This window comes from Pseudoliparis swirei, chromosome 4, assembly GCF_029220125.1.
Source record: "Pseudoliparis swirei isolate HS2019 ecotype Mariana Trench chromosome 4, NWPU_hadal_v1, whole genome shotgun sequence".
NCBI lineage: Eukaryota > Metazoa > Chordata > Actinopteri > Perciformes > Liparidae > Pseudoliparis > Pseudoliparis swirei.
The window spans coordinates 23,348,479-23,420,567 of record NC_079391.1 but is presented as its reverse complement, the minus strand read 5'-3'; the positions used below and the strand labels follow the sequence as shown (position 1 = coordinate 23,420,567).

Sequence of the window (72,089 nt, the reverse complement as noted above, 5' to 3'; positions counted from 1 at the left end):
TTTGTTGTTTGTTTTCGGAGCAAACCGTTCCAACCGAAGCAAAGTACAAAAAGCGCTCTATTGCAAGTGTGCAATGCAATCACCCTGATGAAACGTAATTGCGTTTTAACGTGATAGAGCAATATCCCTGCCCATAACTCCCCTTAACTCTTGCTTTTGACGTGCCACTGAAAACATATTACTGCATGAGATGCGAGCCGCTACCAATTCTGTCTTTTGCTCTCTCTTTTTGCAATAATACAGTTGACGCTCTTACCCTCCTTAAATCTTTCTTCTCTTCATTGTACCTCCTCCTCCTCCTCCTCTCTGTGGCGGAGGGGAAGGAAGAAGTGGTAACACGTAGCACGTCTTCATTAAAGTGTCACTCCCCATTATTTTCGTGCTATCTCAATTAGCAGCAGGTTTAATAAAGGCCCTCTTCTCTCTCTCTCTCGCGCACTCTCTCTTTCGGCAACTCCGTCTGCATCCAACTCTTTTCTCCTTAAATCTGCAATCAGAGTGAATGATGGAGAGCTGATGGGCAGAATGGGAGGACTGGAAAAACATGGAGGAAAAAGAAACAAAGAGTGGCTGAATACATGAGATATGATAAAAAAGAAGCAGAAAAGAGGTGGATCTGTACCAGTTTTCTTCTGAGAATCCTTTACTCCTCTGAGAGCAATTAGACACTGCCGGCAGTGGCTGGTCCCCAGACTGATCTGCAGCTACTGCTCTCTGTGTGTGTGTGTGTGTGTGTGAGAGAGAGATAGAATGTCCAGTTTTTAGCTACAAAGCATCTCAAAGAGCTCGTTGTGAGTTCAGCAGGAATGAGGTAATCTTCTGATACAGGTCACAGCAGGAGGAGAGCACATATAAAGTGTGTTACATAACGTGTTAGTTACGCCCGATAAAGTACGGTATCTCACTTAAAAATAGCTACATATCGTCCAAAGTCTCATGGAGCATTACAAATGGTTATTTAGTTCACATGTTTGTCCCATTTATATTCTGTCTGGCTGTTTCAGCTGCTCTCTGTTGTTGTTACGCTGGTTCCAGACAACAGAAGCATTAGAAAATGGGATGAGACCACACTTTAAATCCAGGTCAGTTGGAGGTTCACGACGGTGCTTTAATGTCCAGCCCCACTATAGCAGAGACACACTTCACTATGGCTGATCCAAAACATAATACAATTGTATTATGATGGAAAAAACACAACAAAAGATGAAGAAATGAAGGACGCACTGCTGTTCAGGACAACAATGCAACCCTCCATTGTTCTCCTCTCCGTCTGACCACCACTGGACCATGTTGCTCCTCTGCTGTGTCCTCCGACGGACACAATCATTCTGATTATTGAACACAAAGAGAAATATGCACACGGACGCACTCAGAGACAAACACATACATACAGGCGCTCTCAGACACGCGTCAGATCCACGCGTAAACACAAACACCTTTTTTTTTCTTTCCCTTGTTCCAGATTGATTAATATGTAGAGCTGTATCAGTGCTGCCAGCTCACATTTAGCTTCCCATGGTTGCGGTTTAAGCACGCTAACTGCAAGTGCTTTACATCTATACCTTCTATCCCCAAACTCCTCTCTCTCTCTCTCACTCTCACACACACACACACACACATGGTAGTGATGACCAGTGACAGGAGTGGGTGGTTGGTCAGGGGCTGATCTGTGCGTAATTGGGGGGATATTACAGCAGCCATCTCACTTAGCCTCTGGGAGACTGATCTATATTCACTCTGCAACTCATATTCACATGGCTTCCTGCACACACACACACACACACACACACACACAGGCACTAAATTGCATTCTTTCACACCGAATCTCCAGACCCAAGGACAGGCAATATCTCAGAAGCAGAGCTACTCCGTCGAACCGCATGTAAAGTGCGTTTACCTCGTTTGATTTAGGCCCACTACATCTCGCCTCCATTGACAAAACATCCATTATCCTTAACATTTCATGATAAATCAAATATAAGCATTAAAAGTCTGCTTTGTTCATATCGATAAGTACAGAGAAATGGACGTAGAAGCTTGAAATAAGACAAAAGACGCATCATGTAAATAGACAAGTGGAAAGGCAGCTTCCTTTTGCTTGGCTCTTTCATCCGGACCAATCAAACCAAAGTCTGAGTGTTTATCAACTATTGAAGAAGTTGTACTTTTTTCATTGTTTGCTGCACTGCAGCCCTCGTCCACCCTTTATGAGAGACGTTATGTAAGCCGTTTTGCATAACAAATTGATAGCAGGTTCGGCTGGTGAAGTCTCTAACTTCTGTGTTGTCTTAAAGGAGATGCAGTAAGTGTTTTCATCTGGGCACAACTGTCATTGTCAGATTTAATAAATCATTACATTTGTCGACCGCTACTTCTCTGCGCCTTTTTTTCTCGCACCTTTTTCCTCGCGCCCTTTTTCCTTGCACCTGTGCCGTAAAGCAATTCTCAAAACCCACCTTGTTACTGTGGATTGGGAATGAATGTGAAGTGTAGAATGGAGGCAGATCATTTTTATTATATATATTTTTGCAGCTTTTGAAGGGTCTACAAATACGTGAAATACAGACAGGGGTGGACGAAGTATTGATATTTACTCAAGGAAAAAGAATTCAGTGAATATTTCAAGGAAAAGTCGAGCATTCAGAGATTTACTGATGTGAAAGTACAGAAGTATAATCGGCGAAATGTACTGGAGGAAAAAGTCCTCATTCCCAAGATGTCGATGTGTCGTATTTAACATGTAAAACATGGATTATTATTACCGACTCGTTAACATGTTGAACAGGAGCTGGTCTGACCGACTTCATGGATATAAATAAAAGGTAAATGTGTAGATAAGTGTCAATGCATGTTATATGAACGTGGACTATGATGAACTACATCACTAACCATACAATAAACACACCCATAGAAACAGTCACTATATATTTTAACTTATTTTAGTTATTTACTGTTATTACTTAAGTTTATTCTTAAAAATGGATAGAACTTGAAATCTTGTCAAATATTACAGTACTTGAATAAATGTACGACGTTGGTGCTTTAAAAAAATAAATATATAATGCATCCATAAGTTAACATTTGTTGCATCCACGCTCCCTTTGCCAACGCAGGCGTGACGGATTTGGCGGCTGAACGGCGCCCTTTGTGTCGAACGAGAACCACGGCGGCGAGCGGCCGAGCAAGGTGATCTCCTCGGTGCCCCGGAGAGCGCCATGCTAATTATTTTCCAGGGCGCGGCTCATTAGCATAGGCAGGCTGCCGCCGAGCGCTGTAGGCGACGTGTAACACCCTAACGACCACGCGGCTGTTACTTTGAATCAAGGGTATTAGTTGCGTCTCTCATCAAAGACAGCCGTGATGGCTGAGCCTACTTACACTGCTGGACAGAGTTTTTTTTCTTCTTTTTTTTCATTACAGTGTTTTGTGGAAAATAAAGAAACGTGTGATTTATCTTCCACTGCTACCGAGAGTCAACATCCCGTCTTCTCTCCTCCCATCTAGGCCGCTCTCCCTCCAATTCTTCTCTCCTCTTTGTGTCTTTAACGGTCTCTCTCCCCCCCCCCTCTCCCCCCTCCCCACCTCCCAACCTCTCTTTCTCTCTCCTCTTGCACTTTTATTAAAAACACGTTTACGACATAAATCAAAGGAATCCAGTGGTGGTTATAGAATAATTGCAATGAGCGTGCAGCATTTTTCCAGCCGCAGCGTTCGGAGCTTATTAAAAGCAACAACTTGAGATGCGTTTGTCAATAGATTACAGCGCGGCAAAGCTCCCACGTCGCCACACACAGCTGTGGGTCTCTTCGTGTCCGTGAACATGCGCAGACGTGTCACTGCAAACACGGGGAAATGAATGCCAGCCAAATATTCCCTTATTTTAAGAATTGTGCGACCGCCAGCAAAGACTCAATATTTCAATAATTGACTCCGGAACATGATGTTTCAGGAGGTTAAACAGTCATGCCAAAGTGGCCGGATATGAATTTGTTGCTCCTGGAGCGCAGCCGTTCACATGGCGCACGACAACAGGCCGCCTCTCCATCAAGATGTTAAAGACTTTGCTGCCACTCAAGCACAATATTATTTGGACATTTTCGTTTGATTTCATGCAAATAATGGACGGGGACGGAGCGGATACAACATTAATAGGGGGACTTTGAGAAGCACGATGAATTATTGAGCGCCAGCCTGATTAATTCTTAATAGCCATTGTCAAAAAATCACCGTCTTCTAGTGCCGTTAATTCTCATCAAGGCGGCTCTGCTCCGACACGCGGCCGCTGGAGCACTTCCTCCTCCTCCCCTCCTCCTCTCTTCCCCTCCTCCTCCTCCTCTATTCTCCTCGCCCCTCCTCACGGCTTCTCTGACCTCCTGCGGTTACATATTTGTGTCAACAAACACTTGAAGGCCAGACATTTCTTCTCTTTTCAATTGTCCGCCCCACCTACCCAAAAAACAACAAGATAAAAGATATGGAGGCAATGTGAGCTTTTGCCACACACACACATTGCTGTCTACATTTCCTCCAATTGGTATCGTGGTAACAACTTTCTATGACGTCCATGTCTGTACTGCATCATACATAACGTTGTATAGTCATAAGGGTATATTCAAAATGCTTTACAACAATAATCAGCCTTGTGTCATACTACTTCATAATCGCCGGTCAGTCACTGACTTTTTCTTTTCAAGAATCATAGTGTGTTTAATTATCAGTTGTAAAACATTATAATATTTGTTTACAAGGCATTACAACATTTTATAAACCGAATTATAAGTATGATTATAAGATGTACAATAATTGTAATCTGTATTATAAAAATGTAGTATAATTATATAACATATTAAAAGTATGGTCATAATGTGTTTCAATCATAATATATGCAGCATAATCATATAACAGATTATAAGTATGCTCATAATCCATTATAATCATATGATATATGTGGTGCAATCATGTAACACATTATAAGCATGTTTTTGTTGCATTATAGACCTGGGATTGCAAAATAAGATGCCATTGAGTGACCAGCAATTATCTTAAGCATGATGAATAATTCATTATGAAATGCTTTACAATGCGTGATTGTTAAAAAATAATATTTACAAGTTATATAGTTGATCCAGTGCTCTATTTAGATCACAACACATTATAAGTATGTTTCTAATGCATATCAGTACATATGGGGGTCACAGAGAGTGCTACCGCATCTGGAGAGGCATGAAGCAGGACTCACAGCCCTCTCACCCTCATCATCAGAGGACACTCGTCCATTGCTTTCAGGAGGACTCGTCCTAACAGTCATGGAGTGCAGGAGGCCACGATGAGCATTTCTGACAGTCAGTTCCTGTTTTATTCCCTGATAATAATTTCCTCTTCAGAATTGTCAGAAATCTCCATAAAGGCAAAGATACCAGCGATCCTTTAAAAAAAATAGTAATCCTTCTATCCCCGACTCCTGGTAAAATAACCTTTGAGGAAGAAGGAAGGGAAAAGGCTCACACGTTGGAGCTGCTCCTTCCCCAGTGAATGTTGGTTCAACACAAAACAGCAACCTATGTGGGAGGAGAGGGAACAGGCATTCATCAAATAAATATTATAATAATACTCATGATAATGTGGCTCTCACTGTACATGCAACTAAAGAGCTGAAATATCGGCCTCCTGCGCACCCCAATCAAAACACAACGTCTCATTTCAACCATCAATTTCAAAACATGTTTCCATGAATTATAGATAACAGATATCAATATGTTAATGAGTACACAGCGTATGGTTAGCCGCTATGATTATGGATTTAGACCAGTAGGGGGAGGAGTGTGCAAGGAAACCGATCCTTGGTGTTATGAAGGCAACAATCCAGCCGAGCAGACGGAGCCTCTCTGCCCATGTAGGACACGGCAAAGTTACATGTTCCTGCTCACATGCACTGACATTTACCACCAAGGGCTACATTAGGACTTCCACAGGAACAGTATCAGATGTGTTCACCGGGAAGGAATCTCTTTCTCTTCAATTAAGGAGGCAATCTCTTTTTCTGAGTGTGTGTGTGTGTGTGTGTGTGTGTGTATGTGTTGTGAAAACACGGTGGTGGATACTGATTTTTAAATATAATAAGGGGCGAATGGAAGATGACATAAAACCAGGTGAGCTGGAAGGACTGCTCTTTCAGCTACAGTGCATAGTCAAGTTCCTCACATGTGCTTCTTGGTATCATACTTAATATCTCTTTTACATATAAATAGGCTGATTCATTTCATAGAACACAACCTTTCCTTCCAACCAGGATGTTAGATCCACCGGGTCACGAGTTCCCCGCTGTCAAACACATTTGACCAGAAACCAAAAGTACATTTTATATTTTGTTCTACCCTTGTTTTTTTTAACTAATTATGGTAACTACAGTTTCAATTGTTTTATACTACTTAATTGTATAAATAATTTAAAAAATCTTATTTTGGTAAAAATGTTATTCCTACACACAACAGGGGTTTAAGCCACAATTGATTTTTTAAAATATTATATTTAGTTGTTGGCTCAACATTTTTATTAAAACATTGTAAATTCCCTGCAGGTTTAAAAAAAACAACAACGTTATTCATAAAAATCAAATAAAACATAAATAATGATAACTTAAATATTTAAATGACAGTGTTCTCATTCATCGCAGACCTGCTTTTCTTCTGCAAACATTACAATGATACCTTTAGGGTTTATATTGTATACACACTGTATTTCTTTAAAACTGTTTGTAAACTGGTCGGTCTCTCTGGTAACAGGCTTGACGTACATGCATCCACCTGATCTCCGAGAACTCAGCGCCGATCCCGCTTTCGTGAGAACGAGTGCCAACGTGGAACGGCCGGACTCTGAATCCTCCCCTCCGTTAGCCGGAACAGGAACCAGTTAGCTTGTGTGCAGTTAAGCAAAAAAGAGATCAGCTGAAGTCTGGAGTGAGCTTCGGCCTCTGGCCGGAAATGTCACATTTAGCAAGTGAAGCCGCTGAGAACGGGCTGCTCGCTTCCTGGCCAGCTGTGAAGCTCTAGCGATGCATTATGTGCTCGCCTCTGCTCAGTCGAGTGTGTGTGTAGGTGTGTGTGTGTGTGTGGGCCCCGCCGCTGACTGCTGACTGGCAAGGCCTATCTTCTTCTGCATATTCAACAGCTCTTACGAATATCAAAGCCACTTGATTGCATTGTGATTATTCGCCAAAACCCCGCTTGCTCGCTCGCCCTCCCCTCGCTCTCGCCTCGCTCTCGCCTGCCCTCTGTACTCCATTACTAGTCTGAACACAGCGCCGGCGTTGTAGCATCGCTAGCCCGATCTGACACCGTTCCTTTTACGGGTTCAACAGCTTGCTTGTCTTACAGCAAAGTAATTAGTACCGCACGCTCGTATTCATTAACAAAGAGCGTTATCACTTTATTAATCCATATTAGGAGAGGTGGAGGAGGAGGAGAGGGAGGGCACAGCCAGCGTAAGGAGCGCTCTCGCTGGGACTCTTTCCCCGGCTTTTGTCGTCCCGTTGTCTGTGACCCTTGGCGCCTTCGCAACATCCCGACACCAGTGGCGTACCGCCGGCTCAAACGGTCCATAAAAAAGCGTTTAATGCAAATAATGTCTGTGGTGTAAACAAACGGGGCTGGCAGGATTGGGTGGGGGTGCGGGGGAAACAGGTGCCATGGTGCGAAGGCGCGCTAAACGATGTGATAGTGGGGGAATTAATTACTAACACGCCGCTAATTGGAAGCAATAATTTGTGTGATTAGCGGGCCGCTTAAGAAGTGAGACACAATCACCGCCTGTACACACACGCAGAGGGGCGTGGGCTGGCCGCACACACACACACACACACACACACACACACACACACACACTAAAATAAGATGCCGGTCATTCATCTGAAGTGAGGACACAAGTTTCCACACTTTCCACTTTTCTCCGTTTGCCATCCTTTCCAGACAGACACGATCTTCCTGCGATGAGGCGTATCCAAAAGGTTTTATTTGAAACCGCTGATGTGGCATGGGCTAATTAACAAAACCACCCATCCCCACCTTCTTTGTTACCTCTTCTTTCTGCCCCCCTTCCTTCCTTTCTATATCTCTCTCTCTTGATATCGGAGGCTAAACAAACCTCAAAGCATGGAGTGGATCTTTCCACACGCAGCACTTCTAAAAGTGGACTACAATTAAAACAAGATCCCGATATCAAATACACCCCTCATTAGTTCCCTTTAATTCCTATTGCCCGCAATGATCAAAGTGCATAATTAATTTCTGCCAATTCAGGATATAACGTAGTTCTGTTTCTCTCTTTGGCAGAGTAAAGCTCTGTGTAGTTCACTCTATTGAACTTCTTCCCACACAACTAGATTCATCCAGTGGAATGAATCGGTGACCCGGTGGTAACGGTGAAACTGTGATCTGCCCACCTCAACACATTTCCTTGAACTTCCCCGTTATTTAAATCACCCCCTCTTTGATGACACTGCCATTGACGTTATGTTCCCATAAAGCGCCCCAAGCTGTAGATGCAGCATGAAATCGTGTTGCCCTGTAGCTATATAATTGTCCCCGACTTTATTACTGCCCCAGTGGACTTTGCTGTAACAATAACTATTACATATTGTCATGTTTCTCTGGGCTGCAGTCGCACCGAGGGCTCGCTCTCGTACTCTTCACCTGGCTTTCATTACTCTTTTCACCGGTACTGTCCAGCCTCACCATACTCATTACGTGAGGCTGCCACGCTGCTTTATACACGCTTTAGTGTTGCGCAGTCTCCGACGGGTTGGGATCAACACTGTTTTTGTGCCATAAACTGCACAAATCAAAGAAGCAAAGCGGACATAATATTAAGGCCGAATATCATGGCAGTCGTAAAATTGTTACAAAAAGCAATCGAATGGTTTTGTGTACATAGAAACGAATCAATTCATTCATGGGGTGAGGGGGGGGGGGGATCACGAAATCAATGACTCACGACAAACTGTCAGAGCAAGTCACAAAGAGCGCTTCTGGTGGGCGGGAGGCAAACACGACGCTGTTCAACAAACATATTCTTTCTTTGGAGCGTTGTTGCTTGAATCTAAAGTTTGTGATGTTTTTACTCTTCCTTAAGGTGCGTTTCTTTGCCCAAATCTCACTTTTTCAATTTTGCGACCAATTCCCCCCCCCCCCCCCCCTCACCTGGTGCATGAGCATCCTGGATGTGAGTAAAAGGGACCAATGCATATATCAGTCGTGGTAAATGTGACATAGTAATGATCTATGGACCGTGTTACGAATGATCTACAACGTGTGTGTGATAAATGATAAATGCACATAATAATAACAATATTATCGCCAGCACCGTGGAATGTGTTGACACCTATCCGTTCGCGGAGGGCTGATTGATTTCCTGGTCATATATTTTTTAAGCATGTTCCCCGATGAAAGGTTGAGCAAGCGGCAGATGTTTTAGAAGAAGGATATCACAGAGCTGCTCTCTGATTCCTTCTGATGAATTAGAGCCGGGTCCCTCCGGTGCTCAAAGGGAGTCCACTCCACATGAATTATTACCAAATATAAATTCAGCTATTAGTCCTCTTTCCTGAACATCTGAACACGGAAAATGTGGAATTAGAAATTAATACTTCTGAATATCATGGCAGGGTTTTTGAGACCAGGGGTTCCATTTTCACGTTCTCCCCTCTCTCTTTTTGTTGTATTCTGACTGAGTTTCTGACACATTTATGTGTTAAATTGGGCTCAAGCAGTTCTATTACCATACAGATTATCCTTTGTGAGCTTTGGTATCGCAGAAAAGAATTTGCATTCTGTAGAAAAAAAGGAATATCCAGTGGCAAAAGAAAATGGAATGAAAAAGGGGATTATGGGTCTCTTGCTTCCCTCTTTATTTCTCTAATCTATACTCAGGTCAATGTTATATCCAAATTGATTCCTTCAAGCTAAATGCTCATGTTCTTGCTTTGCATGATGGTTAGTCTGCCTATCTGAGTGCAGTAAAACGGTTTCCTCCTTATCTACACACTGACATATGGTACAAGGTGATGCCTTCATACGCTGTAACAACAGGAAGGAATCCACAAAGACTTCTGACTTCCTTTTGTACACTCATGAAACCTTCTTTCAGCCACTTAACTTCGATCAAATGAGGAGGAATGTGTCTCAAGGCCTTCTATCCGGCCGTAGTTATTAGTAAGAAAGAAGGAGGAAGTCTCTTGCTGTGTAAAGTGTAACAGTTTAGCTGTTTTGTAATAGTTGTTTTCATCCTGTCACACCATCTCGTCAATCCAACTCCTCACCTGCCTCTGATCACTCCCTCGTTAGTCCCTCATTCCCTTCACCTGGTCCTCACGCCCTTCTCACCTGCAGCCCATCCCCTCATTAGTCCCTCACTATTTAGCTCCCTCACTTCCACTTGTCCTCTGCCAGATTGTCTTGTGTTTTCGTGCCAAATTCTCCAGCGTTATTAGAGTATATTCCTGACCTGCCTGTTCTGACACTGCCTGCCTGCCTGCCCTGCCCTCTGATTCTCTGCCCTGCCCCTTTTTGGACTTGTTTGCTTCTTCGACTGATCTCCCGGTTTTGACCCAGCCTGTTTCCAACCAAACACAGTATTCTTTGTTACTCCTGTCTGAGTCGTGCTTTTGGGTCCACTCTAATAGCGCTGTGACAGTAAAGCCTCTTTTGTGCAGGGAAGACCCTTCGTAGAGGGTACCCCGGTGTTTCCTCACTCTCGGGTCCTCCAGAAGCCTCCTCGTCGCCTCGAGGTGTATTTAAGGGGTTGGAAGATGCTCCATCGCGATCACCGGGCCAAGTGTGAGGACACGAGGTAGCGTAGGTTTGCATATGGAAAAGTGCCCCTGGAGCTCTGTCACGTTCCAAGGAAATTGATCTTATATCCGACTAATTATAATAACATTACCCTGAGTAATGTTTCCAGGTCCACTAATATTGTGTTGCCCAAAACCGTAAACCTGCCCAACACTTTAGTTGACACCAGCAATGCACCTCTTTACTTTCTTTTCATATGAAATCTAAATGCATCCCGATTCCAGCTCTAAGACGCCGGGGGGACTCACGGCACCGCTGTTCTTTCCCGCAGACAGAGTGAGCGTTGCTCTTGTTGCCAGATATTGAAAGTCAATATGCATTCCTGAGACATTTGCAATGTGGTTTTCTATTGCAACCAAACCTTTTTTCAAAGGAACGCACCCGAAACGTTTCACCTACATGCTGACGAAAAAAAGAGAAAAAATCAATTATTCTCCCGATCCACATTTCCCTTCCGACCTCCATACATCAAACATGCCTTTCAGTTGGTCACACACTATTGACCTCACCCCTCCTGTCCGGGCCACCTCTTTTTCTCCAGTTGTTCCAGTCCTCTCTCTCTTTCTGACTTTAACCAGGGGAAGTCATGAGGGAGGATCCCGTCTGAAGGTTCAGCCAAATGTTAGCAACTGAGGGAGGTGAAGTTACTGAAGAAGAGCAGTCGCTCTCTCACGCTTTGTCAAACACCTCTTCAGGCCCTTCCTCCTCCTCCTCCTCAGTTTATCATTCCTCCACCATCGGCTGCTGGAGGGAGTGAAGGTATCCGAGAGGTTGTCTAGCAAAACCCAAACACCTGTATGCTGTCATTCGTTTGATTGTTATCCCTCATCCCTCCATCACCCCCCCACTCCCTGTCCATCATTCACATCGCTCTGATCTTGCTGCCTGTCTGTCAGAGGGGATCTGCCAAGATGTCTGCAGCCTGGAGAGATGTGTATGTGTCTGTGAGGTGACTTATAAGCCGAGAGAACGCCTCTTCAAAAGTTTGGCAGGGGTGGAAAGAAATAGCGCTGTGTGTCTGGAGAGAGCATGTCTCTGAGGCCTCTGTCGCATCTCCCTACTGATTCTCTCTTCGGTTCCTTTAAAACATTTCTTTATATTGAAACACATGAGGACATCAGGGGGACATTAAGGGACATCTGGGGGACTCAGGGGGACTCAAAGGTGGGAAAAGGCTTTTGGAACAGCTGCTGTTGTAATGTGGCCAAAAAAAGTCAGTCTTGACTTACCTTCACCTCAGAGCTTCACATAACTCTGGGTGTTAGATGAAACACATTTCCACAAATGTCATTCCTATAGAGAGCAGACGTCATTAATCAAGTCATTTTGAGGGTGTGAAAAGCATGTCCGGGGTTATTCCAATTATAAAGATAAATTCATATCTGTTCAACTTTTGTGATGTCAACCGCTAGAGGGGCAGTGTGTAGAATTCACAGTGTGTAGAATTCAGGAGAATCCATCGGCAGAAATGGAATAAAATAATGATAACTATTTTAATTAGTGTATAATCACTTGAAAATAGGAATCGTTAGAATGAGCCCTTTATATCTCCATAGAGAGCGGATTATTCACGATCGCGTCTCACAATGCAAAGATTCAGCCAGTTGTATTCAAAGAAAAAGCTCCATGCCTCCAGTTTATGACACGTCTGTTACAAACGGGTAGTTGCCAAGCTGAGATCACCATGAGAAAACCTGAAATGGCACTTTTTACAGGCGAAGTAGTTCAACCCATGACGAGTAAACTGTATGTCTTGATGTGTACAATAACTAATGTCTCCCTTTAATGCAAAATGGTCTTTGCGCGTGTTTGTTAAAGCCGGCCATCCAAATAAAGTCCAATCATATGACAGTCATTCAGTGCGGTTACATGATGGTATAATTCAAATCTTGCTTTAGTCGGACTATGCTATCTTTTGGGGGATCAGCTGTTATCCCAATATACATGGCAGTGAGTAATTCGAATCATTGGCCGAAAGCATGTCATATCCGATACGATAGGTGGCGCTGTTTTCATTACAACTCGTGGTGATACAGCCATTTCCGCTTGACCTCTTCACCACCACCAACAACAACATCAACATTTCGAGAAAGAACCATGAACTTTACTATGTTCCACTCCTTCAATACATTAAGCATAAATTCTGTCTGCTCTTCGGTCCAGAAATGTGTGGTGGCTCTTGTGTTCTCCATAGCGTTGTTTGCAGCGCCGCCGCTCCCATAACGCGCACGACGCGCTGCGCGTAGGGCACCAAGTCCTGAGGGGGCACCACAAAATAGGCAACTAATAAAATCCTCATAGTTATAATAATTATAATAACGATATTATTTCAGTCTAGAAATATTAGGCGCCTTTTAGGCAGAAAAACAGGCAGAACAAGAGATATATTTAATCGCTCAGCAACTCCCCCCCCCCCCCCGTTAACACTTCTCGGGTCGCATCGCTCTGCCGTGATGCGCGCCGACACATCCGCGCACACAGACCCGATCTCAGGGGGGCATCATGAGGAGTTATGCTTAGGGCACCAACATGGTTAGCAGCGGGACTGGTAATTTGTTTGTTTTCTGCAACCAGGCCGGCAGTGACAATTATCGTCTCTTTCGACTTCCGGGTCACGACATGGGAGGGAGAGAGGGAGGAGGGCAGCGGGATCTGGAGCATGCGCAAAGACGCAAAGTCCAGTTCCGAATCGAATTCAGAGTTACATGCCGCGAGAGTCGAATTATCAACCGGATCGGACCGAGCTATCCAGGGGTGTTAATCGGACCTAAATCGGACCGCACATAGTCCGACTAAGGTGTTTACATGAAACGGATAATTCGATTTCAGTCCGACTAAGCCAATAATTCGATTGCATGTAAACGCACTGAGAGTCTTGAGCAACATTATGGTGTATTGCTGGAGTTTTTACCAATTCATATTAATACAGCTGTGATTTTGAACTGAGTTTTGCAACTTTACAGTTGCATTTAAACAAGAGAGATGGCTCATCCATGAAGTTTATTGTGTTTTTTACCATGGCCCCAATCCCAACCCTAAAGAAAAACAGGGTATTAAAAGAAATACAGAAACAACAGTTATGCATCTTTATTTAAAATTAATAATTTAAAATCTTAAATTTGTTTCCAATTGAATGGGATCGTAAGACTCAGCTTATAAAAGGCATACCATAGATATGAAAAACGCTATGCAACTATAAAGTCCTTTTCTGAATCTATTATCCTAATTTCCTAATTTCATCGTAAATTCTCAAACGGTTAAGCTTTAAAATGGGAAAATAATATGCCGACATCGATTCTTGGATTTATTCCTTTATGGCGGAGATGTTAAACCTCAAGAAACCGGCAACAGTCTGACAAACAGGTTTTTTCTTCTCAGTTATATCCGTGAGATTCATTTCGACGTACAACATTTAAAAAACAACACGAGGATTTTTCTGTATTTTCCTTTATGGTTTATGGTCAAGACCACCTGCATCCCCAGGCCACTTCTTTCTTATCCATCATCCAAACGATGACAGGCCCCGGTTAGCCACTACAAAGCATCACTCCGACTTTGACGGCAGAGATTGAAGCAAACAGCCGAAAACACGAGCCGTTGTTGGTGTTTGACAGCGAGCATAACAGCGCTGCTTGGGGATTGGGGATCAGTGGCAGGGTGGAAACAATCTTTGGGACATGCGCTGGGAGTGTTGGATAGTGTTCGACATCAGTCAATGCGGTTTGGGGACTGAGAGTGGGCGGCTGGAGTCATAGATATTAAACAGGCGAGCGCTGTATCTCTGGGGGGGATTGAGATCTGACAAGTGCAGCGCGGTTATTACCACTTTTTGTCAACGCAGATGAATGCAGCTGCTGATCTAAAGCTTGTTTAAATTTGGCAGTGAAGAATGAGACGCTATAGTCCGGAGGATCCGCCTTCCGCCAGTGTCCCTTTATCATCTTTTATGAGCTGCATCGTCTTTGCACAAAAAGTGAAATCCGGGCATATGAGATAAATACATCATTGAGATTGAGGTTTGACACATTTAGGGATTTAGGAAGACAGCCAAGGAGAAATATGTTTCGTCAGGGGTTTTGTGGTTCGGGCAAGAATTGTATCTGAGACTGAACTCAATCAACCTGCTGATTTGTTTAGAATGTGTCATGACACTAGAAATACTTTGCTTAATAAAGTCCATGTGATGTCTACGCAACTGGCCTGATACTGGAAGAAATTCAAACATCCGAGGGTGAAGAATAGAACATGTCTAACTGGAGAGGCTGAAGGACCGACCCCAAAAAAGTCATTCAAGTTCAAGGAACAAAAAAAGACTTGGTTGTTTATGACCAAATGACGAACTTGGACCACGATGGACCTCATTGTACAGATAATGTCTGGACCTCACGTCTTATCATATACAGACATCCAAATCCCCATTATTTGACCTAGTGTGTTTTCTTTATGCTTTTATTTTTCATGATCATCACTTTATCAACCAAATACTCATTACCAACAGCACATGTACACCATTCGTCTTTTGAGGGAACCATTGTTCTACAGGTAGTGTCACAGCCGATGAAATGACCTGAACGGCATGTATTGTGCTTCGATTGATTGACAGGTGTGAAAGCAACCTGAGACTATACAGTTTACTTTAACATGGAGTAGGCTGTTAACATTTTGACAATAATCGATTACCTGGAAGTTTGGTTTCACACATTAGTTACAGGATAGTTGAAAATGGCTGCGCAGCAGAGTGGAGTTCTTGAGCGGAGAAGAGACAAGAATTTACAAAGAATTTAAATAGCGTTGGGGGAAAAAAGGCTGGCAAAATGAACATTTTATTTCATGTCCTACTGAGAACTCATTCTCAGGTCAGGCATCGTCCTCTGTCTTGCTTTCCTTTCTCACAGAGCTGACTTCAGTTTCAAAACATCTCAGGGTAAAATTAGAAACCCCCCGCAGGGTGTACAGGTAGCATGCGGCTCACTTTAGGATGACGTTTGAGTGTTGTACTTGAGGTTTCACACACACCGTATAAATCCTCATCCTTTGGTTGTGAAATGTAAAAATGCAGATGGTGCACTTTAAGTGAGTTTTTCTCTTGTCTAATTTCCCCACTGACCGCTGTGGTTAAATTACGTCCTTTCAAGTATATATGGCAAGAGCTGAAGAGTTTTAAATAATATATATATAATATATAAATAATATATATATATATATATATAGATATGTGTCGCTCACACTGAGCAGCACATGCTTTGCAACACAGGGTGTGTTCACATTTTCTTGTAGCAAACTTGTACATTTTCACAGATAATCTAGCTATTGTGTACACCTTAAAGCTGTAGAAGAGCCCAAGCAAGTAACCCTCGTCTGGAACTGTGTACAGCAGTGTGTGTCTTCCAAGTTCTGCTATTCTTAGCTCGTTGAGTAGATTTATGCGTCAGGCATGTTAACAGTGAGAAAGCATGCTGCTCTCTTCCAGCAAGCACCCCCTTACTGACAGACAGACAGACAGACACACACACACACCAAAACCCCAAAATGGGCCTCTGTGCTTCCCATCTCAGCAACCTACTCTACTCACTTCGTCTCTCTCTCTCTCTCTCTCCCTCCCTCCCTCACACACCAACAGACAAATGGAAAGAAGAAATATTGCTGGGACTCTTAAAATCAACCCCCTTCAAAATAAAACAACGTCGAGTCGAAAGCAGTGGAGCCGCTGCTGAAAGCGCCGAAATCCTGGAGTGTAAATGAAAAAGATGAATGGCACACAGCGCTGTCACTGTCATGGTAGCCTTCCCACAACCCTCCCCCCACTCCCTACACCTCCACACAGTGTGTTTTATTACAATCAGTACCCATGTCTGCTTGCACTGGGGAAAATGTGCAAGGAATAATGATCGTGGATGGTCTTGGGGGTCTGGATTGAAGTGTTCCTGTAAGAATTCTAGTGGTGTAAGCAATTTATTTCTTAACACATAGTTCATATTGTTTAAGACACCCCATATATCTGCCAAGTGTGATGGGAAATATGGCTTTAATACAGCATCGCGCACACAGGGGGACAGGGAAATATTTCTAACCCCTCCACCACCCACCCAGCCAGCCACCCAAAACTTAGAGAAAACCCACTAAATGACCACACATGTTGGTTTACTCTCCCTGGAAACTCCAAACAAATACCTTCTTAATATGAATGCAATTAACATAACAGGGTTATACGATATGCGCAGTATGTTAGAACAAGTAGAAATATATATTCTTAAATGTTTTATGTATTTAAACCTAACCTAGTTGTCTCGCATAGCCCCGACTCAATATTTACCAGCGGTCAGTCAGCCTATTATGAAGCTCTAGGTTCCCCTCTAGCTCATTAAATGCATCGTGACGTTTCAAAATACGTATGTTTGCTTAACTTTTAAGATTACCTCCGCGACAAAGCTACTAAGGCATTAATTACACAAACAAAGAACGGGAGGAGAAGGCCACCTGAAGACTTGCGACCAATGGCAGGCTTGTTCTCCCAGTCTAAGTCCACTGAGACAGGCAGCCTTACAAAAGACTGGAACTACGACTCAAATTTGAATCCCTCCCACCCCCAGTTCTCAACCACTACCCCAATAAGTGGAACCAACATTACTAACAGAAACCAGTATGGCCAAAGGCGCTTCCCGTTCAATTTCTGTGGAGTGGGTCGAGGTTCATTCACTGCTGGCTTCACGCAGAGTTGAATTTGATTGAACTTTTTCATGCAAAGTTGCAGTGCTCTCCAGTGTGATCGACGGTTTTGTAATGACCTCTCAGTCAGGAAATACTGGTTGTGAATATTACCGTTTTATCCCCGCACAGGAACAATAATACAAGTGCCAGAGAGGAAAGGGTGTTGTTTGGCTGCAGCGGGTGCAAAGACGATGACAGAAGTTACAAGGTATAGGTAAAGTATTTGACTATATCATCCACCAAGCACTGGCCACGTGTGTGTGTGTGTGTGTGGGGCCAGTGATCTTAGCCACTACTCTATGTGCTGCTTAGTCTGTCACAGAGGAGCGGCCTGATTCTTTTGTGTGTGGGACGGTAAGAGAGAGAGAGAGAGAGAGAGAGAGAGAGAGAGAGAGAGAGAGAGTCCATGGACTGGGTCAATAGTGAACCCTGCTGTGGCTTCCAAGATGAGTCTCCCTCAAGAGACAAGCAAGGGAACCACAAGATTGATTTATAAGATGTGTGAGTGTGTGTGTGCGTGTGTGTGTGTGTGTGTCGAGAAAGATGACATCAGGACAGAAGTGATGGTGGCATGGAAACTTTCCCTTGAAAAATAATTGAGTTTAATAAATTCACTTCCTTCCCTCATTGAGCTGTGTACAAATATCCTGCTTGATTGAGAAGATGGAGACAATTTGGATAAAAGTCTTTGCATGAACTACTTACTTTTTTTGTGCAGAAAGTAAAGCCAATTTCATTTTAATGATGTAGATCAATCATTTTATGTGATGCAAATGCAGATTCATTTCCAACAAGATATTTTCATGTGAAGGCACAGTTTTATAATTTTTTGTCAATATCACACATTTACTACAACATATTATTTTTGTGTATGAGTATTTGCATTGTTCTGCTATACCTGCTCACACCATTACTCTTCCTCCCCTCCTTTATTTGAGGGAACTTTTAATATTTTTTTAAACCTTCATCTCTTATCCCTTGTGTAAGAGTCACAGGTTCCGTTATAGACGCCCCGAGGGGCTGTAGCAGGAAGAGAGGGAGGTGATGGGTGAGAACGTAGTAAATGTGGGTGTCGGGTGGTGGCTGGTGGGGGAGGGAGGCGGGTGAAAGGCTGGGGGAGGGCAAAGTAAACAGGCAGTAATTAAGAGCGGAATATTCGCCATCATTGCAGTTTTCCTCCCATGAAGGACCGCTTCAGAGGCTTTTTCCCCCAATTTTTTCTCTCTTTCTCTACACCCAGGGCTAATTTTCTCACACGTCAGCCACTCTCCTCTGCCACTGTAAAGCAGCATAGAGTCACTGTGTGTGTGTGTGTGTGTGTGGGAGGGGGTGTTGTATGTGTGTTGCTGGGGCCCTGGGCATCTTTAACGCCAATTAAGAAAAGGGGCAGAGAAACCAACCCCTGCTGAACCACCAAGCGCTGACAGGGAGGAACTGAGGCAGCAGCGAGAGAGGAAGGAGGGACACATCTGTATATAGAATCTGGGTTACATTATTATCATGATTAGATATACATGTTACCAGAGAAGTCCTTTCAGTCCATTGTGGTCGGAACTGCTTCAGTCCATTTTTATCTTGAATATCTTATTAACTTAAGGTGCATTGGGGTTTTGGTAAATTTGGCTTCATTTGAAATAAATCCCCCTCCCCCCCACACACACACACCCCTGGTGTTTAATAGGTTTCGCTGTTATTATGCCTTTGAGGAGGAGCTTGAAATAATTGTGCTGATCTGTTGTTCATTTGTGGGTTCCAGAATCTAAATGAGGACAATCCTGCAGGAAGCCAGTGAGAAATGTTGCCGTATAAAGTCTGGCATTAAAGACGCTCTCCTAGGTTTTAAACTAACCCCGCTGTGGTCCTCATCTCCAAATTAAGTAGTTTGGATCAGATGTTCCCCACCTGGGGTTCAGGACCTCCACAGGCAGCACATCTCATCAGTTTCATGTGAGAGGGGTTGAAGGCATAAAGGAACATCAACTCAAGTAACAGTTGTGATGACAATCATTTTCTGGAGGTTTCACTTGCTAGGATGAGATAAGAGTAGTACGTACATTTACATATGACAGGACAAATGCCTACATGGACATGGTTTTGATTTACATTTGTTTTTAAATGTTAGGAATGACCGAGTGAATATTATGTTGAGGGTTATTCTCGGGAAATTTAGATTATTATTTTTTACAGTTAGCTACAGTAAGAACTGTTTTTCTATTAATATTATTTGTATAATCAGGAGTAATCACATTATTGAGGATATATTTGATGCAGTGTGCTCAACAGCTGTTACAGTTTATGTAACTCAATATATTTTTATTCGACTCAATTTGATTAACTGTGTAGCTCAAAGACGTTTGCTTGACTTTTTCCACGTTTCTACCTACTTTTTAGACTCAGTTTCTGTTTATTTTTTAATTATAGATTATAAGTAACAGAATTAATAGCGAATTTTCGGATTACAATTCAAATCTGACCCGCCAGAGGGTTTGTTCCACAGAACCATCAGAGATGACACTAATGGAAACTGTTTGGAAAAGGAAAGGTGATTCCAAAAATATTGCCATGTGACAAAACATCTTTTAGATCGGGAAACGCCTTCAGTGGCGTTCTTTGCTCTTCTTTTAAATCAAGTTATTTCCACTTTCTTATAGAACAAACTAGAGGTGTGATTATCACACTTTGCATAGTAGCACTGGAACAAGAAATAGACCAAAATAACATACGTTTACGAATATAAACGCAGAGGTATGCAAGTGTGCTATTGATTTCTAAGCTTTACGTGGAAAAGTTCTACACGCATGCACGCACCTACACACACATGCAGAGAGGGCGGGTACTGTAACAGCAGCGGTGGGATACTAGAGTGGAGCTCCGGCTTTAAGAGGGCCGAGGCTGTAATTAGTTTACTGCAGGTTCCTAGGCCCCGCTCATTTGTGTCAGCCACCCAGTAATTCTGCCTGTAATATATCTGCTCGGCCTTGTGAGTGATGGCAATGAGTAAGAGCGAGAGAGAGAGGACTGATTTGTGATGCTCGGGCAGGCGGCTTGCATTTCTAATACGATCCTGCTCCACTTATTTGTCCATCTGATTTAAACAACAGAGTAGTGGGGGTGGCAGGGCAGAGGGTATGAGGAAAGGGGAGAAGTAAGATCTCGGGAATTACGCGGGCCCGAAAGACTGAATCAGTGGTGGTTTTTCAAAAGCAACGTTGTTCTAATTTGTGACAATTTAATGTGTTTTTGCAAAGAAATTGTCAATATGTAAAAAAACTATTGCGAGTTAGCTGTAAAACATGCTGCCACATGGCACCTAGGAGAGAGCAGAGCAAGCTGTAAACACAACTTATTATCATCTTAGGAAAGAAATGGATCCCCTCTGTGGACAGAAATCTAAATAATTGCGATATCTTCCCTTCAAGGTCACAAAACTAAAACTCAAAAGCTAAATGTACTTGATAACAAATAGCCTAAAAAAATGTAGAAGAATAAAGTCATGTGATAATGTGGCCTGATGTGTATGAGATCAGACGGCAGACAGATGTTCATGAGAGCACGGAATTACTTTTCTTCTTTTCTTCTAATTTAGTTTTGGAATTTAAAGTTGCGTAATGAGTGGCTCGCTGGTTGCATCTGGGTATACATTGGCTGCATTCAGGAGGAAGAGCGAAGAGGAAGAAGAAACTCCCAGACCCCACCGGTTTCCATTACATCATTTCTCCTCACGAATTTGCCCTACAGCCTGCGAGAAGCAGCGGCCTTGTAAGACAGAGACGGGTGTTGCAGTATCTTGGCACTCCATGCCAGGTTGTCTCTCTGTAATTGTTTGTAACGTCATGCATGATTTTTGAAAAGGTTAGTGGGCTCCCAGTTTCTCTGTGTGTGTGCGTGTGTGTGTGTGTGTTTAGATAGCTTGGCTGCAGGGTACAGCCTGAGTGTGTCTTGCTCTTTTCGGTGTCAGAACAGATGCCGGAGGCGAGCCCCTGGGCTGCCCTCAGGGCGCCGTGTACTCTGGAGATACACACACTCCTGACGTGTAGCCATGCACGCACACACACACACTCAGATACACACAGGCAGACAAACACAAATCTTGTTCACGCCTGTATTTACATAAGACCTTCTGATCAATGTCATGCGGGGTAATGCCGATTCTTTGAGACACACACACACACACACCTGTGCGTCCATTGTGCAGACAAACACACACTTTGCTTTCACCACTTTTCTTTCTCCCCCCCGTTCTTAAGAAAGCTGCACTTTACCCGCTCGAGGGTGAACACAGCGGAGCTGTGTGAAGGTAGCTGTTAGCTCTACCTAAACACTTATTACCCGGCATTGTAGGTTGAGTCTAATTACCTGATTGAGTTGCCAACGCGGATTTATCCGGCGTCTGTCAGTGCGCTCGGAGCAAGCCACTCATTATCACAGCCAGCCAGGCTTGAGCTGGAGGTCGTGTTTTACTTTCTGCACTCCGAGGTGTCATTACGGCTGTCAGAGAACAGCGGAGTGGGTGACAGACACACACACACACACACACACAGTACCAGGCCCATGTGTGCGCAGGTATGCAAAGTCAAGCCGATGTGTTTCAGGGCTTTTCCCGCATGTCTGTGATTCCTGATCGACATGTCCGTGATTTCTGTGTGGAAGATGAAGAGGAAAAGGGACCATATTAGAAGAAATTAAATACATTTGTAGTTAAGTCCTCTTTATCAGCAAACATTTACCATTACCGAGAGAGTAAATGCAGAGATTATTTTTAAGCTTATCAGTGTGTAAAAAAATATGTTTTCTTTGATCTACATTCTCATTTGTCACATTGGCGTCCATATTTTTCCAGACCACACTATATAACTGAAACACTCAAAGGAACAATGTATCTGATCGACTTGGCTGGGATTATATTTTATGTTATTTCATACAGCACAGATGAGTGTTTGTAGGGGCGCCGCTGTCCGTAGTTCTGAAACTGAGCCGGGGGGGATTCTCATTCATAAATTCCCACAGTATAAAAGGATGATATTCATTGAGATGAACCGAGCAATTCAAAGTATAATCAGACATTCACAACGGGCCTCCTGGACAACAGTCTGGTAAAACATCCACACACATGCACAGTTTGCCGCTCTTCATACTTCCTCATTCACATCTACTTGAAATAAGTACGGACTGATTTTGTAGGATTTACATGAACACCAATAAGTAAGTATATCAACAGTGTGAGAAAACAGCCTGATATGTAACATCCTGGATAGTGATCCTCCTCCGATGCTCTCCTGAAGGTTTCTTCCTTTTGTTTCCACCTGAAAGGGTTTTTTTCTATTTCTTGGGAGTTTCCTGATCCGATGTGAGGTCCTGGGCCAGGGATGTCGTTTGTGTACAAACTGTAAAGCCCTCTGAGGTAATTTGTAATTTGTGATATTGGTCTATGTAGCAGCTCTATTGCCGCTACCCGTGGGTTTCCCCCAAAAGGTGCAAGGATCAGCCAGGCACACAGAGGTTTCGTTGGATGACATATTTATTGGTATCACACACACACACACACACACAGCAGACCACAACACTGCGCCTCAGCTCACTTGCCTCCCTACCTCCAGCTCTGCTGCCCTTTTATATCAGTCAGCAGCCGAGGCCAGATTGGGGACAGCTGCCACAGTCTATACAAATAAACTGAATTATATTGAACGTATTTGAAACCATTCAAATCCAGATGGATAACATCCATGGATTTATAACCTTAATCCTCTGAGACCAAGACTATGGAGGACTCAAAATGACTTCAGTATAAATAAATGCATGAATAAATATAGGAATAAATAAATGCTTAAATAAATGTATAAATAAATAAGTAAATACAGGAATAAATAAATAAATGCTGAAATAAATGTATAAATAAATAAATAAATGCAATAATAAATGTATAAATAAATACAGAAATGAATACAGAAATGAATAAATATAAGTTATAACTCAACAGGACATCATTAAATAAATGTATTTCTACATTTCTGTATTCCTTCATTTATTTATATCTCTATTTATGTGTCCACACATATTTCTTCTTTTATTTATGTGTGACATTTATGTGTCCGTATATTCAAATGAGCTGGGCGGTCCGAACCTCATTGTTAAACAGGATTGGTCAAGTCGGGGAGCAAGACAGAAGCAATCGATCCCTAGCACTTGGACCTGTAGACGAACCGTGTTTATTATGCATTCTTATCTGTACATTCTAAATACTACTGTTGTTGAGTCACGGAATGTAATTTAAGGATGTTTTCAGCCTGGAAGTTAGTAGTTTAAGTATCAAATCTGTGGTCGGTTTATCGAGATTCAGCCTAATAAGGATATGCGACGGAGATTTGAGGTCCTGCTCGCGGGACCACTGAGCTCCGGGCGCTCAGCGCGCTGTGTGGCCGCCGAGAGAAGCCTGATCTCGGCAGGACTTTTTAAAATGCTCCGCTGGCTCTGACTTCTCCGTAGCGGCTAAACATGATATAATTAGGTTTTGGAGGATCTAAAGAGCACAACGAGTTTATTATTTATTACAAGATAACGTTACGTCAATTTGACTGAGATTCATAACTTCATATTGTAGCGACCCTGGGTCAGGAAAGCTACGAGACGTTGTATATTTATTACCGTTTATTCGTAGCCTACGCCAAATGACAGGGAACACCGCAACACATTCTACTCCACTGTAAAGTATTTTACAGTGAATAATTGAAGTAAATTCATGAGCAAGAACAGTTGATGTGGTGACGTCACAAGACCAGAAAGACCGTCCTGCATCCTCGAGAGTCTGGATTCCCAACACCAGACTCCAAAGGAACACAAGTCTCTACTCAGTGTACTTGGAATTGATAAACGGCTGAAGTCAAAAAGCTGTCTAGGCTAACTTCTGCTAACGGTTAGCTGAGCGAGCCAACTTCAGCATCATGTGCCAGGCAGAAGTAGTCGAGCATAACACACCAGGTGCATCACACTCCTGTGACCAATCATGCTTTAGACAGAGGTTCGGACCGCCCCAGCTCATTTGAATATATGGACACGTAAATGTCACACATAAATAAATGAAGAAATACGTGTGGACACATAAATAGAGAAATAAATAAATGAAGAAATACAGAAATGTAGAGATATATTTATTTAACGATGTCCTGTTGATTTATAACTTATATTTATTCATTCCTGTATTTATTTATTTATACATTTATACATTTATTTAAGCATTTATTTATACATTTATTTAAGCATTTATTTATTTATTCCTATATTTATTTATTTATACTTAAGTCATTTTGAGTCCTCCATACAAGACCAGCTGACACACGTACACTGTGTGACATGTGATTCCTGACGACCTGTCAGCATCAGTACTCATGGGTTAACACTGCAGACCTTAATGATATTTCCATTATCATACGCTCCTGCTCTCACCACCCTTCACCACCCTCCCAGGCAGTCGGAGAGGTGCGGATTAAACTGTGTGACATTGCCCCTGGGTCTTAACTCACTTTATGCAGGTCGTCTGTCGGAGCTCTCGGGGAGGACGCTGTGTGCACTCAAAAAAACGATTCAAGCCCTTCTTAGAGGTGACACATTTAAATATTGTTTGATACATTTAAATAAATCAATTACAAAACGAAGATATTTATTTTGAATGGGTGTAACACAAAATGTATGAATACTTTCATTTATTAGATTTATTTAGGTTACACTCACAAAAACGATTCAAGCCCTTCTTCGAGGTGACACATTTAAATATTGTTTGATACATTTAAATAAATCAATTACAAATATAGATATTTATATTTAATGGGCGGAACACAAAATGTATGAATTCTTTCATTTATTAGATTTATTTAGGTTAGATGGTGTGCATATCAACTCAAAATAAATGTGTTTCATTGAGGACTACCCTTTGCACATGCGCCAGCTGAAAATCAGTTGTTTACAAGGTGAAGACACTTTCGGTGGTGTAGTGGCTAGCACCGTCGCCTCAAAGCCAAAGGTCTGTGGGTTCAATTCCCAGTCAGGGTTTTCCTTCTGTGTGGAGTTTGCATATTTTCTTAGTTAGTTAGTTAGTTTATATTTTGAGTTGGACAAACACAAATTAATTTAATTTAATGAATATTGTTATTTTATTTTAGATGTATTTGATACAAATGAGTTGGACTAACTTAATTACATTGTATTGCACTGATGTGCTAAATTTGAGTTTGAGTTGCATATAATTATTGGATGGAAAACCTGCCAACAATTTCATTGAGTTCATCCAATGATTCATTTCTTTGAGTGTGTGCTGCAGCTTTTGGTCGGGCTGAGGGCTGAAATGTGAACTGAAGCGACGGGCGGTGTCCATCGCACCACAGCGAAGCAACGCCTGTGTGATTTAGGCTTGATCTGTCTTCATCTACCTTGTTTCAAGCCTCCTTTCCTTACATGTCACCCACACACACTGACAAACACACACACACCCACATGCAAAATGCATGTTTTGTTACCTTCGCATTGAAAATGCGGAAGGTTATGTTTTGATCGCCGTGGATTTATTTATTTATTTGTATGCGTGTTCCTCGCATAACATAAAAAGTTTTAAACCGAATCGCATGAAATTTGCTGGGATGATTGGTGATTATCCGTGGACCATTTGATTAGATTTTGGTATCAATCGGGTCAAGGTCATGGAAAGGTCAACATCTTCTTTTTACCATAGCAGGGTCAATTTTTATCCAATTGGCATGCAACTAATGCCAAAATGTTCATAATTCAATGCCCAATCTTGTGATATGCGAAGGTATGCGCTCTACCGAGTGCCCATTCTAGTTCAGAATGTTTTTAGCCTTGCAGTGCCATTGTAGCGCTGCTCACAGAAACACACTTTGCCCTTCTTTTGAGGGAAAAACTCTTCTTTTTTGTTTACAGGAATGAGGAAAAAGAGGGACAGAGGAGAGGAGAACAAATGAAAGGAGAAAAGAGGAGATAGAGGGTGGAGCGGTGAGGTGATGGGAAGGATGATGAGCTATGGCGGAGGCACATGTCACACCCTATCAGGCGACAGGACGAGTGAAAGATACAGTATTGCCTCCGCCGTGTTAGGAAACGGCGAACACACCGGCGCTAGCGCATAAACACACACACACACACACACGCACGAAGCAGGCCCAGCCAAGCTTGTCTGGCTCTCTGACGCTGCGCTGCCTCCATGCAGAGCAGCCGAGCTGTCGGCAAGAGGCCCGGATCATTTTGGACAGTATCATTAAATGCCATGTCATTACCCGTTATGAATACTTTCATTTATTAGATTTATTTAGGTTACACTCACAAAAACGATTCAAGCCCTTCTTCGAGGTGACACATTTAAATATTGTTTGATACATTTAAATAAATCAATTACAAATATAGATATTTATATTTAATGGGCGGAACACAAAATGTATGAATTCTTTCATTTATTAGATTTATTTAGGTTAGATGGTGTGCATATCAACTCAAAATAAATGTGTTTCATTGAGGACTACCCTTTGCTCGATGGTGTTTTGAGCCCTCACCGGCGCCTTCCAGGCAGCGGCTGCCTGGAAGGCGCCGGAAGGTGGTCCCGCCCCCCAAAACTCTGATCCAATCAATGCGCTACCCCCACTTGGAGCGGAGCGCATATTCAAATCCACTTTTTGGAGCGCATTGCATATTCAAACCCGCGCATTTGGAGCCAAACCCACTTGGAGCGCATTTGGAGCGCATTTAACCCACTTGGTTCAACAATTTCAAAGGTACGTAGCTATTTTTGGGCCGGCTAATGTTGTGGTAATGTTATTTCAACCTGCTAGCTAGCAGATAGATGATGCTAATCTTAGCTGTGGTAATGTCATTTCTACCTGCTAGCGAGCTAAATCTGGTTAAAACATTAGGTAACAAAGTAAGATTAATTACTGCAGATTAATCACTGTATTTGAGTGATTGTTAATGGTTAGTGGTTATCTTTCAAATGATGCCTGTGAGGCACTTGACGTTGAGACTGGTTGACTTCCAGGCTGCTTTGGAATAAGGATACCTCTGAGGCAGCCACCAGTTTTTGGATAACTCTGAGGCATCATAGGTAGTGTTGACTACTTTATATCAATAAATAACTACTTTAAAGACTTTAAAGACTACTTTATATCAATAAAGAACTTCAGAAAGCCAGCTCCAAACTATTACACCCCAGTGTCAATAAGTGTTTCATTGTCACATTGGTATGTGCATCAAATCTGAATTTAATACTGTGTTCGTGTCATGATATGTCTTTCCCATTTTGTTAAGGCGGCCAAGGACCTGTGCTCCTCCGTCGGTGCTCTGGCTGCCAGGAGCATCGAATTTAAAGAAGTGGCCATGCTGCCGGCATCAGACCCCACTGTGGCCACAGGGAGAGCCACGGAGTTCAAGTAATTTGCAATATTCCACATCCTATATCTGGGCTCTGACAGGTTTAATAGACATTATTTATCCTGAATTTATGTTTTTATCTTTTCCTCCAGACAACAGCTCCAGCACCTCGCCAACCAGGTGAGGTCAAATGATCAATTTGACCTCCTCACGCACACCTTGGGGCCAGGAATGGTAGAGGTGGTGGTGGATATTTTTAAAAAGTGTGTTGACACACACATTGAAAATATTAACAATTAGCAATTTGTTGTTTGTTGTGTTCATTAATTAAATATCTTCATGTTCTACATCACTGTGTATGTGTCGTGAATTGGAAGTGTATTGAACTTGGCATCTTGATTTAACTAGTCTGATAATTTAGCTAGCTGGGCCTGAAATCGCATGGTGTAAATTACAGATCCGACATGTTAGGCATGTGGATTAAGGCAAATAGTCATGGTAACACTATGTCAACACTAATTTCTACAGCTTCACATAAGGGTTTATTCCAGTAGAGTGTTACAAGTTAATGAAACCCCAACTTACATTAATTTTTTTTTTTAAATGTATCGTCAGAGGACACACACATGATGGAGGAGAGACATGACTGATGGGGTGTGACATATTCTTTATTGAAAATAAAGGCCAAATACAACCCTCATACACACAGTAAAATGGTAAAAACAAAATTTCACACGCAAACAGCTTAGTTTACTAAGCACGAAGGATGGCAGAATTTAATACACTATAAATATTATCTAAATATTTTATTGGGGCAGTGTGGGACAGGTCGGAAAACTGGGGAAAGACTAGTTACGGGTTCGCTGTCTTCGCCTGCGCTTAAATGCCCCGTCGTGATGGACAGTTTGTATCTGCCGCTTGTTGTGGTCTGTCTTTGAATAGTTTGCAATCAGGTGGAGCAGTCCTCCTCCTGATCTCCTCCACCGTTATCTGGTATCTTTGTAAAAATAATTTCTGAGTCACACTCAAAGAAGGTTTCAATGTTTCAACAATATTATTCGTAACAATATTAGGATTTCATCTTCTTTACATACAGTACAGTATTGTACACATGTAATGTCTGTACATAGCCCTTCTGTCTTTACTGCCATCCCAACAGATGTTCCTATAACCCAAAACTGTGATGGGCTCTGGGAAACCAGTCACATGGTGAAAAGGGCATTTTGAGATTAGAGTGAAAATACTAGTAGGTCGAAACTCAGTATTTTGGTGAAATTGGGTTTTGATTCAATTATTATTCTATAACATGTCTATCATCCCTAAACATATCTACTTGTTTTCATTAATTGAATGTGTTAAAATGTGCTTTATTCAACCAGCCAGTCTATTTAGAACCCCTCTCTTTAAAGTTGTTTTTGTCAAAATTCTATTCCATGAAATCTAACTGATCAGCTGACTTTGGACAATCATAACATTTGAAACAGACAAATAATGAAAACATATTTGAAACAAGCTTGAAGTCAGCTTCCAAAAGGTCAAATTTCACCATGTGACTGGTTTTCCCAGATCCCATCACAAATGGTCTCAGCACTGTTACTACCACACTACCACTAAAAATATAAACCTGTCTTGAAGAAACCTATGCCTAGCTGTGCACTTCACCTTTTGCTCCGATGCCCTGAGCATGTCCTCAAAAGGCTGTGGACATTCTGAAATGCCGGCTGGGATGGGGCAGTAGGGCTTGGTGGAGCAGCAGGGCCGGATGGGGCAGGAAGGGTGGATGGAGCAGCAGGGCTAGATGGGGTTGGGGCTGGGGCGGAGGCTCCACCAACCAGTGGTGACTGGTGGAAAATTGCGATCTTTGCAGATGGTCCTATAAAGTCACAAGAAGTAACCAAATTTGCTATATGAGGAGATGAACTAGTGTTGTAGTACTCGAGTCCAGATGGCAAGATAAAGAATAACTTACCACCTTTTGACACCTGCAGGGCCTTCCGCTTCCATCCTACTGTATAAAGACATTGCAAGGAACTAATAAGTATTTTTGGGGAATTATTGAAGTCATTGTTAAATGTCAGTGTGTGAAAGAGACTTTTTTTTAGTCATTAAAGTAGGTCTAGGTTGAACCTTACCCTTCCTGGGCGCCATTTCTTCATGAACTGAAAGAGAAAGGCAATATGAGTGTGATTAGTATTATCACATAATGTTAGGCATATGCAATGTTAAAATAATCTGGCAGATTTATTCAATAGGCCTATCTGTATGAGGAGGCATGAGGACAATTTAACTAAGGGATATCAGTCTACAGTCAACCAGTCTCAGCGTCAAGTGCCTCACAGGCATCCAAAGCTAATTGGCTGCCTGAGAGCTAACCAGTGTTAGGAAGCAGCCTGGGAGTCAGCCCTCTTAATGTCCGTCTAGATGCCTTACAGGTATCTAAAACCAACTGGATGCCTGTGAGTTAACCTGTATACCAACGACTAGGCAGCCTGGCAGTCAACACTACCTATGATGCCTCAGAGTTATCCAAAACTGGTGGCTGCCTCAGAGGTATCCTTATTCCAAAGCAGCCTGGAAGTCAACCAGTCTCAACGTCAAGTGCCTCACAGGCATCATTTGAAAGATAACCACTAACCATTAACAATCACTCAAATACAGTGATTAATCTGCAGTAATTAATCTTACTTTGTTACCTAATGTTTTAACCAGATTTAGCTCGCTAGCAGGTAGAAATGACATTACCACAGCTAAGATTAGCATCATCTATCTGCTAGCTAGCAGGTTGAAATAACATTACCACAACATTAGCCCGCCCAAAAATAGCTACGTACCTTTGAAATTGTTGAACCAAGTGGGTTAAATGCGCTCCAAATGCGCTCCAAGTGGGTTTGGCTCCAAATGCGCGGGTTTGAATATGCAATGCGCTCCAAAAAGTGGATTTGAATATGCGCTCCGCTCCAAGTGGGGGTAGCGCATTGATTGGATCAGAGTTTTGGGGGGCGGGACCACCTTCCGGCGCCTTCCAGGCAGCCGCTGCCTGGAAGGCGCCGGTGAGGGCTCAAAACACCATCGAGCCTACCCTTTGCACATGCGCCAGCTGAAAATCAGTTGTTTACAAGGTGAAGACACTTTCGGTGGTGTAGTGGCTAGCACCGTCGCCTCAAAGCCAAAGGTCTGTGGGTTCAATTCCCAGTCAGGGTTTTCCTTCTGTGTGGAGTTTGCATATTTTCTTAGTTAGTTAGTTAGTTTATATTTTGAGTTGGACAAACACAAATTAATTTAATTTAATGAATATTGTTATTTTATTTTAGATGTATTTGATACAAATGAGTTGGACTAACTTAATTACATTGTATTGCACTGATGTGCTAAATTTGAGTTTGAGTTGCATATAATTATTGGATGGAAAACCTGCCAACAATTTCATTGAGTTCATCCAATGATTCATTTCTTTGAGTGTGTGCTGCAGCTTTTGGTCGGGCTGAGGGCTGAAATGTGAACTGAAGCGACGGGCGGTGTCCATCGCACCACAGCGAAGCAACGCCTGTGTGATTTAGGCTTGATCTGTCTTCATCTACCTTGTTTCAAGCCTCCTTTCCTTACATGTCACCCACACACACTGACAAACACACACACACCCACATGCAAAATGCATGTTTTGTTACCTTCGCATTGAAAATGCGGAAGGTTATGTTTTGATCGCCGTGTATTTATTTATTTATTTGTATGCGTGTTCCTCGCATAACATAAAAAGTTTTAAACCGAATCGCATGAAATTTGCTGGGATGATTGGTGATTATCCGTGGACCATTTGATTAGATTTTGGTATCAATCGGGTCAAGGTCATGGAAAGGTCAACATCTTCTTTTTACCATAGCAGGGTCAATTTTTATCCAATTGGCATGCAACTAATGCCAAAATGTTCATAATTCAATGCCCAATCTTGTGATATGCGAAGGTATGCGCTCTACCGAGTGCCCATTCTAGTTCAGAATGTTTTTAGCCTTGCAGTGCCATTGTAGCGCTGCTCACAGAAACACACTTTGCCCTTCTTTTGAGGGAAAAACTCTTCTTTTTTGTTTACAGGAATGAGGAAAAAAAAGAGGGACAGAGGAGAGGAGAACAAATGAAAGGAGAAAAGAGGAGATAGAGGGTGGAGCGGTGAGGTGATGGGAAGGGATGATGGCGCTGCGCGGCGGAGGCACATGTCACACCCTATCAGGCGACAGGACGAGTGAAAGATACAGTATTGCCTCCGCCGTGTTAGGAAACGGCGAACACACCGGCGCGCTAGCGCACAAACACACACACACACACACACGCACGAAGCAGGCCCAGCCAAGCTTGTCTGGCTCTCCACGGCTGCGCGGCCTCCATGCAGAGCAGCCGTAGCTGTCGGCAAGAGGCCCCGGATCATTTTGGACAGTATCATTAAATGCCATGTCATTACCCGTTATGGAGTAGTGCTCTCACTCCCTGCCGCTCCCCGGGGACGGGTGAAGCTCATCTGATAGGTATGGAGGAGTGTGTGTGTGTGTGTGTGTGCACCGCAGTGCCTGTCTCGCGGTGCCCTCCGTGTTTGTGGGTTTTAAAGAAGGCGGGCGGAGGCGGGAAGGGTACGGTGTCGGCTGTGGAAACGGGATCGACGTGGGGGCGGGGTGGGGAGATGGAATTGGCATTACATTTCCGAGGTGGCGCGAGGATTGACTTTGACTGGAGCGCAAGGGGGCTATTAGCTTATCTTTAAGGCCGTGTTTGTCACAGCGGTTGAGGGCAGCTCCGCTAGACAGGCCGGGAGAGAGGGAGAGAGAGAGAGGGAGGGAGGGGGGGAGGGAGGAAGGGGAGAGCGTGGGCTGAACGATATGGATAGGTGAAGGCTCCCGGTGGGACTTGGCTGCCTGAGCCAGGCGAGCTGCGCTCGGGGAAGGGGAGTGGAGGAGAGCGGGCTAAATTGAAGGTTTATTTATCCAATTCGCTGTCAAGGTCGGCTTGTCGGCGAGCTGTCCTGTGTGTGTTCACAAAATGCCAAAATCCCGATGAATGGTTTCAAAACAGAGAGGGGAGTGTGCGTGTGTGTGTGTGTGTGGGGGGGGGAATCAATGACCTTTGGTTGCGTCAAGCTTCAAGCTGCCGGCAGCTCTTAAGGCTGTCCTTACCGGCCATTATGGTTGCCTTTTAAAAACAAGGCAGCGGAGAGAGGAGCTGTCGAGCGAGGAGTCAAACATTGACACAAACGTACACACAAATGCACACCAAGGTGCGCACACACTCACACACACACACACGCGCACGTTGCCTGCACGTACTACCTTCTACTACGCCGATGTCCTCGGTACGTGCACACTGAGAACACGACGCACACAACCGAGCACAACAACTTTGAGTTATTTATCTAGTGTGTTAACTCCCGGCAATTCCCGAAACCACGTAGAGTTGTTTGCGGTGCTCAGCAGAAGTGGCCTTACATGATATAGAGCCGATATCAGAAGGGCACCTACTTAGCTTTTCAGCTCATCTTGTATGATTGGATGGAGCAGCGGTTCTGGAAGCGAAGTGATGCTCATCAGTGATAATCAGTTCATCCTTTTACATCTCAATGAATAAGAACGGGGGCCGTGGAGCACCGGGGCTGACGGGCCAACCTGGTTCAGCATGAATACCTCCAGGTTGAATCGAAAAAAAAGGGCCTTTTATGTAGAGCATTAATCAGTGTGGCTTCAGCTTGAGTTGCTGCTATTACTACAACTACTACTACTACTGCTAGCGCTGTTGCTGCAGCTACAGCGCTCTCCTTTAAAGGGACCCCCCTCGTCGAAGTTCTGGAAGGCCTCTGTCAACGTGAAAGGAACATGACCTTTAAGATCGTATCAGCATGTTTGCTGGTGCATACACAGCCATGCAGGGAAAGGGTTCAGTGGCCCATCAGAAAAGAAAGGAGAGTGGGGAAAAAAGTGAGAGAAAAGACAGGGAAAGGAAAGAAAATTGTAATTCACTCAGAGGGCTGTTTGAAAGAGCAGTTTCCTGACACCAGAGAGGGAGCAGCTTTAATGCCACGGAGGGAAGAGGGAGATGGAGATGAAAATGACCTCCACTCACAGAAGGATTTGCTTCCTTGTTTCCTTGATGTTTTTGTTTTTGTTTTAACCTTTAAGATCTGATTTGATAATTGAGCTTGAATCATGCAAATACCACATCTTAAGAACAACAACAGGTGAAGTTCATGTGTTCTTACGGTATTTGCAGACCTTCAATGACTGTCTTATTTTATAGTGTTGTTTGGTTTTTAGGTGTTGAACTAGTTAGATTTAACGTGCTTCTCCGGCCACGGTGGGACATTCTCGAGAGCTCACTCCTCCGTGTTTACTGTGTGTGTCTGTGTGTGTTTATTGAGTCTTATGAAGAGCTGATAGTGATGTGATGGTGGTCATCAGTCACCTCCTACACCCTGTCTACCAGTCTGTGGACTGGCTGCTCACCGGCTGCTCTGTCACACATGAAAACACAGTCACACCAATCTGCCCATACACACCAGTGTCTACCACCAGCACATTGTCCTCGAACCCCATTTAAATAATGTTTTACTTTTCCAGTTATAATATAACTCTAAATACAAAAATATTCTCAAGGGGTATAAGTTGACATTTTTAGTTGCTCCGGGGCAGGAGAAGATGCTAGAAACAACACTTGATATATTACCACCGTATAAAAAGTATTGGGCAAAAGTGTTGCAACTAATTACACGCACAGCAGTCCCAGAGCAACATTATCAATCATTTGGAACTATGTCTCTGCCTTTTTGAGGATGGTAAGCCTAATAGTCACTCTCTTTTTAGCTCTGTTTTGGTTTCCACCTTCAAAATCTGTGGAACTATGTGGCTCCTTAATCGGATTCAAAGTTCACCAGGTGGTTGCTTCCTTTGTCTGTGAACTGTTTGGTACTAAGCACGTAGCATACTTTGGATTTGCAACTTTGATGAGAGCCGCAAGGGTGAACCAAAATCAATGCGCTGAAAGAAACTAAAGTCGTGTGTCCGGTAATTATTCTTTGTGGGTTTGTCACATGTGGTTTTAATTCCTTTGTATGTATAACATCTTTGTTTTAAGTGCAGGGTATTACATTTTGTTTCACAGTGAGCATGTGACTTTCAAAAAGTATCTGTTATTAGCTGCATTCATGGATTTTCGGAAAAGTAAAATAAGCTACGCAATACATCTGACGGACCGCTTCAAGTGTCAGTTTGTAGGATTTAGAGGCATCTGTGTGTAACATCCTGTTCCGTGCCTCCAATGTTCCGTGTCTCCTATGTCTCCTCTGTGTCTTCTCTGTCTTAATTGTTTAATTCCCTGCACCTGCCATCAGCCACTCTTGTCTCGTTACTGTCTGATGTCGTACACCTGTTTCCCCCCCTATATATTGTGTCAGTCTTCCCCTTGCCTCCTGTTGGATTGTCGTCTATAGTTCCATGTCCTTTTCCTGTCGTCCTGTCCGTGTTCCTGCTTCTGCCTGTTTGATAGTGATGGTGAGATGAAGCCTCATGAGGCATCGAACCACTTCAGCCAATTGGTTCGAGAAAGGGTTCATTTCTCGAAGCTTCATGTGCTCACGAAACCACCTACTGGCCAAGTGCATAATCACAGGCAGCTGTATCTGAACCACATAATGTGATGCATTGAATTTGTGTGTCTGTTATGGCTGTTGGGAATGACTATGAATTACAAAAATGTATGACCAAATCATTTCTGTACATAAATTATCACATGTGCATAATAAAATATATTTTGAATGTATTCTGTGTGTAAATGTTCCCAAAATGGTAGTATCATATGATACGACAGGTTGTGTAATAATGTTATTATGTCACTTTTGGAAAATGGCATGGGCTTAAGCAGGCAGAGGACAGTGAACGTGTGTGTGTGTAACTAGGAAGAGGGGACGGAATATGCTTGTGTAACTTGGACAGTGATGTACAGGACAAGGGACATTTTATTCATTTTTATTCAGAAATAAGTTTCTCAACAGTTCCATCTTATCACCTATCCTTCTCTCCTCACTCTCCTAACTCTCCAAACTATCTCTCCAAACTCTCAACCAACAACCCACATTTTGAATGGAGCCTGAGGGGTTTATATTGCTGTCAAACCTCCCGGCAAAATCTGAACCACTTCCCGAAGCAGTCACGTGGTACAGCCGGGCAGCGAGGCTTCTGACGTCATCATTTTTGGCTCCTCCCCTAAATGAAGCAAGCCTCGATAAGCGCTTCGAGGAAACGCCCCCTCTATTACTCGACACACGCTTCGAAGCGTCGGCACATCTCGTAACACTATTATTCATATTGCGTCCAGCCTGTCTCTGCGCCTGAGCCTCACCCCGTCTCAAGAACCTGACACTATGATCATAAGTGAAATAATTTAATGAGAAAATATAGAGGCAAATATTTTTGCACCTTTTCTGATCTGTGCATTCTGACAGTTTCTTTTGAGAAGATCTCATGCCATTTTTGTATTCCAAGCACAACATTGTAACCCTTTATTTTAAATTATGGAGCATTTCATGTTCATGGAATGAGTCTAAATCCAAATCCCTTTTTCCATAATGTAATGCCAGCTGTACAGAAAGAAACCTCTCGTGTGTATCCCCTTGGTGTGAGAGATTAAGCTGCATTAACACGTTGTTCCTATGGTCTCAGTGGTACATGCTCTGACTACTTAAAGTACAATTCTAGTTTCTTTTCAGTTTTTCACAAAGAAAAGTCTCTGGACAAAATGGTTCTCTTTTTTCTCGTGAGCCACATGCATTTCCCTCAAGCATACTGTGATTACAATTTCTATTTTTCCCTTCAGCATTCTCTTTTTCTCTGTCACAGTTAAGGAGAGATCACAATATCTCCTGTGGAAATGTTCCAGGGATAAATATCCCAGGGCAGCAACAACCCTTTGCCTTTCCTCAACCCCCCCACCCCTCCCACCACCATTTGCAATTGGCACTGGCCAACGCAGCACATTGAAAGGAGAAGGAAGGGAAAATAAAAATGAATAAATGGCGTCTGCGTCCCCAAAGCCATTCTGTGATCAAGATCCGTGTCACGTCCTTGCTGTTTACACCACTGGAATCTCACAGGGCACGCTGGTCCCAGGCCTCGTTGTGTTAACAAAAAAAAGGGTGTGAAGTTAACCCTTGTGTTGCCTTAGGGTCATTTTGACCCGAATCAATATTACACCCTCCCCCCGCCTTAGGATTAATTTCACCCCATTCAATGTTTAATGTCGGTGTTCTTTCGGTAGTCAACAAACAAACATAAAGTGCCTCACACTTAAACTTGGAAAACAATATTAATTCTAATAATTTTCTGGAGGTTTTAATTGCTGGCGTGAAATTGAACCCAAAGGGTAAAATATGTTAGTAAATATAAAGGTAACGGGAGGGTGAAACATTGAATCGGGTCAAAATGACCCAAAGGCGGGGGGAGGGTGTAATATTGATTCGGGTCAAAATGACCCTAAGACAACACAAGGGTTAAGTGCTATGTGGACAACAGAATTGCGTGATCCTCTCCTTCCTGAACGTGCACCTTCAGCAGGAAGTACGTGATGAGGAAGATATTGGCATCTCTTCGACTAAATGACATCTGAATAGAGTGTTTGGTTGCACTCACTATTGTGTGCATATTATTTTCGGCGATAGTTGGGTATTTGGAAGTTATTGGCATTAATAGGGCCAGTTTGCAGGATTTGGCAGCATCTATAGCTCTGAGGTTGCTGAACGCATCCAACTGAACCTTCTCCTAGAACCTGTAGTGGCCAACGCAGAAGCTTCAATGGCCCCGTCTAGGCTTCTGATCTGGTTTGTACACTGGGCTAGTAAAGAAATATAAATGACCCATTTCAAGGGAAAAAACCACACAACAATTACTATTTTCAGGCGATTATACACTGGAGAAGACTATATGATAATTAATGTTATATTCCATTTCAACATATACTGTGTATATTTAGTACATTGGTCTTAACAAAGAAAGGATTCTTCAGTGGATCAGCTGACATTCGATGTGGATCCAAGCCTCTTTTGTTCCCTGCTACTCTGAAAAGATGACAGAGAAAAATAGTGAGGATTCATTAGATCAACAACCAGAGGAAATAAATCAATGGTTGATATACAGCAGGTTTAAGGATAAATGTGTGTAGTCTTGTTCATATTGCATTCATAAGAGAGTTGGGGCTGATTCTGCTGATTCTGACACTCTTTTACAGATTTCCTAATCGGCGTCAGCAAAAAGCAGCATGGTTGATCTTAAAGCAATGTGGACCACGTGGGCATGCCATGTTGTTGGAAAGGATAAACGCCAACACATATAGATTGAAGCAGAATATTTTGTTAGATACAAACATGATCTCAATGTATTTTGACTTTTGACAAGATAACTAATTTGAGTCTTTTGTGGAAGGGAACACAGTACTGTGGCATCAATGTTTAGTTCCTCCCTGTTGCTTTGTCTTGTGCAAGCAGATTTTTTGTTAATTTGTTGTCATAATTCCATCATTTTAGGGTCTTTGGTTTGTGTCACTTCATTGCTTAAAGAACGTCCGTTAAATTGACTGCATTTGGAAATGATACCACTGGCACATTTACAGAAATGTTGATGAATATGGTTCACCTTCTAAGAAAAAAAATTGCAGTAAGGGACGATAATTCAATTAAATGTTGTTTATTTTGTTTAGCCCAAAATCACAAATTTGCCTCAGGTTTTACAATCTGTACACACAGAGAATATAATCTACAAAGTATTTAATTGGCCGCTGTGCACTTGCAGACATGTTCTTTTGTCTGGAAAGAGCTCCAGACATATACTTCACTCGACAGAGACGTGGACATTCATTACATCGTAATGGAACTCTGTGATGCTTGGAAGTTCTTTTCAAAATGGACTACTGTGTCATTTACAGGTTATTGTAGTTTCCCGTCCTCATGGCAACTCAATTAGTGAACTTACTTTTACTCCTTCTCAAGTCTTAGAGCAAATTAGACCAAACGCGACAGAGGATTATGTGTCTGCTATCCGTAAAGAAATAAAGGCAGAGAGACGGCAAACAAAATAAGTGTGACTTTTTCTCCCTCAACTTCCCTAAAACCAAACTGCTCTAAACGCTGAGTGGAGACTACCATAAATGTTTAATGACATCGGGTACAACCGACGCTTTGAAAATGTGCTGCTCTTTTAATTTCCCCTTTGCTTTCCTTTCGTCTTCCCTCTTAGTTACCCCCCCCCCCCCCCCTATGCTAATGTCTCAGAATGTCTCACAGCGTGTCCTGAAGGGAGACCAGCCCGGTTTCGCAGTTGTGATACTGTGCTTTAACTAATGTGCTCATGCTAATTGAGCAAATGCTAGTTCTTCTCCCCACCCCCTTTCCTCTTTCCAAGCCTTTTACTTTGATTTCATGCATTTCTCTTCTTGCATCACACATTCAGATCACAACAGTTATAGCTGTCCGTCCCGACTTATTGTTTGTGCTTCGCACTTATTTTTCCTGTGGGCTATAGTTAATGAGGCCATGACCTCTTTCTGCTGCTCTTGGCCTGTTTTCTTCATTGGGAGACGGAATGGCGGAGAGACCTCCTTAATCCTCTCAAGAAATAAGACAATAGGGAGAGAACGAGGGAACGAGAGACAACGAAAGAACGAGAGAAAACAAGCGACCACTAAACCGCAGAGGTGACCGATGGCTAATGGTGGAACCTGCACCAGTGTGTGCGATGGTACGGATGGGGCTGGCCTGTGCTGAGCTGCACCATTGTGTTTGCTCCCCTGCATGCGAGAGGGTCCCGCGGTGTGAAGCCCGTGACCCGAATCCCCAAAGGTCAAGAGGTTGACTCGCCTCAGCGTCACCCCAATGCATTTAACCTCACCTCCCCTTTAGCCTCTCAACACAGGGCAGGCTGCACTCTGTGTGTGCCTCTGCATGTTTACTTGTGTACCTGTGTGTGTGTGTGTCTGTATGTGTGTTGCTTTGGTGCTGGAGTGATGGTGAAACTGGGAGGAGGAGGGGTGACTATAATCCTCAACTTTCCACCCCCAAGGTAAGACTGAGAGGATGAAAGGAGAATTTAGCCAGGGCCCTGTGCGTCTCCGTGTGTGTGTGTGTGTGTGTGTGTGGTTGTGCGTGCGTAGGGCACTCACATTCCGCACAAATCTCGGGCTCGGCCGTTGAGAATGAATGGGTTTAGTGCTGCGGCCGGACAGAAAAATCAATGCTTCATATGAGGAGGCTGCGGGGGTTAGGCCTCCGTGTTCATGTCAACAAGGCTATTGGTTTTCTTAATACTCCAAAGTTGGCGTTTCCCCGCTTCGGGAGGGCCGGTGAGGTGACTTGTGTGGTCAAAGCTTAACAAAGGGATCCTGCCTCCGAGCCTTAAACTGTACTCCTCGGCCGAGGGACGCCAAGCCAGGATTAATTACCAACTGTACTGGCTGGATATTAGTTGTTGTTTTCTCCCATTGTCACATGGCACCACTGGACTGGGGCTATTGGAGGCAGGGCGTGTGCTGCAGAGCACGGGGCTAATGCTGTTAGACGGAGTAACACAGTTAGACGTAATAGTAGAGGGTGATGGTGGTGTGGTAATCTGGCTGCCTCTCTGAACGGCTTTCACAGAATAATCAATAACTAAGATGCGGCTAATAGGATTATTTAACAAGACAAACAACACATTATTTTACCGCACTCAGATCAGTATAGTTTGGGATAAAAAAGGAGAATAAATATGACAGAACAATGTTTTGTACTGCACATACAGGGCTGCAACTGACGATTCATTTCCTTATCAATTAATTTACTAATTGATTTAAAATTAACTGAAAATTCGTGACACATGTCCCTCCAAGAACAAGGGGACATTTTTGAGGTCCAACATATATTTAATTTGGTACAATATAAGACAAGAAAAGAAGCAAACTTGTATATTTTAAATTTAACCATCAAATAGTTTGCTTGGAAAAAAATATATGTATAAAAGATTATAAATATGGATGCTGATTCATTATCTATCAGATCGATTAATTAATTAACAGCGGTGGAAAGTAACCAAGTACATTAATGCAAGTGCTGTACTTGCGTACACATTGGTACTTGTACAACAGAATGTTTCTTTTTTTATATGAACTTCAAAACTGCATATTGCAATCTAATTTCTAAATTAAATTAAACAAGCCAAAAATATGTAAAATATTTACGGCTAGATTGCACAGCAAGATTTTAACTTGTATCTTAACAGTATTTTAAGAAGGGTTTTTCTTCCACCACCGCCAGTAACTGGTAAACTGGAAAAAGGGCCGCTTTAAAGATAAAAAATAAATGAAAAATATAATCAAAGAAATGCCAAAGTATTAATGATTCGGACAAAAAAAAAATCTTACAATGGAACAAATGCAAACTAACTTCGTAAGATGTTGAAATAATATGTAACAATTATAAAAGATTTAAATAGATGTTTAAAAAAATATTTTAAACTCTATTTAACAATAATAACTCATAAATCTGTAATGTTCATAAGTTAAAATATCTCACTGAAATGTTACTTGTTAGGTGATTGTGTTTTATATCAAGTGTTATGACTAGTTGTTATACACATAATGGGTGAGAATTTCTGTTTTGGCTGTATATTTTATAAAGTATTTCACTTTATTTATTGTCACATTCCAATGTCTGTTACCCTTAATTTCTCCTATTTCCCCCCCAGAATCCCCGACTGGATTATCACACACTCCTAAACGCACACACACACGCACACCCCCACACACACGCACACACAGACAGACAAGTCGTTAGCAACAGTATGCTATAGACAGCAAACCTATAGGGAGGGGTCTGAGGGTCGACGAAGGAAGGGCCGACCCAACCGTTGAGCATTGCTCACCCAGAGCAATCGGATGAAAACCCAGTGCAGATGTAATTTGTTTTCAATGGCTGTTTCAAAAGAATAATTGTGGTGACACTGGCCGGTCGATAGTATGGATTTTTGTTTTCGAGTGCAGTGTGTGTGTGGCTCTAAGAGAGGGCAGGAAATACAATGCTGCAGACCCAAATACAATAAAAATGGATTGTGTGTGTGTGTATTTGTGAGGGTATTTTGCAGGTCTGGTAACCATCACTGGGTCCTGGACATCATTGGAAGGATTACTAAATGCGTCTTGTAGGCTGCTTCTCTCTCTCTCTCTCTCTGGCTCAGTTTGCCTTTCTTTCCCTCTCCTTTCTGGGAAAAAAAAAAAAAAACGCAGACTTACCTTCAATAAAGTCACTTAAGATGAAACACAGCTCAGGGAGAGAGGAGGCCTCGGTAAAACTGTGAACATGGCAGGACACAGTTTGTGTGTGTGTGTGAGTGAGTGAGAAGGCCAAACATCTCCATCAATTTAAATTTCACTGCAATTTTCAAAACAATCTCACCACTATAAAAATGTGTACTCTGCTTAGTTAAATGAAAGAACCACCTGAGTCCTGGTCATTTCTTCATCATTCGGATTAAAGGACAGTCATTGAATTATTTTGGTTAGGGTTAATTTTAAGCTTTGCTTTCTGCTATCCACTTCTGCTTCATACTGTAACCCGACAGAAAAGATTGCATCACAACATTCACACTGTTTATGTTCAAAGCACTGCAGTGATAATATGCATGTTTAACATATATGTTCATATGCATTCAAACACAATCCACATCAGTGTCGGGGTACTCGGCTGCTCGCTCCTGTCTCGCTCTCAGCCAATGAGGACTCTGGACTCACCAAGACTTTGGGGACGTCCCTGGTCTGACTTATTTATTAACGCCATTCCCATGATTGCTCAAAATGAAAAGCGTCCACACATGAAAATTCACCTTTGATGCCTTTTGATTGTCTTGTTTTCTGCCTGGGGTTTTAAGGGAATGTGGATCTATTGAATACATGTGAGGAGTAACTACATGGTTTGCATGTTCCAAATATTATTTTAAGTGAGGCATGCAGAGTGGGACTCGCACTGGTCTGGTCTCAACCCTCAACGTCTTGGTCTCGCCTCGGTCACTGTACTCCCTGCGTTGGTCTTGATTTGACTTGGTCTCAACCCCTTAATGTCTTGGTCAATACACTCTGGTCGTGACTCGGTTTTGCCCTGCCTTGGTCCTGGTTTAGGTGGTGTTGAAAACAACACAGCTTGACATAAACACAATCACATAACTGTACAATCACGTACATTATTTTACAATTTATTTTTATTTGCCTCAAACTTTATTAATGCCGCAATAATAAAGTCCTGTACAAGTGTACATGTCTTTAAGTATAGGATGTCCATTGGCAACCGTTCCTGTCGTTCCTGAACACATTACAAAATGTTTCTCTCCTCCATGAGATTACCTTTTTGATTGAATCTCATCATTAATGTCTCTTTCCTCTGGTTTGTTAATGCACTTTCTAACTTTGGAGTGGGCTAATCTCCCGCTCGTCCCCTACTTTCCCTTTGTCCTTCTCCTCCCTGCCTGATCTTCCCTCATATGGCCCCTCTATTGCCAGATAATGGGCACTTTGAACATTTGCCAAATCAGACACTGTTTTGCTGGCCGATGGAGTCGGGGCAATTCTAATTTGTCACAGGGGGTGGAGGTGTACGGGCATGAGCGGGTTCATTGAAGGGGTGGGACTGTGGGACATTAAATGACTGAAGGTAGATTTAGACAGCACAGTGGGGCCAGGTGGAGAGGGACATATACAGTAAAAGGACATTATTCCTCTGTAGTCTGAGCCCTCGCCTCTCTACCCCCCCTACCTTCCCTCGCTCTGTCTTTCTGCACTATTCCCTTGCCGCGGGTGGTCACCAGAGACCATACTGGGGCTGATTTATTCTCCCTCTCTCCTGTCCTCTGCCTGACTGCCTCTGCAATGGAGAAATTTCCTTCCTCGCTTGCTCTCTCTCTCCACGGGAGCAGCAGTGGTACTACGGCAGGGAAAGGAGGGGAATGAGAATAGGTTGGGCTAGCATTAGAACGTCTCCCTAATACACTGTCCTACTCTGTCTATCCCACCCCCCCTCCCTGCCCCCACCTTGGATTGCCTCTCACTAACGGTGTCTCCTTCTAAGGCCATCTCATCTGTATGTAGTGAGCACATCTAAAGCTGCACAGTCGTGTTTTTATTTAAACGATATATCTAGTGTTGACACTAGAATAACTGTATATTAAATACTTCATTTGATGGCATTTTGGAATTATACTACGTAATTAACTACTTTGAGATTAGGTTGGATCATTTACCTACCAAGTGGATTTTAAAGAATGTACTACATTTGTGCAGATAATTAATAGGATATTATTCATTGTTCCCAAAACAGGCTCTTATGAATATGCAAAAAGAAAAACAGCTGCTCATTGTGGAACATCATCAGCTTTCACAACTACTTTATCTTAAGCATGTTTCAGATTTACCTGACATACATTTGCTAAAAAAGTTATCAATCACCTTTGATTGATTAATACTGCCTTTGGGTTTCAAGCCAATATAAAGCTCCTTCTGTTGCCAGCTCTCAAACCACTTAAAAAATATCTAGAAATATTGAAACATATGTGAAGTAGATCAACAGAAGAGTAAAGATTCTTCTCTGTAACAGTTTGGTATTTTATATATGTCATTTAGCTGACGCTTTTATCCAAAGCGACTTACAATAAGTACAAACTCAAAACAACAAGAATTAAGAAAGTAACATTTCTTCAAGAAAGCCAAACTACAAAATAATCATAAGTAATACCATAAGTAAGTGCCATTCAAGTGCCAATGAAGTGCTGATCTGTTTTTATTCAAGATGTAGTTAGAAAAGATGTGTCTTTAGTTTCCGCCGGAAGATGTAGAGACTTTCTCCTGTCCTGATGTCAGTGGGGAGTTTATATATATATATATATGGTTTAGGCATTAGGGTTTGATAAAAACATAATTATTTGTTTGCAAATGATAATGCAGAAACTCCGCTGAATATCTTTGTAACAATACATAACAAGCGTAACACTGTTACGTAACAAGTGTAGAGTCAACGTCCGCTTTAGGTTACACACGAGACATGAACAGTGATCTACTGGGTTCAAGTCGGGTGTTAGTTGGACCCACACACCCCTGGATAGCTTTCTCGCTCTATAAATTTGTTATTATACTGTGTACATTTCAATATACTGCACCACTCGCTCTCAATGTTAGATCTTTCCAAATTCTTCAATCAACGGAATATGAAAACAAATTTCTGGCGACTTGGCTGGAAAATAAGAGTGCAGTTGTTGCATTTTGATTCTATGACAATTTTTCAAGTCAGGCCCAAGATTTTCTTTGGAGGGGGAGGGGTCAGTGTCAGTGTTTCAAGTTCTTCATTGTTGCGGCGGTGATTGCGCCCAACTACCAAACCATCACCTGCTACGTCTTCTGCATTGTTACAGACACAAGTGTGGGTATGCGAGCCCTCGACTTAAGCCACAGGATCTGCAGAGTTCCTGAGGCTCGTTCAGCGAGCAAAAAAAAAAAAGCACCGAGCTACACCTGATGATTCTTTAGCTGCATCTCAAAGCAGTGAGCATGAGCAGCATGGTGACACTCATTACGCCAGCCGGCTTTGGGCTAATTGCCACCGGGACGAAATGATTCTACAGATGCTGACAGGTGAGCGGGCGCTCAACCGTGACCGGCAAAGTATCTCTCGGGTGGCCAGTCTGTGAGAAGCTTTTAAGTGGGCTTCTGTCCAGCTATGCTACAGAAATATGCAAATTCCTGCAAGCAAGCACACAAACATGCACTTTCTTTAGCATGCATGTACATTTTAGTATTGACTACGTAATATATAACAGTTCCCACACTGAACATATGGCTGGATGTCCATGGTAACGCTGGATCACCCTCTTCATACCAAACACGCTCAAATACATGCATGCAGCTCTCGAGCTCTGCCGGCCCTCGTCCTCGACCACTCCTTGCAAGTAAGACACTGGCACACACACACACACACATTATTGATTTTCATTTAGATAACTTAACGTTCAAAGACGAGCCACAGCCCCTCCATCACAGACACCCCAGCCCCGGCTTAGATGTACGAGCTTGCCTCGCTGTAATCTATCACCATATCTCTTCTCTTGTGCTCTCTTTCTCCCCATTTTTTTTTTCAAATACATTTTTCCTAAACTTAACCAGTCCCGAATAAGCGGGCTATAAATGAAGAGCCGGCGTTGCATCGATCAATCAGACTTCACAAACACGAGCAGCACGGACGCATTTCCCACCGGCAGTTTTCCCCCTTTTCCACCCCCAACATCCCATTACCTCCGGGTAGTTGGCCAGTCAAACAGGAATACAAATTGCACCCCAAACATCATATGTTAGGGCTGATTTGTCGCACTGGAAGCCTGACAATTCCCAGAGACTTTACACAGCCCACACCAGCGCTGGAAATCAGGCGTGTTGTGTCGGTCTATAAAGATTGTTCATTTGGTGGGGAACAGCTACCTGGGCAGGGACAAGTAGAGTGATGCAGAAAGTGTTGTAAATACACAGGGAGATATATGGGCCTGGCTGACCTAGACTGGGACTGTACGGCTGTGGGCATGAATCCAATGAAACGGTCTCGGTGACGTGTCTTTATGGGGTGCGGAGGGCTTTTTTCTTGTTCAATAAAACTGCAACTTGTCAAAGACAAATATTATGTCGGTAAGCAAATAAAAGCAGCCAGGGCTATAGGAAGGGAGACCAAATGGATTTTAGTCTTGACACATAGCTGAAGTGGTAGCAATAGGGGGTGATAAACTTGTTGTGCTTCTTCATAATTCCACAACAGAAGTGAGAAATGAAAACTGGCAGCAGTGGGAAAACAGCTAACTTGGCTTTGTCAAACATTTAAAAACATGCTTAGCAGCATCTCTAAAGCTCATTCATTAATTAGCTTATTATATAGTTTACACACTGGTATCCTGTTACTTTGCTAATGCCTCATATTTCACCGTGTCGTTTGGTTCCGCTTTTCTCCGATTTAGTTTTCCACTGCAGATAGTCCCGCCTACCCCGAGCGGGGACTATCAGCTGAGCGACATGACATCATCTCCAACGCCACAACCGCTGAATCCTTTCATTGGCAACGTCGACACTTTGTGCAGAATGTCCCGATGTTGCACGGGTGACAATTCTCTCTGACCAATCAGAGGCCTCTTGTATTGGTACAGCTCGCTTGAAACCTCAACCAAGGTGGTCTAAAAAACAACAGCACCAGGTACAGTCCACAACTTTTGGAAATGAAAAAAGTAGTGTTGAGTAAAGCCGTGGCATACCGTGGATATGTGGCATGACTTAACACTCTGTAATCTCCTGCTGCTTCTAAACACCCTCTCCCCACTACCGTCTTTCAGCCCGTCTCTTTCATCTTTTTCCCAGCTGTCCCCTGAGGGGAAAGACGCTCGCAGATGAAAGACTGAAAGAAGACGACTCATGCTGAGGACAGCTCCTGCTGGGCTCAGGCCACCACACCACACTCTGCCTGACTGGCCACTGCTAGTCAATTAGCACAAACACGCACACACCCAGTCACCTTATGTTCCATCAGCCCTCGTTGCCATCACCTCCTGGGGCCGCTAACTGAGTCAAGCTGGCAGTGGACGGAGACGGGATGGGAGGTTGAGACGCCGACTCTCAGTCACTGTCTCTCGAGACATCGCAGGCACAGGAAGTAGGCGTGAGCCTGACAGGACAAGGACTGGCACTTTGACATGTATTAAAAGGTTGAGACTGGACACGTCCAAACTGAGGAAATGGAGAAGGCAGAGGCGCTATGGAGATGACAGGATGTGTTCATTTTCTTTTGACGGACAGGTGAGCTGAACGGACCTCTTAGTGCTGACTGCCTAACTCTGACCGTCCTGCTGGGGAGCTGTCCCTTCCATTGGGGTTGGATGAGATGAGCCATTTGATCCGGGCAGAAACTAATTGTAACGGGATGGGACGTTTAAGGAGTATAGAGCGATGAAGCCGGGCTCCATTTTTAAAAAGGCCCTTGTTCTAATTTCTTTGGCCAGAGAATGTGTCAATAAAATGCTTTATTCATTGGTATTTCGTAAACATTACACGTTGGCTTTCTGTTCATATCTGTCCAAATATATAAGCATCTGTAGCTGTGCTGGAATATTTTTTAAACATTTTTTTAGATCATTTGTAGCCAAGTAATTCAAACAAGCAAACAATTTTATTAAAAAACAATGTATCCCATGAAGTGGGCAGCTGCATTAGAAGTTTAGCCATCATGTCGATTCACCAGCTATAACGTGCATTTTACTTTTCTCAAACCAAACCATTTTTACTAAGAGTATGCTGTGTGCATATTAAAACATTTCAGAAAACTTGATACAAAAATCGGAATGTCATTAATCAATTGTTAATTTAACAGGCATCAGAAACAATGCTATGATTTAATAAAAGATCTTACAAGCCAACAGAACAGTCAGGAAACACAAGGGGAGAGTGAACTTACAAAATAAAAGCAGGAAGCACTAAGCCTGAAAAACATGAAACAAAAACAAAAAAAGACCAACAGTGAAAATCTTCCAGAAAAAGAGCTTTAAAAGGTGCAACACTGTCTGGCCTAGACATTACAAAAAAGGGCAGAAAGGCAAATTGTGACATATCTGTTAATTGTCATTCGTACACTATTCACCTCCCCGGCCATACTCTTTTATGGATATGCAAATTGTAATGACGCCATAATCTTGCAGCCCTGGTGTTTTATTCATTGCCATTGATATCACACTTAATTTAGAAAAAAAGATGAACCGATGAGAGCTCATTTAGCTTGTTTCTAGTACGCTTTTAATTTCATGTAACACTTTGGAACGTGTGGCGTTCACATTCACACTCTTTGAATGACTTCCAAGGAGAAAGTAAAGTTTATCAAAGTAACGTTACACAAACTAAGAGATTACAGGGCTCTCAAATTTTGAAGACAGGCAAGCGTGAGATTTCCATCAGCACCCGATACAGCTGACCGTTGCGCGCCGTTCGAGCCGAAAAGAGTTGTTGACGGGGGGGGGGGGGGTGCTAGTGACTATTTCTACTCCGAGAAAAGTTGTTGACGGGGGGGTGCTAGTGACAATTTTTTTGCTCCATTCCAATGCGCGCAGACCGGCGTCGGAGCTCTGCAGCGGAACAATCGATCGGCGTATTGAGCACCCCTGCATTCAAGCATTAAATAGCCGAGAGGTTTTTTCAGCGTGAGGAATTCGATGTGTGGCGGGAGTGCGTGAGATAAGACCGAAATGCGTGAGTCTCACGCTCAATGCGTGAGACTTGAGAGCCCTGAGATTAGAAAACCGACAATTACATTTTTTTAGTGAAAAAGAAAAATCCCGTGACAGACTTACCGCCGTCCTGCCTTTCAGAAAGGCTCTTACTTCGTGGCACGTCCACGTCCACAGACACGGCGCGGTGTCAGGTACAGGGGTGCCCAGGACGTCTTCGGCTCCGATGCTCAATCTCAGGGAATAAGTACCTCAATAAGTAATGTAATACAGTGTAAACAATGTGTTTGTGAGTGTAGTATTATTCACTGTCACTCCCTCCTTCACACTCTGGGCCTCATATGCAGCATATGCTCCTGATGGGCTTTCACACCCTGGTTAGCATGCTTTAGCTGACGGTGCGTGTGAGAGAGACGGACAGAGAGTGAGCGGGAGAGAGGAAAGCATGTTTTGGTCGACAGGACTTGCCGGGATGGGACTCTGTGTCTGTGGAAAGTGCTGTTTTTGGGAGAAAGTGGCATCCGACGGGAAAGGCTGTCTCACCCGATCATTGTTTAGTCGCTTCGTGTTGCGTGTGCCGGTTAAATCTCTGCGCGCTCTCGGGTCGCCACGAGGCCCCGTCTGAGCTGCGCTGCCTGGCCTCCGTTACTCGGGAGGGGGAGCTTTTTTTTTTTTTTTTTATCAGTCGAGGTTTGCTGTCCGTACTCTGAGGGTGGTAATACATCAACAACCGCCACCGTTTCACAACGATCCTTCTGCCCAAGTGGCAAAATATGACAAGTAGGGATGAGATCACGTTGGTCATCATAAATTTATACCGCCCATCACCATAAAAATCACAAAAGCTCTTGTCAAAAGTATCATTCCCTGTTTTTTGTCCTTGTTGTCATTGTTGCCACCTGCAGTATTCAGATCATGATTTTTTTTTCTGTTTCTACAGAGATTTCTGAACTAACCCTTGTCTTTTGTCGAGCCATGACTTTTTCAACCCTGTCTCATGCAAAAAAGATAGAAACAAAACGATCTGGTTAGGTTTAGTGAAACATTGTGGTTTGTCTTAAAATAAGTATGTTTGTCCCGTTATTCAAATTACGTATGTCAATTTAAGTAAGTCAACATTGATGCGAACAGCGGACTCCTGGTTGTAAGTCCTGTGTTGACCCACCTCAACTCCTCTCGTTGAGTATCTTCAATCTAAGACTAGAAAAACCTGAACAAAATAATCTTATCAAGGGAGTAAATAGGGAAAACAGGGCTTGTGGGAAATGGTGTTCTTTGAGCTGTGTTGATAAATCCAAGCTCATTTGCTCTTAATGATTTTAGTGCAACATCTTAACGTTCTCCTTCTGACACATACAAATTAATCTGCAACACTGAGCCGATATCTCCATTCTCTGTGCTTTCTGAATGCTACGTGTTCTGTTGTGTGCAGCAGGAAGCTACATTGTAATTTTAGTTCTCAGAAATCTCATCACAGCTTTCATTTCTACAGCCTGTGAAGAAGAACTTCACTTGTTTGCACACACAGTTAATATATCCCCCCCCCCCCCCACACACACAGACAGACAGACAAAGAACCGGGGAGGGAGGGGAGCAGGCTAGCTAAAGCCTTAGCATTCCCAGCACGGTGTAATTAAGACCGAGCGCTAACAGACACTCCCGGGTTAACCACATTACTCTTAAAAAATGTTACACAAGCCAGAGACATCTCTGACAGCGCAACATTATCCCCCCAGTTACAATTAATTACCCACACGTCCTCCCCATGCATCCTATTTACATATCTTAACAAAGGCAGGGGGATCTGCCAGGAGGGGAACTACAGGTTAGTTAGGCATGCCGGGGAGCATGCCAATGTGTGTGTGTGTGCGTGTCGGTGTGTGTATATGTTTGGGTAAGACTCACACTGAGGTGTGAGTGATAAAAAAACAAAATGAATGCAGATCAGCTGCTGATACCTGGCTAAGACAGATCGCTGTAGAACACGGGGGCCCTCCAAAACTTCAAATTTCTTTCCACTTCCTTCTTGTTTTTATCACGTGGGCATCTCCTTTGCATCATGTTTGTAAAAAAAAAAGCACACACTTGAGCTGGTGCAGACAGACTTTTCCTTTGTTTTCCTCGCCCTTATTTTTATTTTCTTTATTCCTTTACCTCTTGTTCCCTTCTGTCTCTCATTTATAATGGGGAGAGGGAGGCTGGAGATAAAAGAGGCGAGCAGGGAGACAGAGTGAGCGGTCACACTCTGTGATGCTATCTGCTACCCACAACGCATTGCAAGTGGACGCCTGACATGTTCTATACATCTTTCCACTCTTGCGCTCATTAAACAAATGCCCGCTGATATATAGCTCTCAAGGAATGAATTTTTACCTCTGCGGGCTGGGGACCTGCTCTGTCTCAGGCCGTGCCTTCCCCGCGATCTCTCGGGCCCCTGGTTTAGAAAAACAAACACACACAGACACTCACTCACAGACTGCACATGCACAGGCACATATAAAATAAAAAAACAGATAACAAATGTGACCGTGAACACACTCAGCATGTACACTTGTTATTTCCTCCCGCAGGGCAGCCGGGGCTGTGTGTTTGCTGATATGGCCGGTTGCTTATAGGAGCTGGCCGGATGCACAATAAAACATCGAAGCAGATACGATTACCCTGATATACAACGCATATAACGACGCGCACCGCGACTCATTTGCGTCCCCGCTGGAAGTTCGTATGCACTGCTTTCTCGTGATGTCGATAAGGAACAGATTCCGAACCAATTCATTTGTTATCCGCGTTATCTCCTGTACTTTTATTCCGGCTCGAGATGTGTTGCTGACTCAACCCGGTGAAACTCACTTTTCCTACCATTTTAAATGCAGGAATGGAGTTTGCGGGCCTTTTTAGGCCGGCATAAATCATTGTGACCTGGATTTATGGCACAAGTCACAGAAAGTAGTGCTAGTTCTACAAAGATAAGGAAACCAAAGGTATAATGTAATGCTTTTGTGAAAGATAATTTTGGTATATTCGGTAACTAAATAACTTTTGTCATGGCATTGTGTACTCAGGTTACTTAAGTTATTCATATATACTCTTAAGATTTTGAAGATTTGTATTTTTATTAACCCACTATTACAAATTTAAAATAGGTAACGAAACAGCAAGAAGTATTTGATACAAACAACCTGTTTCTGGCAGTGATGATCGCATACTATATTGCATTCAACACAATTGTTTACTTTATAATCACTTTAACATCATTGGTGGATTGTAACTAAGTTAGGTACACTTTTGCTTTAATTGAGTATTTCTATTTCATGCTTTTGTATACTCCATTTATCCGATGTAACTGTATTCTGTATTTATTTTGCCAGGGGTTTGGTTGTGTATGAATATGTTTCTATATATATGATGACAAATATGAAAACTGAGGACGAATTGTATATTTCTATTGGAAATGAATGGTTTACATGTTTACCCATCTGAGAAAAGTTGGGGTCATGATACAGAAGGTACATTTTTTAGAATTAAACCAAATATTTAAATCAACAAATTCCAAACATCTTTTTTAAGCCAAATTAAATATAAAAACATTAAATATGTCATGTTGAAAAATGTTTTTCAGAATTATGTTTAAAGTCATTTTTGATCAAGGTTAACGATGATAACTGGTTACAGCCAAATGCCACCTCAACATTCCCTCTCCATTCTATACACACAATCTTCTTTGAAGAATCTCTGCGGCGGAGTTGTCAATAAGTGGCGTTGTTTTGACAATTTCTTGTTAGCAGCAATAATACGAAATTACATTCTTATTCACAGTCCTCTTTTATTTGTCTGAAAGGGGATCATTACTCTCTGGCGTCTATAGGGAGAGGGTTTAATTAAAGTACTAATGCCATTTTCACCCAGTCAATGGGTATTCTAACCAGAGCGTGTGGATGGGCTGAGAAATGGAGGCCAGGGCTTGACCTGCCACCTCCACTGTTACCAGTGTCAGAGGTTTTTTTTCAGAGGCTGATGAAGTTCCCTTGAGGAAGTGAATGAGGGGTATTATCTTTTTTGGTACCATTCAGTTCTAATATTTATTTTGAATGGTATGTAAGGGTATATGGTTTGCACAGGTGGGAAATCCTCTCTCTCCTGGCCAAAATAAGAACGGCTGATTACATGCTTCACATATGAAAATGCCACAGATGCAATAATCTGTTGACATATAAATGGGAACCGGTTTTGTTGCACATTTAAACATAAACACTAAGTAAATATAGCTTGTGGGTTTATTTTGAAAAGACAATGTAGGGGCATGTAACGAGTGGAAACGGCAAGTTTCTTGTGAACAAGTAAATTTATTTTGAAAAGAAACTGCATTTAACGAGGAAAAAGGTGTGCTTTACTGCCGACAAATACGTTTATTGTGAAAAGACACTATTAATGTCATGAGTGGAAACGATATGTTTCCCGTGAACATCCAAGTTTATTTTGAAAAGACAGTGGAAGGAGTAGAAACTGACACGACGTCTCTGTGCGTGATAACTCTTGTGACAATTAAAGTGTAGTTTGAAACTTGAATGCAGACTTCTTTTCCACTTTCAAAATGGTTCTCGTTGTAGTTCATTCCACGTTTGACATTCGATGACAAGAACGAGGTAAATCCTAAAGTGTAATGGACAAACTATACACCTGAATCTGGAGCAACAATGAGACCACTCGTGAACACTGAAACTCTTCACTTCTTCAGGTGTTTTCACACTGCGTGTAATACTGCCTTTTGTAAGAGAAGCGATAGTATATCTACATACAAACATACATACATAAATTGTACTTGTCCAATGTACAGAAAGTGTGTTATAGTGGATTTAGAATGTGCTACGATAATAATGGTTTCACTCAAAGTGAAATATATATTTTTGAAATGAGCTTGTAGAAGTCTGTCAATGGAAAACAAATGTGTGAAAATATATTGCAATCCAATTGTAGCAGCTCTCACACCACTACCCATGGGTTTCCCCCAAAAACACCAAAGATCAGCCATGACCGAAGAGGTTCCGTTTGTCAACATGCTTTATTTACCACACGCACCGAGCAGACCGCAACACTGCGTCTCTGCTCACTCCCCTGCTCCACTCTCCACTGAGAGCTTTTATGAGGACGGCCTCGGCTGCTGACTGATTGCCAATCACCAGCAGCCGAGGCCAAATTGAAGACAGCTGCCACAGCAATCTAGTAAATTATCAAACTACTCTGTGGTCTCCAGGTGGTTTATGCAGGACAACGGTGATCGGACCCGAAGGAGGAGGCAGCATTGGATTCATTAAGAATTACATTTAAGGAAATTGCAGGTGGGAAAGCAGCGCAGCAGATAATAGTCCAGGTCAACATATACAGATAATAGACGTTTAAACACAAACGCACAAAGCAAAACGCAAGAAAGTAACCAGGAACAAAACTGACAAAGGTGAAGTAAAAGGGGCAAATAAGAAGTCTGGAGGACTGATGAGGAATGTGGGACAGGTGAGCTGGAAGGATGGCCAATTAGAGGAGCGGGAACAGGTGCTTAGATCGGTGGGGCAGTCAGGCAGAGGGCATCTCATGGATATAATAAAAAAATAGCAAATGTTGATTCTTGACCATGTGAACCTTGTGGTTTCAAACCTCACTTCACAGCTCACTAAAGGCAATTCTAAGCATCTATTGTATCTGTTTCTTATTTTGGGCCAGTTGGCTAAACAGACCATTTATCGTCAACTTCACAAATCAGCTTTTCAACTTTTTATTTCTGCAGGATATCAACTGCTCCACCTGGCTTTATCTATAAGAAAATTAAACTGATATCTGCACACTTCAGATCTATGACGTGGTTCAGCTGGAATTTGAGGTGAAGAAACAAACAAATCACATTACAATACACACAATTAATTTTTTGTTCATATGCTTGAGAAGAGTATTGCACAATATAGACTTAAAGGTAGTTAGAAAAATATAAATTTTTGTATGCAGACATAGCAGCCTTCAATAGCTCCCACACACCTGGAGACCACTGGGCTGTTGGTGAGCACCAGTCTGCACACTGTAGACTTGGGGACAGTAAATGCCTCATTTGACCAGCCCTGTGTGTTTTTTGATGGCAGAATCCTCAAAGGGGCCTCCATGGACGCCCCAGCCTGTAGCCCACCATGAGGTCTCACCATCAAAGAAAACAACAAGGACCACCACATGGGGGATTTAGCTGTGCATTTACTGTTTTTGCTAAACTGTGATAACAAGTTATCTCACATTGGATTATTTTTATTGGTGCAAGCCCTCATAAAGCATTTACCTCCATTAAAAACAGGATGGCTCGCTGCGGTTTTACCATTCTGCGCCCCAGCAAGGGTTGAGAGATTTGTTATTATTTCTTCTGAATAGTGAAAATATTTGTTATGACACTTATCTAGGTGTGACTTTCTTCTTTTATTAACTAAGAGCTATTTGGCCAATACGAGTCAAACTGGGCAGGTTTATTAATTTTAAGGATGATTTTTCTCTGTTTTTGCAAATTAACTCTTCATCTATACACTTTATTCTGTTTAGCAATAAATTATGTAAATGTTATTACAAGTATCTGTGTCGACAGGTGGTGGGGGCTATTGTTATGCGAATGTAACGCTAGGCTGTTCAGGGGTTTCTGCAAGACATATCCCTGGGTTAAGGCAACACAATTGCTTGGTTAGATTCACAACGATGTCATGGTTTAAATTGAAATATGACCCTTTCTGGCAGAAAACCCTGAAGAGAAACCTCTCCAGTGTGCGCTGTCAGCAGCTCCAGCTGCTTCTTTATCAGAAACAGACGTCGCTCAATGTTGACGCTTCAGTTGAAAGGTCGTTGGATTTTCCCTCATGTCCTCTCTCCTCGCCTGCATGGTTTCGCAAGGAAAAGACGCAAGTGAGGGAAATGAGGATGCAAATAAGAGACATGGGATGCACCCCAGGCATTCTACCTTTTGAGGTACGTTGAGCACGTTGACCTGGTATAAGACGCTGGGGTGTACCCAAAAAACACTGGAGATTATACATCTTCTCTGATCTGGGAACGCCTCTGGGTCCTCCAGAAAAAGCTGGTAAACATTGCTGCTGCCAGCCTGCAATCTGGCCCCGAATAAGTGGAAGATGACGGATGGATGGATGGATTGGTGGGTGGGTGGGAGGATGGATGGAGTATGGGTGAATGGATGAAGGATGATAGGTGGATTGATGAGTGGGTGGAGATGGATGGATGGATGGGTGGGTGGGTGGAGATGAATGGATGGACGATAAATGGAAGGATGGTTAGGTCGCCCAAGAAGTTTCCCTGGATGTAGATTACATAAGGCGTGTGCTTGTTTGAAAAGCTTCAGGTGACTCGATGCTTCCCTTGACAACACTTGACAAAGATGTTCAACGTGACTTTTAAAGTCACTGTACAGCTCCATTTAAAGGAAATAGAGTAGGGAATGCCATTTTCTCTGATAGATAATAACAATACACACCTTGTGGTAGAGTGTCAATAACTAACTAAATAGAGAAATACATTGGCTTTTTTAATGACGTCGATTCAATATTAATTTGCAGCCCGTTCATCGTGACACATTTCGAATGTCAGTTTGATATTTAACATGCGTACCCAAAAGAGTGTCTTCTCATGTTGAGGGAAATCCATTCTTCCCCTTCTCTCCATCTGAGTTAGTGGGCATGCCCCGGCCTTGCTTGCCCTTGCATGCGTTGGCTCAGCGACTGGCCGCTCTCATTAAAGCCTGCTAATGCACTTGTTAAACAGTCAGCAGGAACCATCGATCACCGTGTGGCAGAGACGAGGTGTGTGTGTGGGGGAGGGGGCACACAAGTATAGGGGCTTTTCTGGGAGAGGGAGAGCAAAAGGGTGAGGGGAGAAAGAGGGATGGGGTGAGAGAGACGGGCTGTAGAGAGCGAGAGAGAGAGAGATGGTATTGGGTGGAGGTGGATGCTGGTCAGTGGAGATGTCGGTGGCCCATTAATCTTGGCCTCTTCCTGCCTAGTTATTGTGTATTTCTTTTGGCCAGAGATTGATTGTAGCAGGGGAAGATGAATTTGCCCGTGGACCTACTTTTTTCTCCCCCACTCTTTTTTCTTTTTTTCTCTAACTCCTGATGCTCGGCCAAGGTGATAATGCTCTGTCTCTCTCCCTTCTCCTGCACCCCCCTCCGCCCCCCTCCCCCCCCCCACTCCTGTGTTTTTCCCTTTCATTTATTTTAGATTACAATCATCATCTATTGCAGGTTGCAGTAAAATGTGTTTGTGTGGCAGAAAGAAATGGAGATCAAGGGTCTGGATGTCACGGCCGGGGGGGAGCCGGAGGGAGTGGATACACACTGACCAAGCTGGACCAAAAGTGGTTAGGCAGGGTCAACCACGAGTGCCCGCGTGCGCACACACACACACACACACACACCTACACCCCCCACACACACACACACAGGAAACACGTTCCTACCCTTAGGCCTTTTCTTATCCCTTTATTTTACAATGTAACAGGTAAAGCAGGACAAGTGATTATGTTCACGCATATAACTCATAGGTGTGTGTGTGTGTGTGTGTACGTGTGTGCGTGTGCTCTTTTGTGTGGGCATTTTCATGTGCCCATCCACCAGTGAGCATGGCAGGCTCTTAAGGTCATAAATCATACTTGCTCCAATACGCAGCATCATAACCATGCACATGGAGCATCCCAAACGCACTCATTGATATATTCACGACCCGTTCCCAACCGCCACACCCGACCCGCGCCGACACACGAAGGTGCTCAGCGTCCGTGTGCGATGCACCGGACTGGCAACTAACTCTGATGCGTGAAACACACCTGCGTTCTCAGACGCTCAGAGCCACGGACGTAGTCTAGAGTGTGTATGTTGAAAAACAATCACGGTGGTGTGGCCTTAATGATGTGGCCGTGTACGGCCCGAGCGACCTCTGATACCTCCGTGCTACTGCGTGCACTCAACGCTGCTGTATGACTGCCAGATCTGCAGCATGTGCATTCCCCCAGTCTGAATCCTACTTAACCCTGTGACTTTAGCACGGCCAGACATATGCTCCAGACCACGGGGACATCCCCCTGGCACACACACACACACACACACACACACACACACACATAGATCATGAGCATCAGACTTCCCTCAACCACCTTTATGTTCCCAAATTGTTGTTATTGTATAATCAGTGACTGAGCGTGATGGGAACGGTGCCGTCTGGTGGCGTCAGCATCACTTCAGTGTGCTGTCTCATTCTCCTGCCAGGAAGGAAGAAAGGGCCGCTGGGAGTTTTACATTCAAACTACCGACCGAAACCGGTTGCATTAACCAAAGACAACACAACGCAGCAGAGTACTGGAGACGTGAGAGGAGGATGGAGTGATCGTGTTGAAGGCAGCGCTGAGGTCAAGGAGGATGAGGATGGTGAGGAAGCCAAAGTCAGCAGCGAGAAGTATATCATTTGTGATTTTCAATATGGCCGTTTCTTTTATGATTTAGAGAGACTGTGGTAGCTTCTATGTTTATAATACATGAACTGATCAAATGCTGTGCTCACACTACTTGGCAACAGGCTCCGGGTCCTGTTCAATGAAAGCTAAGCAGCAACTTACTTTAGCGTTTCAGTTTCATCCTGCCCACTTCCATCTGAAAGAAATGCCGTTAGCCAGTTGCCATTGCTGCCGCAATGTTTCAATGGCGACAATGTAGCTTGTTGCTTTTGCCACTCATGGTGTGAATATAGCTTCAGTCGTACTGAGCAGGACTTTGCTTCTGTGCCGCATTGAATCACCTAGATCAGGGGTCGGGAACCTATGGATCGTGAGCCATATATGGCTCTTCCGGTGACGGCATATGGCTCGCAGACAATTTTGAGTTTAAAAAAATAAATAAATCTCTGCCCGCCCTCTGTAATTTTCTCTATCACGCCAGATTACAGCAGAAGTAATGTCAGGTCCTATTCTTAAAGACGTCTTTGTTCTTTTATTAAACTAAACGTCTGTTATTGATCGTCTCTACACAGCAGCATGTTATTTCTGTCTCTACGTGTCGCGGTAACATTTCTCGGCTCGCCGTCTCGCGCGCCGCAGAGATCCGATGCCGGCGTGTGCGCGAATCGGAGCGGACCAAAGAAAGTCACCTGCACCGCCCCCCCCCCCCCCCCCCAGCACCAGAAGTCGCATTAAAAGCAAGACATATTTAATTTATTATCCGTTAAAAATACTATATGGCTCTCAATGAAATACATTTTCCTTTTTATGGCTCTCCCAGTCAAAAAGGTTCCTGACCCCTGACTTAGATGTTTAAAAAACCAATGGCAAACTCAATAATATAGTGATGTATTGTCCTAAATGAGAACAGACATTGTGAACCAATACTTGAAAATGCCAAACTGACTGTTGTTTGTGACTTCATGGCATTTGTTGCGTGAATGCAACACAACACAGCCAGAGTTGGACATTTCAATGTCCTAAATATTTTTAATAATACAAAATAAAGATTAATGGCTATAAGACTCACGTAGGTTCTCAAACAGACAGCCAGTGATACTTACCTCCGAATAATAAAATAAGATGATAAACATAAAGCCCGCAGGGCAAAAGTCAGTGTGGCGTTGCTACAGCAAGGCTCTATGAACTTGGCTTCTTCGCAAGCCACACTGAATAATAATAAATAAGACTAGAGGACTCTTTTGTAGCATTTTAGAAACGCGAGACAACAAACGGCAAAGTTACGTTGGTTAGAGACGTATCTGTAATACGTCAAATACAGACGTAATCCGGGGAGAAATACGTTTCAGTCTAACGGAATAACAAATTACGTTTTTATCTCTGGGGGAATGTAATTTCCGTGATACAGCGTTGTATCCGACCGGAGACCGGACAGACTTCTTGTTCGATGCAGCACAACTTCATCGACAACTGCTTTCCTTCTCAGTCTTGACTGAGGCCGACACTCGCTCTGGATGTAGCGTGATGTATAGTGTTACAAATAAAAGCAGTGGGGCCAGCCCATCAACCATGGCGGCTTCTCCAAGCCGTTTGAACTGTATCTGGAAAATCAGATGTCGACTGGTATACTACAGCTGTATCAACTAAAACAAACAAAAAAGTTTTTCTTTGAATTAATTGCAATAAATTGAGGATTAAAATGCCAAAATGACTACCCTCTACAATTTTTGTTTAACTGCCTAATTTGAATCTAGGCTCTTGCATGCCCATCAAGACGAGATGTCGTTGTCATATAATTTATTTTTGTATTTTTGGTTTAAAGAGCTTTAATAAGCAACATTAAAAGAAACATTTGATGAATAAACCAGATGTAATATAGACAATCTTTAGATTCCTCTGACCCTCATGAACTTTGTAAGAGCGTGCCTCAAAGTGAGTATTTGAGTGTGGACATTGGGTTTGGGACAGACATTTCAGTTGTAAATAAGCAGGTGAGCATAGTGCTGCATTTAGCAGCTAAAGAGTCAGGTATGTCCTTTAAGACATGGACCCAACACAGAGCTAAAAGAGTGAATAGGTAAGGTCATTTTGTCATTGTAAAAATATACAATGAAAATAAGTTCAGCAGCAACAGGTAAAAACATGTATAAAAACATTTGGACAGGACATTTAAAACAACACATTTGTGTATTTTGGTCCGCAGCAGCACTGGGTGGGGTTCTGAATGTGGGGGTGATGGAGGAAACCGCTCTGGGTAAAAAGCTGTTCCTCAGCCTGTTAGTCTGGGTTTTAATAGTCCTGAATCTTCTTCCCGGAGGCAGCGGAACAAACAGAGAGAGCCTAAAGTGACCGCTCTTGTTTGTCTCAAGTCTTAAAGTGACCGTACTTATTTGTTTCAGTGACCGTTCTAGTTTGTAGGTATAAGCAGGACCATTTTCAGGAGTTGGAAGAGGTTAGATAAATATAAGAACTTTATTGTCATGTCAAAATTAAAAATGTTTATTGATACCAGAAGACGGGTTCAAACGTTGCTGGTTAGCTATTCCTTTGGACTCAAATCGTTGGAGAAAGAGAAAGAGAAATGAAGATTGAGCTGAAGTTTAAACTTCCACCGAAGTCCACTGCACTCCAATGTAGAGGAACTGTTCACCTACTCATTAAGCAACGCCTTCATTATTCATGACGGTTTATTAATTAGTTTACAATGATGTTAAACAACAAATCCATGTACCCGGTCATGTGCACAGATGATAACGTATGTATACAGTACTTACACCAGACACACACATACTGTAATGGTAATATAAGTGAAAGAAGCCAATATTTATATATATATATATGTATATATATATATATGTATATGTTTTGTCTTTTGAACCAGCACTTTTTTGATAATCATGGAGATTAGAATCAGGTAGGTTTAATGAAATTATTTTATTATAAAATTGCAGTATATCAGACAGGGTTCTTGTTGGATGCAATGCAGCACATGTTCATGAACCAAAACTAAAAGACAGTCACCCTGAAGATTCAGGTCTGCAGAGTTATATAGGAGGATAGGAGGAGTGCTGTCTGAAGTGGCTCTCATCTTATTGCTGTTTGAAGTGTGCATGGGATGCTCAGAGTGGACGCTGCTCCGATCCATTGGGTAGAGCTGCAGAGTCGCCACAATGAAGAATCTTTCTTTTGACGCTTGGCGAGAAGCAACTGCTGCTGCTTGAGGTGGATGGAGCTGCAGAGTTTTTTCTAAGCAACTTTATCTTATGATTGGACAACTGGTGGTTGCCAGAGTCGCCACAATGAGCCATCTTTCTTTTTACGCTTGGCAAGAAGCAACTGCTGCTGCTTGAGTTGGATGGGGCTGCAGAGTTTTTTCTAACTTCGCTCGACGTCTCATTTTCGTCATATACTTTTCTTTTCACCCCTGTATTGACTGAACTTGAGGTCTGGGTAGTAGTGCAGGGATGAGGGTTGATGACGTGTGGCTGACTAAGGGCGCCTCTCTCAGCAGAAGCAGAAGGAAGGTTCTGCGGGACGGGATGGGCGGATGAGGATGACCGCTGCAGAGACCCACCCACAGCTTTCCCGCTGTCAGTAGTCTGTTTCTGGTACACTGTCTCAAAACAGGACCGTACACTGCAAACAAATGACAAATTACATGAATAAACTTCCATATTCAGATGAAGTAAGATAGATGAAGTGTTCTCTTCTACACACACCAATACAAGTTTAATAACTGAAATCTCAACATCAACTTACTAGGAGCTGACATGGTATCTGCGGGACATGTGGTGCATGCTGGTGAATGGATGCTGGAGCGCCTGACGGGGTGTAAGTCTCTTAGCAGCATCAAGCTCAAGCATCCGACTGAGGATGTCCCCAAAGTGAAACCGGTCATTTGATTCTGAAAATATATCTACAGACTTTTCACTCCTGATGGGCTGGATCTGTATAATGAAGAACCAATAACAGTGGTCAGGAATATCTTAAGTCACCTCTGGAAGTGAAAAGTGAATAATACAAAAACAACAACACTTACAGGCAAGAGATGATACAGCGAGTAGAATTTCTTGCACCTGGTCTCCAACGGCTGAATCGCAGTCGCACGATAAAACTGTTCTGGTGTCTGAAGAGATTGTGTTATTGTTAGCAATGAAATTCTGAGTGCAGTAAATGTGGACAAACAGGCAGACAGACCCACATATTCTACAGTATGTTAGAAATACATCATAGACCGAATGAACTAGACAAATTCTAGGTCAAAGAGAAAGTCAGCGAGGTCAGAGGAGTGGTGAAGTGGCAGTACCTTGAGTTTCCAGAAACTTTTCTTCGAGTTGCGTTGGAAAAAACAGCCAGTTTTCTGTCCCAGGGTGAGCAGGGTGTTGGGTGGATGACCCTGAGTCTCCACTATGTACCTCATCTGAAGATACAGCACAACGTCAAGTCACAACGACGTCAGCGAGTTTCAACCAATTCATATTTATATACATTTTCATCATCTCCAGAGCAATTGCTCCAATTAAAACGACTTAAGCTTTAGCAACAACAGGGGTCATAAGAAAGAGGGTTACAATATAAATAGTTTACATTTGCTACACACACACAGACACACAAGTAAATCCGATGATTAAACTACCTCTAATTGGCTACTTACCATGTCATATTCACTGCTGCCAGGGTAGAGCAGGAAGCCGAGGTAGAGGGAAGCAGTGACGCAGCCCACAGACCACATATCTGTGGCCTCGGTATATGGTAGACCCAAAATAACCTCTGGAGACCTGAGAGAGGAAAAACAACCATGATCACACTAGCCATGATGACAATGTCCACTAATTTGAGAGCCATCTGTATTATGTACAAGTTGAAGCATATGACCTCTGCTACGACCCCGATAGATCCAACATGGTTTCAGTCACTCACCTGTACGGAAGGGTCTGAATGTAGGCGCCCTGGGTGGCAGCTGACACCTCATGGGCCCCGCCGAAGTCGATGACTTTAACTCTGTAAGGCTCCTTTGCATGGTTCACCAACATTATATTCTCTAACTTGATGTCTGTATGTATTATTCTAGCAGCCTTCAAGTGATCAAGTGCATTGGCGAGCTGAAAGGTTATTAAAGTCAGTCATTTCCTAATAAGGGCAACAATGTTCGATCAATATGCTTATTAATTAAGAACTGCAGTAGAACGTACCTGCTTGACAATGGGTCTGATTTCCTTCAGAAGGAGAGGTTGGAATGATCTGTCCTTCAGGAAGTCATAAAGACTTTTGTCCAGGTGCTCAAACTCCATACAGATGTTGTGCTGCCCTCAGTATATGTGCTGTTATACACCTCGGCAGTTAGACAAACTCCTTCCTGACATCATGACTCTGAAGACCCTTGTCCGTTGTCCACAGGTTTATTGACATAGGAAAGTGTAAAACTAAAACACACAAAGAGCATAATGAATACAATGACTCGATGTGCATAAAACTTCTCAAAACTAAACAGTCACGAAAATAATCATCTGCAATCATGAGTAACAACAACACAAATCAATACGTACCAACGATGCTATCAAAAGGTACAAGATGTATGCAGATTCCACTGGATTACAAAACTAATGAAGACAGCGTCTCTGAGCCATGCTCTTGTTTACTTCCTGATTACAAGCTACCGGAAGTTACGGGACATTTCCTGTTTTTTCAAAATAAAACGTATTAACATGCTGGCTTAACAGCTGTAAGAAAACACTCCCCGCCTGGCGTGAATACACGCCACTCAATAAATCCTAGACAGTTCTCTTCACTGGGCCTCTGGGGGGAGAAGAAGCACCATCTCAGAAACAGGCCTAAGAAAAAGTTTAGTCACTCCTGTTCGTGTGACCTTGATCTCGACCTTTCGCACCTTCCCGTCTTCGCTGGGGAAGGTCTGCGTTACCAGTCCAAGTGGCCATTCATTTCTTGGTACTTGGCTATCCTTGAGGAGAACAACACTTCCTGGGTTGATGTTCGGATGAGTGGACTGCCACTTCTTGCGTGCCTGTAGTGTCGGGAGGAATTGCTTTCGCCATCTGTCCCAGAAGGTGTTGGACAGGTGTTGGACCTGCCGCCACTGGTGTTTGTAGAGGTCTGAAACTCCAAACTCTCCAGTAGGAGCAGAAAGGACATTCACTTTTTGAGTGAGAAGAGCAGCTGGAGTAAGTATAAATGAGTCGTCAACGTCAGTTGTCACTGGAACAAGAGGCCTGCCATTTATAATGGCTGTCACTTCTGCCATGAAAGTCACTAGCACCTCATGAGTAAGTTTGTCCTTCAGACGAAGGAACATGGAGTCCAAGATTCTCCTTGCAAGACCAATCATTATTTCCCATGCACCGCCAAAATGGGAAGCGTGCGGAGGGTTAAAGGTCCAAGAACAACCTTGGCCTAACAGGTAAGTCTTTATCGTTGTGTCGTCAATGTTTGAAGGTATCTTCAACTGCTTGTAAGCACCAACAAAGTTGGTGCCACGGTCTGAGCGGATGTGTTTGACAGGACCGCGCACAGCCAGAAAGCGCCTTAGCGCGTTGATGAAGCTGGATGTATCAAGGGATTCTATGACTTCAATATGAACCGCTCGTATGCTCATACACGTGAAGATCACGGCCCATCGTTTACTGTGGGAATGGCCTCCTCTTGTTCTACGTGAAGAGACATTCCAAGGGCCGAACACATCAAGCCCGACATTCGTAAAAGGCGGTTCCGTCGAGAGACGATCCGCTGGAAGACTGGCCATCTTTTGAATTGTAAGTGGGGCTCTAAGCCTTCTGCAGGTTACACACTGATGGATGATGCTGCTCACTTTTCTTTTGCCACCAACTATCCAAAAGCCAGCTGTACGAACAGCCCCTTCTGTAAAGAGACGGCCTTGGTGATATATTTGTTCGTGGTGATGCTTGATGAGTAAGGTTGCAACCTGATGTTTACCAGGAATAATCACCGGAGTCTTTTCACTCTGATCAAGGTTTGCATTGTAGAGGCGGCCTCCGACTCTCAGAAGGCAGTGTGTGTCAATGAAAGGATCCAGATTTTTGAGAGGACTACTTTTAGGGATCTGCTCATGTTTTTGGATACATTTGATCTCTTGACTGTAGACTTCCTCCTGTACTGCTTTAATGATGATGTGCGACGCTTGATCAGACTCCTCAACAGTGTATCCTGTTTTGCAATGATGCCAGCCCTTACAAGGGCTGTTCTTCAAGGTCATGTTGAAAAGACGGGCTATGTGTATGAGACGAATAATGGCCCGAGTTAGAGACTTCCAGGATGAGAACTTTGCGAATCGTTGAGAACCAAGCTGCTTGGATGTTGTTGTAGTACTCAAACTGGACACCAGAGGGCGAATGTCTGGGTCTGAACCCGGGTCGACAAGCTCGTAGGTGCTCTCTGCAGCACTTGTCTCCGGTGTGTACAGAGATTTGGGTCCACTCAGCCAGTTGGTGTCGTTCAAATGGCCTGCAGCAACAGAACGTGTAGCGTGGTCTGCAGGGTTCTGTTCTGTTGACACGTAGCACCATTGATCTGGGTGAGAGGATCTTCGGATACGTAATACCCGGTTACTTACATATACATAAAAGCGCCTGATTTCATTAGAAATGTAGCCAAGGACTACCTTGCTGTCTGAGTGGAAGGTTGTAGCATCGAGCTGAAGGTCTAGTTCTGACGAGATTAAGTCTGCTAACTCCGCTCCGAGCACTGCTGCGCAAAGTTCCAATCTTGGAATTGTTTGTTCAGGACGAGGGGTCAGCTTGGCTTTGCCCATTACAAACCCACATGGTTGTTTCCAGCAGAGTCAGTTACTTTTAGATATGCCACAGCGGCGATAGCTTTCGTGGATGCGTCAGAAAAGACGCACAATTCCCGTCTGACAGCTGCTGTGGGTGAAGTTGTAGTGTAGGCTCTGGGAATAGAAAGCTGGGACAGATCTTTCAAAGATGATCTCCAAGATGTCCATGCTTCCTCCATTTCTTGGGGTAAAGGTGAGTCCCAGTCGCCGTTCTCAGTTGTGAGTTCTCTCAGAATAGCCTTGCCTTGTATTGTGACCGGCGCTGCGAACCCTAGAGGATCGTAGAGGCTGTTGATTGTGGACAAGACACCCCGTCGAGTGTAGGGTTTTATCTCATCAGAGACGCTGAAGTGGAAGCAGTCGGCCTGGAGGTCCCAATTGATTCCAAGACTACGCTGCATTGGCAGCGCATCTGCATTGAGGTCCAAGTCTTTAAGGTCTTTTGCACGATCTTCGGCTGGGAAGGCCTCCATGACCTCCTTGTTGTTTGCTGCGATTTTGTGCAGCCTTAAGTTTGATTTGGAGAGAACATTCTGTGTCTTTTTCAGCAGGTTGACGGCAGCTTCGACTGTGGGCAGAGACTTCAACCCGTCGTCGACATAGAAGTTGCGCATCACAAAACGTTGGACGTCAGGGTCGATGTGGAGCTCACTACCCTGAACAGACTGGTGCAGTCCATGAATCGCTATTGCGGGGGAAGGACTATTTCCAAAGACGTGAACCGTCATTCGATACTCCACAATGTCTTTGGAGGGGTCGTTATCTTGGAACCATAGAAAACGTAGGAAGTTCCTATCGTCTTCCCTTACTGAAAAACAATAGAACAACTGTTCTATGTCCGTTGTAAAGGCAATTGCTTCCTTTCTAAAGCGTATCAGTACACCGAGCAGTGTGTTGTTCAGATCAGGCCCGGTCAACAGCATGTCGTTGAGCGACACACCGTTGTACTGGGCGCTGGAATCGAAGACCACTCGTATTTGGTTTGGTTTTCTTGGATGGTACACACCAAATATTGGCAAGTACCACTGTTCTTCATCCTCACTGCAGGGAGGGGCTAGCTCAGCGTGACCATTCTTGAACATCTTTTCCATGAAAATGAGAAAGTGGTCTCTCATTTCAGGCTTCCTATCAAAGTTGCGCCTGAGCGACTTGAGACGGTTTAAAGCTTGTGGCCTGTTATTGGGGAGCCGTTGACGTAGGCATTTAAAAGGTAATGGAGCTACCCAACTGTTGTTTGCATCTTTTCTTAGCCCTTCTTCCATTATTTTCATGAAGGAGATGTCCTGGATAGATGGAGCCATGTTGTCGTCATCTTTGGTCTGCTTGAATATGTTATATCCTAGGCTATCAACTTCACAGTTTGATATCTCCTCAGGATGTGTTTGAGGTGGTTTGTGACCTGGGTGTCACTGTATTTTCTTTTACATTGAACACGTTAGGACACGGGTCAAAGAGTGTAGGGCGTCCCCGTTCCGTGGTGTTCGTGAAGAAGGTGCTGACTGTCTGTGGTTTGTGAACGCGGCCTAAACATACATTACCCACGATGACCCATCCCAGATCCAACTTCTGAGCATAAGGTAGGTTGTGTGGGCCATTGACCTGTTTGCGGACTTTATGGACTCTGATAATATCCCGACCTAAGAGAAGCATAATTGGGGCCTGTGGGTCGATATCTGGGATGAGGTGTGCAACTGACTTTAGGTGCGTGTGATGAAAAGCTGCATTGGGAGTTGGAATCTCATCTCTGTTATTTGGAATGTCATCACATTCTATGAGGCTGGGTAGTGGGATGCTGACGGTCCTATCCAAAGATTCCACAATGTAACCACTGGCTCTTCTTCCTGTCGCTTCCTTTACTCCAGCACACGTTTTCATTGAGTAAGGAGCACTTGGACTTTGGTCATTGAAGACTTCGAAGAACTGTGAACGAACTAGTGATCTGTTGCTCTGTTCGTCCAGAATCACGTACATCTTCACTGCTTTGTCAGCGTGGCCGGCTGGATACACTTTCACAAGGGATACTTTAGAGCAGGATCGGTACGTCACGTCTCCGCCACAGACATCTGTACATTTGATGGTGACATGGGGTTGTGGAGAGCTATCCTGCTCCCCGCCATGCTCTGGAGCCAAGTCCGTGCCTTCAACCCAGGGTGCAGGTCCAGGGTGAAGTGCTGTGTGGTGCCTTTCACTTTTACATTCATAACATCGAACATTAAATGTGCAGTTCCTTGCAATGTGTGATGATGAAGCACAGCATTTGAAACAGATGTTATTCTCTTTTAAGAATGTCTTTCGGTCTTCGATATGCTTTTCTCTGAATGTACGGCATTTGCGTAGAGGGTGAGGTTTTTTATGGATTGGACACAGTTTGTCACATTCATCGAATTTCGTTGGAGGCTCTCTTGAATCGGAGATGGCTTTTGGAAATATCTCTGTTTTGTTAACATAGACTTCTCGCTGTCTGTTTGGCTTCCAAGCTGTTTTTTCTGTCTTGGGAGACATGTCTGAGTGAGAGACAAAGCTGAAACTTGGGTCATTTTTGACACTAGCTTCATTGCTAACAAAGTTTACGAAGCAGGCAAATGGGGGATATGAAACGTGATATTGCCGCTTGTAGGATGCCCCAACTGATGCCCACTTTTCCTGCAGATTGAAGGGGAGCTTCTGTACAATTGGGTTGACGCCTCGCTGTATCAAGGAAAGAGAGGCCGGGTAGATCTCCTTCAGCTTTGGCTGACTCTAGTTCCATTAAAAGATCACTCAGCTTTGTTAGTTTAGAATAATCTCGGTTTGTTATTTTTGGAAAGGCGTCGATACGTTTGAACAAAGCATCTTCTATAACTTCTGCGGAGCCGTAAGATTGTTCAAGTCTGTCCCATATCATAGCCAAACCTGCTGCTGGTCGATTGATGTGTATCGCTCTTATGTGCTCGACGTGTTCTGCTGACTCTTTGCCGAGCCACTTAAACAGGAGATCCATTTCCTCGCTTGGTGTCAGGTCTAAACCTTTGATTGCGTTCTGAAAAGAATGTTTCCAGGCTCTGTAGTTCTGAGGTCTGTCATTGAAATGGAGTAGGCCTGTTGCCACAAGCTCACGACGAGCAAAGTATCTCACGAAGTCGCTTATGTTGGAATTGACATTATTGGTGTTTGAAAATGTGGCATAGGATTTAAGGGCAGGATGACCTTTGCCGTTTTGAGGTCCAAGACACTGCTCAGGAGTGGCATTATGGTTGTCAAACCGCACATTGCGTTTCCTATCGACATTTTCATCTTCATAGATGTAAGGCTGCTGTGAGGTGAGGCGAGTTGGTTGAAAAGCTGCTTTGTCGCTATGCGTATGATGGGAAGCTATATTGGCTTGGGTTGGATGCAATGAGTTGGCTTCAGATTTGATAGATGCAGCTGGAGTTTCGTAGTTAGGGCTTGGGCCTCTTTCTCTTACAACACCATCATCAAACAGCTGAGCTTCTGTGTTTTGTGATTTGGCTTGGTCAATCACATATTGTTCTGTGCATTGTGCAGCTTCCAAAGGACTGGAGTCCAAATTTAACATGCAATGTCTTTCGCTATTTGCATCTACCGCAGCTTCAAGGACTTCAGCCTCAGCTACAGCTGCGGCTGTCTCTTTCTTGTAATTGAGCATTTCTATTGAGGCTTCTAGCTTAGCTTTTCCTAGCTTTAGGTTCATTTCCTCTTCGGCGTAAGACATGCGTGCCTTTGCTGCCTCTGCTCTTGCTCTTGCCTTTGCTGCAGCAGACCCCATTGATGATGCACGTGAGTGTGAAGCGGAACATGTAGCGCGGGACTGCGTCTTTAATGAACTTGCTTTCTCGGCCATGGCGTTGTCTGGTGACGTACCTCTGTTTAGAAACCGCTGTGATGGTCATCCACTGGCTGCGTGTGATGACGTTGTTCGTAGCGTCTGTCAGCTGGCTGCGTTATCTTGCCCGCTAGAAAGCGTTGTTTTACTGTGCTGCCCTCAGTATATGTGCTGTTATACACCTCGGCAGTTAGACAAACTCCTTCCTGACATCATGACTCTGAAGACCCTTGTCCGTTGTCCACAGGTTTATTGACATAGGAAAGTGTAAAACTAAAACACACAAAGAGCATAATGAATACAATGACTCGATGTGCATAAAACTTCTCAAAACTAAACAGTCACGAAAATAATCATCTGCAATCATGAGTAACAACAACACAAATCAATACGTACCAACGATGCTATCAAAAGGTACAAGATGTATGCAGATTCCACTGGATTACAAAACTAATGAAGACAGCGTCTCTGAGCCATGCTCTTGTTTACTTCCTGATTACAAGCTACCGGAAGTTACGGGACATTTCCTGTTTTTTCAAAATAAAACGTATTAACATGCTGGCTTAACAGTTGTAACAAAACAGATGTGTTGTCTGCAGGTGAACACCTGGTACCATTGAACCACGTTGCTTTTTTCAGAGTCCAGCAGTTGAAGTTTTAACAGGGCATCCACCTGGTGATACACAACAGGCCACACATTGATGTTATATTAGCTTCACCCACAGTAACAAACCATCATATTGTTTGTTGTATTGTATTGTAGGCATTTCTTCTCCTACCTCTGCTCTGGCCTGCATGGCTAAATAGCCCTGATTTCTCATCATCTTGATGGCTACCGTCTTCTTGTCGGTGAGATTAATGCACTTCGCAACCGTGCCGAAGGTACCCTGCCCGAGGACAGACTCAACCAGGTAACTGGAGGAACCCGAACTGAGCAAGTCTCCAATGACTACCCGGTTCTGATTCGATGGGGCATCAGCCATGGTTAAAGCCATCTGATGTGACACCTGCTGCCAGGAACTCAAAGCTGAGAGGAAGGCGGATGTGAACACAAGATTTAGTCACAATGTAACACGACAACAATAACATTTCAATGAAGATTATGATACGCGAACAGCCAGCAAAGTAAAGATCCTCACCGAGTTTGGGAGATGTTGTCACTTGGATTTATTGGGATCTGTTGGGATTTTCTCCATAAAATGTTGGTAATAAATGTGTGTATATCACGAGTTTGGACGTAGGTGAGTTGGTTGAAGATCCAAAGTTCACAAGTGATGGTTTGAAGGTGCAGGTAACAAGTTGTTGCTCTCTGTCTGGGTGTCTGAAGGATCTGATCACCAGCATTGGGTCACTCCAGCTTGGGCGCTCTACATTCCGTTCTATGGTTCCATTCCACAGCTCAACATTCTAAACATCGCCTATGGTAACAATTGGTCTATAAATGAACCATAGTGTTTAAATTAAAGGTTATTATGATATTCATTGTATCATAAGCCAGAGTTTGTGGATTCAACCTTTTACTCGTACAAAAACACACACATTTTAGGACGATGATATCTGACTCAATTATTTGACAAATACAATAATACTTGTAGAATATCTGCATTATGGTCCCAATCAACAAATGTTTAACAGCCAATTCAGATGTACACATATTATACATATATGTAACCTATTAAAATGCCTCAAATGTACCACAATTATTAAGGGCCTCCAATTTGAAATTGTTGTAGTGCATTAAGTGCAATGAAAGCAGCAGAAACGTCACATGAAGTATCCGCTTAGGGAAGGCAGCATTT

At 43.2% G+C, this 72,089-nt stretch overlaps 1 protein-coding gene and 4 long non-coding RNA genes across 6 annotated transcripts; 1 reads left to right on the top strand and 4 right to left on the bottom strand.

Moving 5' to 3' along the window:
* Nucleotides 1–27,863: 27,863 nt before the first annotated feature.
* On the top strand, nt 27,864–28,266 carry LOC130192660 (uncharacterized). Its single transcript, XR_008831424.1, has 2 exons — nt 27,864–27,976; nt 28,070–28,266. It is a non-coding gene; the product is annotated as an uncharacterized LOC130192660 (long non-coding RNA).
* Nucleotides 28,267–29,247: 981 nt separating this feature from the next.
* Nucleotides 29,248–30,985, bottom strand: LOC130192659 (uncharacterized). 2 transcript variants are annotated; one of them, XR_008831423.1, is made up of 4 exons: nt 30,749–30,985; nt 30,050–30,076; nt 29,887–29,925; nt 29,248–29,790 (listed from the first exon to the last, which is right to left on the bottom strand). It is a non-coding gene; the product is annotated as an uncharacterized LOC130192659 (long non-coding RNA). The 2 variants fall into 2 exon arrangements; XR_008831422.1 differs by lacking the exon at nt 30,749–30,985 and having other exon boundaries at nt 30,050–30,139.
* Nucleotides 30,986–62,515: 31,530 nt separating this feature from the next.
* LOC130192690 (homeodomain-interacting protein kinase 2-like) lies at nt 62,516–63,693 on the bottom strand. The gene is made up of 5 exons (XM_056412793.1): nt 63,581–63,693; nt 63,315–63,438; nt 62,967–63,080; nt 62,700–62,786; nt 62,516–62,527 (listed from the first exon to the last, which is right to left on the bottom strand). The coding sequence occupies exons 1-5, from the start codon at nt 63,691–63,693 to the stop codon at nt 62,516–62,518; spliced, it is 450 nt and encodes a 149-aa protein (XP_056268768.1).
* Nucleotides 63,694–64,040: 347 nt separating this feature from the next.
* On the bottom strand, nt 64,041–64,410 carry LOC130192963 (uncharacterized). The gene is made up of 2 exons (XR_008831485.1): nt 64,207–64,410; nt 64,041–64,083 (listed from the first exon to the last, which is right to left on the bottom strand). It is a non-coding gene; the product is annotated as an uncharacterized LOC130192963 (long non-coding RNA).
* Nucleotides 64,411–70,520: 6,110 nt separating this feature from the next.
* LOC130193193 (uncharacterized) lies at nt 70,521–70,818 on the bottom strand. The gene is made up of 2 exons (XR_008831520.1): nt 70,687–70,818; nt 70,521–70,563 (listed from the first exon to the last, which is right to left on the bottom strand). It is a non-coding gene; the product is annotated as an uncharacterized LOC130193193 (long non-coding RNA).
* Between the last annotated feature and the right edge of the window lie 1,271 nt (nt 70,819–72,089).

What these genes read in the sequence shown, in the direction of transcription:
- LOC130192690 (XM_056412793.1), bottom strand. Translation starts at nt 63,693, where the DNA reads ATGTTGGTGAACCATGCAAAGGAGCCTTACAGAGTTAAAGTCATCGAC. An exon ending in ATTCAGACCCTTCCGTACAG is followed by an intron (nt 63,439 to 63,580) that starts GTGAGTGACTGA and finishes TTCCTCTCTCAG; the next exon opens with GTCTCCAGAGGTTATTTTGG. An exon ending in GCAGCAGTGAATATGACATG is followed by an intron (nt 63,081 to 63,314) that starts GTAAGTAGCCAA and finishes CTGTATCTTCAG; the next exon opens with ATGAGGTACATAGTGGAGAC.